General features: G+C 61.4%; 3 protein-coding genes across 9 annotated transcripts; 2 read left to right on the plus strand and 1 right to left on the minus strand.

Moving 5' to 3' along the window:
- Positions 1–22,323: 22,323 nt before the first annotated feature.
- TACC3 (transforming acidic coiled-coil containing protein 3) lies at positions 22,324–31,589 on the minus strand. Of its 5 annotated transcripts, none has more exon segments than NM_001100305.2 (16): positions 22,324–22,550; positions 22,673–22,793; positions 22,937–23,043; positions 23,531–23,691; positions 24,030–24,073; positions 24,147–24,223; positions 24,566–24,670; positions 24,858–25,050; positions 25,141–25,229; positions 25,459–25,511; positions 26,642–26,795; positions 26,927–26,993; positions 27,454–28,344; positions 29,524–29,666; positions 29,834–30,433; positions 31,515–31,542. In NM_001100305.2, coding segments are annotated over 15 exon segments (2,433 nt in total). In that variant the 5' UTR covers positions 29,996–30,433; positions 31,515–31,542; the 3' UTR covers positions 22,324–22,484.
- A 602-nt stretch (positions 31,590–32,191) lies between these two features.
- Positions 32,192–36,581, plus strand: TMEM129 (transmembrane protein 129, E3 ubiquitin ligase). The gene is made up of 4 exons (NM_001076864.1): positions 32,192–32,467; positions 33,805–34,279; positions 34,764–34,923; positions 35,056–36,581. Exons 1-4 carry the CDS (start codon positions 32,263–32,265, stop codon positions 35,302–35,304), a joined length of 1,089 nt encoding a protein of 362 aa, NP_001070332.1. The 5' UTR covers positions 32,192–32,262; the 3' UTR covers positions 35,305–36,581.
- A 1,815-nt stretch (positions 36,582–38,396) lies between these two features.
- SLBP (stem-loop binding protein) lies at positions 38,397–53,925 on the plus strand. Of its 3 annotated transcripts, none has more exons than XM_059887398.1 (8): positions 38,397–38,535; positions 38,654–38,770; positions 43,071–43,175; positions 45,610–45,669; positions 45,971–46,108; positions 46,620–46,769; positions 48,191–48,272; positions 53,012–53,925. In XM_059887398.1, the coding sequence occupies exons 1-8, from the start codon at positions 38,477–38,479 to the stop codon at positions 53,126–53,128; spliced, it is 828 nt and encodes a 275-aa protein (XP_059743381.1). In that variant the 5' UTR covers positions 38,397–38,476; the 3' UTR covers positions 53,129–53,925.
- Positions 53,926–67,514: the final 13,589 nt, after the last annotated feature.

Here is a 67,514-nt window from a genome sequence, read left to right on the forward strand (position 1 = left end):
GATCTGGCCAGGCCTGTCCTTGTCCTGGCCAGGGGGGTGGGGGCCCCTGGAGGGGGTGTCTCCCCTGTCTCCTGCCTTGCCCAGAGGCGAGGGGGTCAGGGCTGGTCCACACCTCCCTCGGCTAGCACAGGCAATGCTCCTGGACTCAGCATCATCCCTCTAGGGGCCAGGAATCGGGGAGCCTCTGTCTCGGGCCTCCCACAGCTCAGGGTGCCCCCTAACGCTGCACGGGCCCCACGCCAGGACCGAAGCTGGTCCCGAGCCATCTGGGGCCCAGGCACGCGGTGGGGGCCCAGGGACACGCAGGAGCAGAGCTTTGGGCCCGAGGAGGTGGTGGCTGGGTCTGCCCTCAGGCAAGATCTCAGAGGCAGCCGGGGCAACCCTGGAGGGCCCCATAGGCCCCAAGAGTCAGCCCTCCTGCGGTGGGTCAGTGAGCGACTCACAGTGGCCCCCCTGCCTGGGTGTGCTCGGACACCATGCCTGCAGCGCCCCCCTACCCATCCGAAAGGCCTGCCCAGCCCCCCCACCCTGGCCCCTGTGGGTGCTGGGCGGCCACAGCAACTGGGGCTGTCAATGTTTTACCAGCAGGCGAGAGGCCGTCCTGACTTGGGGTGGTAGAGTGGGGCCCTCGGCCGCCTGGGTCTGGTTTGGCCACATTTTTCTCTTGGGAGACAGGCCTGTTGCTTCCTCTGCGAACATGTTTACTCTCCCCAGGGCGGGGGTGCTGGCCGCGGCACATGAGCCTGCGTGTGCATGCGTGTGCATGTGTGTGCAGGCGTAGCACATGGGGCCCTGGGCTTGGGTCCCAGGGGGCAGGTGGGGCTTTGAGCCAGCCCGCAGCCCCTGATCAGTAACTGAGACCCTGAGAGAGGAGGCCCAGTCCAGACCGCACTGGGGGTGTCAGGACCCCTCCTCCCCAGGAAGCCCCCCGGCCAGGCAGGGGCCTGGGAGAGGGTGAGAAGGAGACCCTGGGTGAGGGAGGCGGGGGCCAGGGCCCCTCATGGTGTGACCCCACCCCACACCTCAGTGTCCCCCTCTGTGAAGTGGGGTAGCAGCAGCGCCCCCTGTGATGTAAGCTGAGTCAGGTGTCCCAGGGGTCTGGCGCTCAGCTCCTGTGTGTTCCGAGGTTCTTCTGCACCCTGCCGCCTCCTGTCTTCTCCGGGACCCCCTCAAGAGTCACCGACCCGGGGGCCCAGGAGCTGTTTCCAGAGAGAAGGCAGAGCCACCCGAGAGGGGTGATAATTTCCGTCCCGTGTGATCTGGGGGCCAGGAGCTGCCCGCAGGGAGCGCAGACAGCAGAGAGAAGGCCTGGGGGGAGCGAGGCGAGAGGGAGGCGTGGGCTGGCCGGCAGATGTTCCAGGAGCTGCGGGACCCTCGGCCAGGCCGCCCGGCCTTTCGGCCACTCAGAAGCTTTGCTTTGGCCGGAAGGGGTCCGGGGCTCTCCCCGTCGACCCCCGGAAGCCAGGCAGGAGGGAGGGCTCTGCGGGGTGGGCACCCAGGGCCACCTCCTGCCCGGCGGCCCCTCGGCTCCCAAGCGGGCCGAAGCCCTGATGAGGCCGGACCCCGGGGCGGGAGGGGTAGGGAAAGGCAGACGGCGGGGTCCCGCGGGGGAGGGGTCCTCCCCTCCCCTCCCCCGACCCCACGCCTCCCCCACGCCCCTCCCCCGGCCCCCGCCCCTCCCCGGCTCCGGTCCGGCCTGCGCGGGGGCGGGCCGGCGGAAAGGGCGCCCCGGGCGCCGCTCAAAGGGCCGCTAATGTTCGCTAATCCGGGCCTTTCAGGCGGCCGCGGCCCCGGCTGTTGGCCCAACAACAGGCGTCTGAAAGGGAGGCGAGGGGGCCGCTGCCCCGGCCGCCCCGCCCCCGACCCCGGCGGCCCCGGGAGGACAGGCCGCAGGCCGGGCCGCAGGTGCGCCCGCGCCCCCGGGGAGAAGCGCCATCCCGAGGAGGCCGAGGCGGGCCGGCCGGTCCGCCCCTCCGGCGGCGCGGCGGTTCCCAGGCCCCGGGCGGGGCGCGGGGGCCTCCCGTCGCAGACGGGCCGGGCCCCTCCGGAGCGTGACCCCGGCTTTCAGCGCCGCCCCTGGCCCGGCCCCAGCGCCTCGTTAGGGATTTAATTAAGGAGCCGCCGGGGATTTGCATAATCTCCGAGTCGGGCTGGGAAGCCCCGGGCTTGTTGGGGGGCGGGGGGGGGGGGGGGAGGAGGAGGAGCCGGCCGAGGTCCTCTGTGGGCTGGGGTCTCCCAGTCCGCCAGACGGATGCACGGAAGGGGCCTGGACGTGGTGAGGGGACAGGTCAAGGCAAGGGGACGCTGTTGTATTGGAGCCGCCCTGGGATTCCCCATCTCAGCCAGAGGGTCCCGCCTCCTCCCCCGCTGACCCGCGAGCTGTGGACTCAGCTGGGCCTGGGCCCCCAGGCCAGGCAAGCGGAGGGGCCCCGGGCACCAGGCCCACTGCCCCCCCCCCCGCCCCCCGCGCCCTGCCCCCAGGCAAACAGTGAGTGCAAACATTCCAACCCCTGCCCGGCCCTGGGGAGCAACAGGGCGCGCGCCTTCCCACAGGTCCTTGGCGCCTGCCCCCGCCGCTGGTGGCAGCCGGGCTCGGGGGTTCTGGCCGTCGGGGGTGGGGGAGGGGTCAGAGCAGAGTGGTGGCACACGGTGCGCACGCCCTCCCGGGTCACAGTGCCTGTCTTGCAGAGGACAGGGACCGCTCTAGCACCCGCGCCCCCTTTATGGCTGGAGCGTGTGCTGACCACTTTGTGGGTGGGAGTGGCCCCAGACAGGTCCTTGGACCTTGGCCCTGAGCGCAGAGGTTAGACAGGAGCCTGCCTGCCCTGCGGGCCTGCTCTTGGGCCCTTGGGGTCAGCAAAGCCAGCCCTGCAGGGCTGTGTTCCCAGAGCCTCTGTCTCTCTAGGCAGTCCTGATCCGGGAGACTGAGGCTCTGGCAGGAGGTTGAGGAGGGTGGTACGGCCTGACCTGCTGCCCGCTGTCACGGCAGGCAGGACAGGAGTGCCATAGTGTGGCCGCCGGAGGGTGGCCAGGCCTCAACCACGGCACCGGCAGCTCCCCTCCCAGCGCCTGGCACCTGACTGCCCTGTGGGCATTCCCACAGCCTTCAAAGGGCACTGTGGGGCCTGCACGGGCAGGGCCTTTCATCTCGTGGGTGGCCAGCTGGGGGCTGGATGATCCCGGGGGTTAGAGCCACCACCCAGGCCCTTTCCCTGGCACCCTCCTGGCACTTGGCCTGGCTCAGGGTCTGCCCTCTGCTGATGCCCAAAGCTCCACTCCTCTGCACACTGGGGTGCAGAATCCAATCTCGGAGACAAGCATTCTGGGTGAAGTAGAACAGGACAGCTTTATGCCTCTGCCGGGCGAAGGGGGCCACAGCAGGCCAACGCCCCGAAAGCCACGCGTCCCAGCCCGGGGGAGGCACTGAGAAGTTTTACAGGGATTGTGCGGAGAGGACGCGGTCAGCGGGGGGACGCTCTTCTGGTGGGTCGGTGGCGGGGTGCGTAGGCATCAGCATGGTCAACCCTGACGTCTAGCTCATGGGGTCTACATGCCTGTGGGCAGCTCAGCGCGGTTAAACGTGGACTTCACCTGTAGGGGGTTCTGGTGTCTGTGGAACAGCTCACAGATGTCGTTGCGTGGACCTGCTGGTGGGGAGACAGGCTCTCACCCCGCATCTGCTCTTGTGTGTTTGTGTCTCCCTGGTCTCACAGCCCCTCCCTCCCCTAATGAACGGCTCAGATCTGCCCACTGGACCTCAGAAAAGGGGCCTGGAGGCTGAGTGGAGGGTGGTTCCTGTCATGAGAGGCCTGGAGCCCCACAGGCCCTGCTCGGTGTCCCTGCCTTGGCGGTTGGCTCCCAGGGTCTCTGCGTCAAGCCCCTGCAGTGCCCGTGAGGCCGGAGCTCCTGCAGCCCTGGGCCTCGAGCCCTGTTGCTCCTGCGGCTCTCAGGCCAGTGCCTGCTCCTCATCCATGGCCCCACGGCCTTCCCTGAGCCCTCACTGGCCTCCCCCTGCCCTCACAGGGGGTCTTTTTCACATGCTGTGGTCTGTCGTCACTGGGAGGCTGGCCCCACCCCAGCCCATCCCATTCTTGGGACCCCACTCTAAGTTGCAGGGCAGGTGTGATGAGCGGTCGATGCCCCATGGGGTTGCCATCTGCAAAGGGCTGTGTGACCCCCGGGGAGCCCGTTTCTCCAGCTGGGAACCACCCCCCACCCCACTTCCAGATCCCCAGAGAGGACAGGTGATGCCTGAGTGAGCCCGGCACACAGGTGCTCGCTCAGACTGCCCTGTGCGGGCCTAGGCCTGGACCCCAGGGGCTACACTGTGAGGACCCCACCCAGGCCCACTGTGGGGCATGACTGCGAGGGGCCTCCCCTCTGCTGCTGCCCAGAAGGACGGCAGGGGGGCAGGACCTGGAGGGGGACTGTGCTCGGTCTGAGCCTTGGTGACCCATTTCAGCCTAGTCAGTTCCAGGGGGCGTCCTCTGGGCTGGGTGTGAGGCTGGGAGGAGGGAGCAATGTGAACCAAGCCTGGCAGGTGGGCTTGGGGACCCTGGTTGTCCCTGGAGCTTTGCCAGGGCTCCCAGAGACGAGGAGCTGCCTGGGCACAAGTCTGGGTCTCGGCAGGGCACCTTCTTCCAGCTCTTTGTGCCCCTGAGAACCTGCACTCACCTCAGCGCGGGGCTGGGGTCAGGAGGGCGGCAGCTGCCAGGACTGGAGGGGGCGGGGGGCCGGACGGAACCCGGGAGGGGACAGCCCTGGGCCAGTCCGATGGGCATTCTGGAGCGAGGGGGGTGCCAGCTCACAAGGAAGCCCACCGGGCCCTGTGTCCAGCCGAGGTGCCCGGAAAGCCCAGAGGAGCCTTTGCCCCGCACCAGAGAGGAGCCAGGTGCTGTCCTGTGGGCGGCTGTCACCCGGCAGCGTGCAGGCAACGCAGGAGCTCCAGCTGCGGTGCCCGCTGTACCTTTGTGGGGGTCGGAGTGATGAGGGGGGTGCTCTGGAAGAGCTGGGGGGCCCAGGAGCCCGCTCAGGGAGCCCCAGCCGGGTCAAGCAGCTGGGGCGGCAGGGCTAGAGGCCGTGAAGGGCCACCCTGGAGGGGTGACTCGTGGGAGCAGCCCGCCCACCGCCCCAGGGTCGCCTCTCGCCCAGCAAGCCTGGGTCTGCAGGGAATGGAGAGGAGCCCACTCACTTCCAGTTAAACTGTCTAAATATTATCCCAGGCCACTCTGCAGCTCTCTCCACAGAGCTAGAGCAGCCAGGAGCGGGTGGAGGCCTGGTTGGGGTAGGGGACCCCTGAGGGCAGCCCGAGGCTGTGGCCTCGGGTGCCGCTGCTCTGAGGGGTTAGAGGGGTCGGCCCGGGGCAGGAGCCTCCCCGCTCGGCTCTGGGCGCAGACCCCCACGCGCTCTGGGAGCAGCGGGGACCTGGCCGAGTCTCAGGCTCTGGGGGGCTCGGGCGAGGCCTTTGCGTGCCCCCTGGGCTAAGGGCCGGTCCCTCTTGAAGGGGCCTTTCTCCCGGCCCGAGTGCGGCGGAGCCCCCCGCCCGCCCGGTGCCCAGGCTGGCTGCCGGCGCCTCGCGGCCGGCCGGCCACAGCCCTGATGTTGCTTTAATAAAACAAAGTTTTTCTTTCGTGCGCGGCCTCCAGTGGTGAAAGGGCCGATTTACGGAGCGCCGCGCCCCCCTGCCCCTCCCGCGCCGTGGCGCGGCCCGGCCGGGTAATTTATAGCTTCTCCTCCGCGCACTCGCCGCGGCCGCATGACTGGGGCCATTTATCCCGGCCCCCCCGCCGGCGGCCGCGCGCACGCCCTCCCGCCCGCCCCGGCGCCTTCCCTGTGAGGACGCGTGGAAACCCCGCGGAACCCCGGGTGGAAACAGGCCGCCCGCTGGCGCCCCGGCGGCCCGCGGCCACCGCCCAATGGCCAGCCCTGACAGCTCCATCCCGTCAGCCGGACGTCAGGTTCCCCGGGGAGTACCGCCCGCCTGGAGGAGGGGGCCTTGATCACATCCCGGTAACGACGTCCTGCTCGGAGGCTTCTAGGTCCAGGGCGGGCCTGCAGCCAGGACGTGGCTTCACTCATTGAAACCGCCCGTGTGTGCGGGGTGCCCTGCCCACCCGCGGACCCCCAGCCCGAGGACGACGGGGTGAGGGTGCCCGTTCGGGGCCAGGCCTTCTCCAAAAGGCACTGGGGGCCCTGGAGAGAGGCTGAGGCTTAGGACCCCAGGTAGGGGACATGCTATTATGGGCAGGACTCAGGGGGTTCCCGTGGAGGCCCCGGGCTGTGGCCAGTCCTCTTAGAGGGGCCTGCTGCCTGTGGACGTGGGCATGGCTGCCACACGCGTGTCCGTGGGCGTTTGTAGACCCAGGCCCTGCTCCGGGTCGGCACAGGCAGGTCTGCTGGCGCGCGAGGCGTGAGCGCGGAGGAGCACAGACGGGACGTGGGGACGCAGGGACGCACAGGAGCGCGGACACGAACGGCGTGCTCCCTGCGCGTCCGCACGGTGGTGGACATCCTGGTCGGTGCCCAGAGACTGCGAGGGTCATGCCGGCTCCTGGTGCCAGCCCCTGGCCCTGCTCTCAGGCCCACCCCCGGAGTCCTCCTTGAGTCTGGTCACCCTGTAAACATCAGGACACCCCCGGATGGACCTCAGCCTCTTCCCCACACTTCTGGGCCGTCACAGGGGCCCCTCACTGGCCTCCTTGCATCCACCTGGCCCCCGTAGTCCATTCAGTGGCCGAGCCCCTGGCAGATGTGGGCGGCCCCTCTGCCAAACTCCAGGCCCCACTGGGCAGGACCACACGCAGAATGCTCAGGGTGCCACGAGACCACCCCCCATCGCTCACCGAGCGTGGGAGACACCCACCCACACCTGGCCTCCCCCCCCGGGTGCGCCCGTCTTGGAGAGACAGAGGCGAGGTGGTGAAAAGGCTGCTGAATCGTGTGGAGGGAGGCGGCCACTGGCCTTCCGACTGGCTCACACTGTTTCTTGGCCCCACAAGGGCTCTGGTTTCCCTCTGCCTGGGTGTGCCGTGGGGGCCTTGTGTAGGAGGGGGTGGTCCCCCCTCTGTAGGTGACACTCGGCGGGCAGGGTTGCAGGCCAGGCAGTGGGGAAGACCGTCCACAGCACTGGGCGGACAGGGTCAGGGTCTTGCAGGCGGGGGTCTGAGGCTGTCCAGGCCCTCCGTCTCACCCAGCGCTGCGGGCGGGGGACTGGACATGGGCTGCCCAGGCTAGGGGCATCTGAGACCTGGGTCTCTTTGGAGGAGAGAGTTTGCCCTTCCCTCCCAGCCTGTTGGGGTCAGTGGTGGGGCCTGGCAGCGTGGGCAGCCCCGGGCGAGGGCCCGACGGGGTTAAGCGGCTGCCTGTGGCCCCACCGTTACAGTCAGTCATTAAAACCCCATCTCCTGCCTGTGTCCCAGCCCTCCTGGGGCCTCCCGGGCCTTTGTCTCACTTTCTAAGAGTCTGACAGGACCGGCTGGGTGGGGGCCCAGGAAGTGAGGGGCACGGCACACAAAGCCCCCCAGCCCTGGCGCCTCCTCTGCCAGGGTGCCAGCCCAGAGCCGCTCCCAGGACGCCCTCCCTGGGGGCTGGCACGGGCCAGGCCAGGCGGGCAGCCCCCAGGCCCAGCCTGGGACGGATCCACCCTGGCCGCACCCCCAGGCCACCCCTGGGCTGTTCCCAGGCCCATGGCGGCGAGCCCCCAGCCCCCCGCATTTGCCCATGCTCCACTGAAGGTTGCTAGGAGCCAGGCGGGGGTGGGGGCGTGCGGCGGGCGGAGGACCCAGACAGGGGGCGGACGCCCAGGGACAAAGCCAGCCTGTGATTAAGTCATCTGTCTGTTGGCGCCCCACGCATCCCCCTGGCCAACAGAGGGCCACTCCCGCCACGCCCTGCGGTCACTGTGAACCACCCCCCCTCCGGCCCTGTGCCCCCTGGCCAGGCTCAAAGCCCTCCGCTGAGGTCCAGGGGTCTGCCCCTGCCCACCTTCCCCTGCCGTGGAGCCTCCAGTGCCCAGGTACCCCTGGCACCCTCCTGAGGACGACTGCAGCCAGGACACCCGGCCTGGGGCCCCCAGCGGTTCTGCAGGCAGAAGGCCCCAGGTCGGGGCTGACCTGGCCCGCTTACCCCCAGCCCTCTTCCAGCCCCACAGTCAGCTCCGCTGTGAGCTGGGGGTGCTGTCACAGGGCCCGAGGAGCTGGCCGGTGTGGGCGGAGGGCCCCTTCACTTAGCGAAGGCCGTGGGGGTCGGTCCACGAGCCCCTCGCTGACCTTTCTGCTGCTCCCAGTGTCTCCCCGCCCCCCACCCCAGGGGCCTCGCCCTCCTCTCGGCCTCCTGGGGGGGGCTGATCTCTGTCCCACCTCCAGGGAGGGGGCTCTGCCTTCAGGGCCCCGCGCTCTCTCTGCATAGCCCCCCACCACTTCAAAGGAGGAGTCCAGCCTTGGGGAGACCCTGGGAGGGCACCAGGGCAGAGGGGGCACAGGAAACCATAAATCAGCATCTTCACTGCCCCTCACCACTGGGCACCTGTGGGGCGCTGACCCTCACCACTGGGCCCCTGTGAGGCACTGACCCTCACCACTGGGCACCTGTGGGGCGCTGACCCTCACCACTGAGCACCTACGGGGTGCTGACCCTCACCACCGGGCACCTGTGGGGTGTTGACCCTCACCGCTGGGCACTTATAGGACAGTGACCTCTCACCACTGGGCACCTGTGGGGTGCTGACCCTCACCACTGGGCACCTGTGGGACACTGACCTCTCACCACCGGGCACCTATGGGACGCTGACCCTCACCACCAGGCACCTGTGGGGCACTTACCCTCACCACCGGGCACCTGTGGGGTGCTGACCTCTCACAACTGGGCACCTATGGGGTGCTGACCTCTCACCACTGGGCACCTATGGGGTGCTGACCTCTCACCACTGGGCACTTACGGGGCACTGACCTCTCACCACTGGGCACCTGTGGGGCACTGCTCCAGCCACATCAGGACCTGGGATCCCCCTTTGGTCTCCAGTTAGCGGGTGCCCCCAGGGAAGCTTTTGCTTTTCCAGAGCCAACTCGGAGTGGGGGTGCCATGGGCCCTGCAGGCACCGCACCCCTGAAGTGGGCACCGTTCCCTCTGGGCCTGCCCCGGATGGGTGGGATCTCCGCCTGGGCTGAGCCTGGTCAGATGGGGTTTCAGGATGGGGCGGGGACTTCCTGGGATTTGCTGCTAATCAGGGCCTTGGGCGGGGAAGCTCATGTGTGGCTCCAACAGGTTATCTCTCCTTGTTGTCAGATGGGGAAGGGGCGGGGGACGGTGCAGGGGCCAGGAAGGTGGGCACCCAGGGCCTCCGGTGGCCTGAGGGTGAAAAGGCTGGTGGGGTGGGCTCCACAGGTCAGGGACCCCTGGAGGGCCTGCCAGCGGGGAGGGCTCCCGTGTGTGACCCCTTCTCCCCAGGGAGACCCCTGTGCCTGGGGGACGTGTGAGGGTGGGGGCAGGCCTCCTGGCCCTCCTGCCAGTGCTCATGGGGAGACATGGGGCTGGGCTACAGCTGCGCCCAGGACCCCGCTTCCCATCCTGGGACTCCGGTCGCTCTGCGCTCAGTCCCATCTCTGGCAAAGGTGTGTTCTGGGGTCGGCCTCCTCAGTCCTGGCCTCTTTTTCTGGCTCCATCTTGTGCAGGCCGGGGGTCAGGGAGGCCGAGAAGAGCCTGCCCACCCTGCCTGCCCCCGGCCCAGCACGTGTCCACTCTGCAGCCCCCAGGGTGCCCCGCGGTCCGGGACGGGCGGCCCCAGCCCAGGTGCGCCCTGGGCGGCGGGGGGTGGGGACCCCAGGTGTCCGGCCCTCTCCTGGGCCTCCGAGTGCTCCCGAGAGGAGGGGAGGAGGCAGCCGCCCTCAGCTAGCCCCCTCACAATCCATCTGGGAGGGACACCTTCAAATTGACTCTCTCTCACGGCCTGGCTGGAGCCGGGCGGCAGTGGCGGAGGCCAGAGGCCTGCGGTGCAGGGGGAGCAGGCTGCGGGTGGACGTGTCAGCCCTCGAGCCCCCGGGGTGGGCGGAGCGGGTTGGGGGGGCGCTCTCGAGACGCTCAGCCCGCGCCTGCTGCTGCCTCCATCCTGCCGAGGCCTGTCCCAGCCCGGCCTTCCCGGAACCCCAGGCTGCATGACTAGGTGGGGGGGTCTGTGCCCCCTTTATCCTGGCTGGAGCCTTCTGTGAGGTTCCCCCACCCCATGGCCCTGAGGCAGGCCCAGGCCGGATGGGTTCGTTCAGGCCTGCCCCGGGGCCCTGTGACAGAGAGGGATGCGTCTCCATCCCTGACCCGGCCCAGCCGTCCCGAGGCAAGTCTCCCTCCCTCAGCTTCCTCCTCGGGGTCCCAGGCTTTCCCCGTGTGTGTGTGCGTCCCAGGACTGGCTCTCACCACGTTCCCCCCTGGTCTTGGCCCCCAAAATCTCGCCCGACACCTGCCGTCTGCCTGGGGAAGCCCACCGCCCACCTCCCCCCAGGGCTGAAGCGCTGGTCCCCAGCCATGCCTGTGACCCTGTGGTGCAAGGTCAGAGGATGAAAGTGCAAGTCGCTCCACCGTGTCAGCTCCTCCCAGCCCCAGGGACAGCGCAGCGTGCGGTCAGCAGGTGTTTGTCACGTGGACGGAGGGCCCCGGGAAGCCTTCGATGGACGTTGGGTCCCGTGGTGAGGTGGGGTATGGCTGGCAGAGGAGCGGGTGGGGAGCCGGGGGACTCGGTAGGTCCGCGAGGCCACAGTAGGGGCGCAGGGGGGCGGGTGCAGGCGGCTGAGCACGCACTGCAGGCGAGGAGGCAGGAGCGGCTGGTGGGCACTCGGTGCGGCGGGTGGACGGTGGGTGGAGGGCTGAGTCCCTGGAGGACGAGCCCAGAAATGGAAGCGTGTCTCCCAGAATCCTGGAGCCCCACATGGGGCGAGTGCGCTGTTCGGAGCCGCCAGGAAGGCGGCAGGAGTCCCAGGGGAGAGAGCGCTTGGCCTGATCCACCCGCCCGCGGAGAGGGTGGCTGGGCACCTGCCTGGGCCTGGCAGCCTTGGGGGTGGAGCATGGGGGTCCCGGAGAGGGAAACGCTGGGAGGGGAGAGTTTCCGCGTGGCTGGGGCTTCCGGCCCCGGGATCCTGGAGCAGAGTTGGGGCCATCGGTGGGCAAGCAGGGGGTGGGGAGCGCCTTGCCTGCCTCAGTGGGCCCCGAGGAACCCTCCCCGCTGCCGCTGCTCCCAGCGGGCACAGGGCCGAAGGATGATGTCATGTCTGCGGCGGGGGCCCCAGAGCCTGGCACGGGCCCCCGCCTCAACCCTGCCAGCCTCCGCTCCCCCAGCTCACCCCGAGGTCACTGAGCGGGCGGGCACCATCTCCTGGGCAGCCTCACGTGGTCTTCCTGAGTCCCTGGCCTCCTTACTGGGCAGTGGAGCCTGGCCGGGGCCAAGCCCGCCCACCCTCTGGGGTTTGGGGCAGTTTGTGAGGAGATGGGCCAGGCTAGGGGGCAGAAAGTGGGGGTCAGGGCGGCGCCTCCCCCGGCAGCTGGAGCAGGGGAGGCCGAGGCAGAAGCCCAGGATGCCAGGGTCCCCCGGGACGCCACCAGCCCTCCGAGCCCTGGACACTCCGGAGGGGACCCTCTGCCTGGTGCCCACCTTGCCGGCAGGCAGGCCACTGAGGCCGGGCGCTGGCAGGGCCAGGGAAGACCTGCGGCACTGGCTCCAGGCCCCCAGGTTTGATGGCCGGCTTGCCTCCTGGCGCCGGCCAGCCTGGCCGTCACCAACGCCCCGGAGGCACAGGGCTGCCCCTCACACCCTCCTCCCACCATCTCCTCCTCAGAGGTGATGGGGTCCCCAGGCGGACACAGAGGCAAACGTGAGATTGTGGCCCCTCAAGGCCCCTTGCCGTCTGGCCCATCCCCGCCTCACCATGCGGGGGCCTGTGGCCGCCCTGCCCTCTGAGCAGGGCTGAGGTGGGTGATGTGCAAGAGGGCAGAGGGGGGTCCCAGGCAGACAGGACTGCTGCATCCGCGGGCAGAGCCAGGGAGGCTGAGCGGGCACACCTCATCAGGGGTGGACTTTGGAAACCACGTTACTGACCGCCCACTGACCTTCCTCATCCGTGGTCCACCCCACGCGTGTGCTGCTCCTGGGGGCTGGGTCTGTGTGTGTGTGTGTGTAGAGGGGAAAACAGGGCCTCCAGCTGCCCATCAGTGTCCTCGGCCAGGTCCTGACCACCCCAGGCCTTGTCCAGCCCCTGCTGGGTGCGTCCCTGCCTGGCAGGGGCCGGACAGGGTCTGGGAGACGGCTCTCTCCCGGGCAGCGTGGTCCAGGCCCCTCCTGATCCGGGCCCTTGGCGAGTGGGCCCCCGGCCCTGACACACGGGTTCCTGCTCGCCCCCTCTGGGGCCTGGGCCAGCCACCCTCACAGCTTGGAAGGGCCCCCAGGTCAGGTAACTGGCTGTCGCGTCAGGCTTTGCGGCCCAGCAGGTCCAAGCCCCAGCCTCCCCGTCTGCAGAACGGAAGTCATGACCAACGATGGCTGCTCCCAGCTGGGCAGGGAGTGGGCAGCGAGCCCTGGGTTGCAGGGGTCACCGTCACCCAGAGGGGCCTGGCCCCCACCCCCCACCCCAGGCCCAGCACGGAGCGGCCATCAGCGGGGTCCCCATCTGGAAACGATTGCGCCCGTGGCCCTCAAAGATATAATTAAAATATATTGGGTTTTTCTGCTCCTTCCTTGACTGGGGAGGAATCCAGGCTGGTTATGAAACCAGATTGCTCTGACGTGGGGCCGGGGCATCGCACGCACGGATGGCAGCTCTGAGCCCGCTGGGTTGCGGCTGCCCCGGGCTGCTGCCCCCGGCCAGAGGGGCCCTGTCCTCCCTGGGGAGGGTGGCCTGCTGAGTGGTGGACATGAGACCCCAACTTCATCCTCCCCAGGAGCACCCCTTCCCTTCTGCTTTTTCATCCTCCAGGCCTCATTCCCCCACCCCGGGGAGCCTCCCTGGCGGGATGGGGCCCTTCTTCCCCAAGTAGCCCACCTGGGAGGTTCTAGGGGCATCTTGGCCCCCAGGGAGGGTGTGTGGCCCAGGGTGGGTCTGGGGTGCATGGTGCCAGCCCCACCTGCAGCCCAGGTGCCTCCGCAAACCACAGATTCCAGGCGTCCAGGGCCTGAGACCTGCCCAACAAAGCCCCCAGAGACGGCGGCCCCTGCTGGTGGAGCCCATGGGGCAGGTGTGCGCTGGGCGAGCCCTGGGGGCCCTTCCTTCTCCAAGGAGCCTCTCTGACCCTCCCTCTGCTGTTCCCCTCGGTGCTGCAAGGGAGCCACAGGTCCCTGCCCCCACTCCCCATCACAGCCCCTCAAGGAGAGGAAGGGGCAGCAGGCTGGCCCCCCAGACCCGACCCAGGACCCCAGGACAGGCCCCAGGCCGAGTGGGCCCCAGAGTGCACCACAGGCTCTGGCCCAAGGGGGCCCCTGCCTGCCCTCCCTGAGGCTGCTCTTCCATCGGGAGGAGCCCTTGTCCCAGTGGGGCAGGCTGGATGCGAGTGGGACAGACAGTCTGTCCGGGTCTGGCGGGGCCGTGTCACCCCGCTCCTAACCCAGGGCCGTGGGGGTCAGGGGCCCCAGTCCCTGGTATCCACCTTGCGGCCGCCGCCCCTCCCAGCCCGGCGCGGTCACCCGGGGCCTCCCCGCAGGGTCCCCGCAGCCCTGCCCTCGTCTTGTGTGGCCTGGCCCAGGGGTCAGCGTCCTGACCAGCACCTGCTGAGAAGCCTCTGCTTCCCCCCACCCCGAGGCTCCCCAGAAAGTGCAGCTGTGGGGGCAGCACTCGGGGGCAGGCTCCCCTGAGAACCACAGCCCTGGGGCAGCGAGGCCTCTGAGCACTGGGGTCCAGGTTTGAGGGGGTCCACGGCCCGCGTGGCGGAGGGGCCGGCTGAGGAAGCCCTGCCCTGGGCCCTGGCACCCTGTCCCCCGCTCCTGCCCCAGCGCAGCCCCAGCGTGGCCGCAGCCCGGCCCTAGCGCGGCCCCCCGCGTGTCCTGACCCCAGGCCTCCCCCTGGTCTGGCTACCGGCAAGGCCCAAGACGACTTCCTCCAGAAGCTGCCTCCCCAGGCCGTCCCTGGCCGGGGAGGGTGTGTCAGGCTCCGGTGGGGCACCGGGGGCCAGACAAGCCTGGGCCAGGGCGAGGGTACATTCCTGCTCCCCAAGCCTGCGGGGAGGGGGTTCCCAGAAGCGCGGGGAGGCCTGGCCAGCAGCCCGCGGGGAGAGCCCCCGGCACTTCCTGCTTGGCAAGAGGGCGCAAGGCAGCAACAACTGTGTGTGCCCGCCCTCCTGGGCACCCCCCTCCTGGGCACCCCCCGACTCCCCCTCCTGGCTCCCCCTCCTGGCTCCCTCTCCTGGCCTCCCTCTGCCCAGGCCCCGCGGCCTCCCCTCCGGGATTCAGACTGGACAAGACCGGTCCCTCCACTCGCCGGCCCTGGCACCACTGGGTGCCCCATCTCTGCTGCCCGCTATGTCCACCCTGGGCTCCCCCGTCGGGCCGGCCTGGTGGTCGCCGTCTGCATGAGGACACGTGGGCTCGGAGCCCACCCCCCAGGAAGTGGAGGAGGGCGTGTGACCAGCACGGGTTGGGGCGTGACCGTGAGCGAGTCTCCTCGCCGTGGGGTGGGCCCTGTGCAGCCCGCCCTGCAGGGTGGGGGGGGTGAGATCATGCTCCCTGCAGGCGGCTGCGCCAGCACCTGGAGTGGGGAGCACGGTGGGCACGTTGGGACAGGTACCCGGCCTCACCCGCCCGGCCCCGCGGCACTCACCCGGCACCCTGAGACCCTCCTGGCAGGGGCAGGTGGGGCTTCAGGTGCCGCCTTCAGGAGAGAGGCCCCCTCCCGGCACACCCGCTCCTCTAGGAAGCCTGGACCCCCAGGCCGGCCCACGGCGGGGCCCTCACGGAGCAGAGGGGAGAGCAGCCCGAGGATTGGATGCAGGACATAGGAGTACGGGGACACTGAGTTGGCCGGACATGTGTTTCTGGTTCCTTGATGCCTGCCCAGCGTGGAGCTCGTGTGAGAGGCCGCCCTTCCTCGGGGCAGGAGGACCCACTTGGTGATCCCGGCCCATGGCGTGGGGATGGATTATGGTGGGAGGCTGTCTGCCAGGCTCAGAGGAGCCTGTGGGTCGTTGGCCCATGACCTCCCACAGCTGGGAGAGGCTGAGGGACCTGCCTGTGCTTCAAGAAGGGGCAGAGCCTGGCCAGGGTATGGGGCACCAAGGACCCTCTACCCAGCAGGCCTGCATGGACAGTGGGCACCCCAGGCCGGGAAGGCTGGTGGGTGGGGAGCCAGCATGGTGTGCAGGGGTGGGCAAGTCGCTGGGAGGAAGTGGCTGGACCTCGCTGGCTGGAGGGGCCCCGGGAGCCCCCACAGGCAGCTGCAGCCCTGCCTCCCTGCCCACCCCCTGCCGCAGTCACCCCCACCGACGAGCTCTGCGTTTGCCCATTCATTCCTTCATTCTCCGCTCCCCTACCTGACCCCCAGCCAGAAGGCTGACTCCACCAGGGCAGTGACTAGACGGGTCTGTCCCTGCTGAGCCCAGGGCCAGGAAGAGCGTGTGGAGCCGGGAAGGTGCTCGTGAACTGAAGAGCCAACGGCTGAGCGTGTGGCGCCGGCCTCAGGGTCACACGCCTGCTGATGGCCGGGCACCACGGGCTGAGCGGCGGCGGGTGGGGGTCTGGACGGGGGTCTACCCAGAGTTCACGGCCCCAGGCACCGCTGCTGCCCGCTGGAGCTGTCGGGGACCCGGCCCTGGGCCCTGGGAGGGGGCAGGCGTGGACAGACAGGAGCCCCGGGGCCCCACCCCGTCTGGGGATCACCCCCGGGCCAGGCACACGGGGAGGGGCGCCCCGTCTGGGGGGACCTCTCGGGCCCACTCGCTGTGACTGTGGTGCTCTGGGGACCCTCCCCCTCCCCGCCCCTCCCACCCCCCAGCTTCTGCCCACACCGTGGCTCCTGCCAGGATGGGCCCTCGCTGATGCCCTGTCTTGGCAAAGACCCAGTGGGCACACAGCATGTGAGGTCGGTGTCCCGCCCTGCGCTCATGGTGGCCAGTCTGCCAGGCCTGGCCCGGCTCTGGGTCTCAGGCTCCTGTTCCCTTCATGACCCAGCCGCCCTGCCCCCGTCCCAGCGCTGCAGCCGGGGGCCTGCCAGTGGCCCCGCTCGGGAGTGGGCACATGGTGGGTAGACAGGCAGGAAGCAGGGCATGAGGAAGAAGGACAGGAGGGGGCACCCCCTGTGGGGACTGGGCCACCACACGGGGCGCAGCCTCACCCACCCGCTCACGGAAACGGGAGAGGAGGGCCAGGCCACTGGTCAGAAACAAATGGGTCCAAGATGGCAGAAGAGCGGACTCCCGCTAGACCTGAGCCTCAGAATATCAGCAAGCTAAGTGTGACATGGCTGCAGGCGCCACGAAGGTCAGAAAGTGGGCAGTGGCCCAATTCCTGGAAATCCCCACCACTTCCCCAAACTGGCCGGAATACTCCTCCCACTCATTAGCCTGTGAAACGCATTGTGCATCCTCAGTGTGTCTGACTCTCTGCGACCCCACAGACTGTGGCCCGCCAGGCTCCACTGTCCGTGGGATTCGGGTGCCCTCGGTCGTCTTTACCACTGCAGTGCCTGAAATAACCCACCCCTATAAACACTGAGAGCTGAGGTGGTAAAGAATCCACCTGCCTTGCAGGAGACCCCGGTTTGATTCCTGGGTTGGGAAGATCCCCTGGAGAAGGGAAAGGCAGCCCACTCCAGCATTCTGGCCTGGAGAATTCCATGGACTGGATAGTCCATGGGGTCGCAAAGAGTCAGACATGACTGAGCGACTTTCACTTTTACTATAAGCACCGACAAGCCCCGGACCCTAAGGCTGCTCTAGCCCTCTGAGATGACTTGGAGTCTGCAGAGTTTGTTTCTCTCTGAATAAATCCACTTTTTAGCTGTCATCACTTTGTAGCTCACTGAATTCTTTCTGCCGTGAAACATCCTGAGCTTCATTAAGCCCTGAGACCAGGTGTGTGATCTTAGTTAAAAGGGGGGCTTCTCTGGGGTCCGGTGGCTAAGACTCTGAGCTCCTAATGCAGGGGCCCAGATTCAAACCCCAGTTGGCAAGCTCGATCCCACGTGCTATGGCAGACACTAGCCGAGGCACCCTGCTGCACCAGCCCTGATCCATCCTGTTCTCTCCACCCGTTTTACCCGCAAATATTTGTCCTCCGACTTTCTTGCTTAACCACACTCTGAAAAGGAGTGCCATCTAGCTACACCTGGCGTTTACCCTTCTAAGACAACACTCCCTAACTCTCCTTTCCTCTGCGAGCAGCCTTCGTCACAGAAAGAATGTCACAGGGATGGTGACCCCGAGGACCCACAAACCTGTCCTGGAATCACCCGATGCCAGCCCTAATGACCTCAGTGCTGCCTGGAGGAGGAGATGCATGACCACACCAGCAGTACTCCTTGTCTGCAGCCTGTTTGCCATCCTAAACCGTAAGACCTCCTCCAGCTTCCCAGGAACAGGGGCGCGGTCCTGGAAGCGTCAGCTTGCTGTGGTCTCCTCTGCCTGGCAAAGCAACAAAGACACTCCTTTCTGTGAGGTCGGTAAGTCGTGTCCCACTCTCTGCGACCCCGGGGACTGCAGCCCACCAGGCTCCCCTGTCCACAGGAGTCTCCAGGCAAGAACATTGCGGTGGGTTGCCATTTCCTCCTCTCTACTCCTCCAGATCTCTGTCTCCATATTTATATTTAGCATCAGAGAACAGAGGTCACTTTTTCAGCAATACACACGCTAAATAAAGCTAAGCGTTTCCATGCTGCACTAAAAATCCCACGTGCCACAGTGGAAATCAAGATCCCGCGGGTCGCAGCGAAGACGGCGCCCAGCCGAGAGAGAGAACGGGCTGGGGGGCGGGGGGCACGCGGGGCGAGCCCCAGGCTGAGCCTCGAGGCTCCACTCCTCCCCAGCCCTGGACTCGCTCACTCGCTCACTCACTTTCATTCACTCACGCTCTTATTCACTCGCTCACTCACTCACTCACGCGGCAGGTCATCCCAGTCACTGTCCATAGGAACCAGGACTCATCCTCTCTCCCTGCTCTGGATCCAGGTAGGCTGCAGGAGGTCTCTGGGTACCTGCCCACCCATCCATTCGTCCCCCCTATCAACACCCTTGAACTGTCCAGCTGGTGCCCAGCACCAGGTCTGGGACAAGGGCTGTATCTCCACCTAAGCCCGGCCCACTGCTGGGTCTCTATGGACGTGAGGGCCGTGAGTCTAGCATTTGCTGCGCCCGTGTGTCAGGCTGGGGGCAGCACCCACCCCACTGAGAGGGCACTCAGAAGTCACTGGACAAGGATGGGGCTGGGGAGGAAGGCGGGGGGTCCTGCTGCGGACGGGTCCCATGGCCCCGCCCCGGGCTTGCTCAGTGGCGATGGTGCCCGTCAGCTCCCCACCTGCCCTGGGCCTGGGCCTGCCAGCTGGCCCCTGTGTAGTGGGTGGGCCTGCCTTCCACAAACAAGGGGCTGGGCCAGTCACAGGGGTCTGAAGAACAGAGGGGAGTGTGGGAGGGCAGGACCATGCCCCAGACAGCTGGGCAGGGCACCAGGGAGGTGGCCCCTTGACTCCCTGTGGTGAGGGTCCCAGAGACCCCGGGGGGCAGGGGCCGGGGCTGGACCCTGGATGCAGTGCGGACTGCCCACAGGGTCTCAGGCTGGCCCAACAGTGCCCCCTGCAGGTCACCTGAGCTCCCGACTCCCAAGTGGCCACAGCAACCCTGGTGGTGCATGGGGGGCTGGGTACCTGGGGGTCAGGAGAGCTGCGGCCAGAGGGGCACACGGGGGCCCGAGACCCGGGACCGGGTGCCAGGGCGAGGAAGGGCATGCCTGTCCCGACACGGATGGCCCCGCGGGTGTGCCTTCTGCCTGCAGCCCCGGGACACACCCCCACACAGCCCCCGAGGACACCCCCACGCAGCACCGAGGACACACCCCCACACAGCCCCCGAGGACACACCCCCACACAGCACCGAGGACACACCCCCACACAGCCCCCGAGGACACACCCCCACACAGCCCTGGAGACACCCCCCGCAGCCCAGGGGACACACCCACGCAGCCCAGGCAGCCCCCAGACAAGCCCCCACTAAGGCAGGAGGGCCTTGCTCTGGCCTTGCCCAGGCGATGGCTCCGGCTGCTCCCCACCAGCTCCTGTCTCCCCATGACGGGGGTGCCGCTGGGCCCTCCCCTCTGGGCCCCCCCACCCCAGACAGGAATGCGAGCCCTGCACCTGCGGCAGCCCAGGGCAGAGAGGGAACTCTGGGTGGCACACCCGGGTCACACGGGCACAGATGCCCCCAGAGGGTTCTTCCCCAGGGCGGGCGGCGTGGAGGGCTCGTGGCCCTGCCTGGCTGTGCAGCAGTCCCCACTTGCTTGGACTGTGAGGGGCTGAGGGAGTTTGGGGTTTGGCCTCGGCTGGGGGTCGCTATGCATGGAGGCAGCGCTTGACTTCGGGGGGAGCCCATGGCAGGAGAGGGCTGGGGGGACCCCCGGGAGTGGGTGGCAGGGTGGGGACACAGCGGCTCAGCGGGGAGCCCTGTGGTCAGCCTATTCTGGCCAGCCCCCCGAGTTCCCGGCCCCTCGAGGACTCAGCTGCATGGGTGGAGCCCAGTGAGAGGGCTGAGACTGCCCCGGGTGGCCCAGGCAGACCCTCTTGGGGGGCAAGGGCAGGCGGTGCCCACAGACCTGGGCGTCTCCATGAGGCGGGCGCCAGCTCAGAGTGGGTGCGGCCACAGCTGCCCGGAGGACAGGCAGCAGCTGGCGGGGCGGGGGGGGTGGGGCGCGGTGGGGCCTTGGGTGAGACAGCGCCCCGCGTGGTGGGGTTGTGAACTGCTCCGGCCTCCCCTGCAGGGGACACTGAGGTGGGAGGCTGGAGGGTCACGATCGGGTGGCCATCGCTTGACTTTGGGATGCGGGGCTGCATCCCGCCGGCCTGCAAATGCTGCCTTCTCGCCGCGTCCTCGCGGTGGAGGTGGGGAGGCCTCAACGTGAGGACTACAGTGTGTCCCATGAGGGGAACCAGCCCTCAGCTTCCCCCAAAGGGCCCACCGCCTCCTGATTGCATCGCCTTGGCCTTAGGGCTCCTTAGGGCTCCCCCCTGAATCTGGGGGGCACAAATATCCACTCTGTATTGGGGTTCCGGGTCCCACCCCACCACTGGGAGGGGCTCACTGACTGTACGTCTGGAGGCGGCTGCCAGGGCTAGGCCCATGTGGCCTCCGTGGCCTCCTTGCTGGCCGACCTCTCCCGCCCGGCAGAGGCCCCCGGCCGTGGTGACAGCGTGCCAGGCGGAGGGGTGCGGAAGCCGGGGCTGCGGCGGCGTGCCCAGCTCGGGTCATGTTTACCCTCAGGAGCCCGGTGCCAGGCCCCCGCCCGGCCTCTCGGCCCTGAGCTGACTCGGGCCCCAGGATAAACACCCATTCAGCTGCACAAGGCCCCTTTGTCCAGGGCGAGGCTGCCGGCCTAGGACGCTGTCCGGCGGCCCGTGTCCTCAGCGTGGCCAGCCACCCCTCGTGGCCTTGTCTGGGCAGACGCCGGCTCAGAGGCCCCAGCTGGGGACAGGGCCCTGAGCGGCTCGTGGAGTGGCAAGCAGCAGGGGGCAAACCTGTGGGCCCTCTCGGAGTGAGCCATGTCGCCACAGCCTCGGGGCCCCCGCCCTCGCCAGGCACGCTGGGAGGCGTGGGGGGGTCCAGGCGCTGCAGGCGCCCCTTGCTCACCCTGACCCCTGCGGGGGGCCCACAGACCTCCGGACAAGGCGCGGCCAGCGAGGGCAGGGCCTGGTGTCAGGAGGTCCGGCTTGGGCCTTGAGGGCTCAGTTTTGGGGCCGGCCAGGGTGACTCTGGATGGAGCCCCGGGACCCCGCAGCCCTGCAACTGGCTGGGTTCGAATGCCGAGGACACCCCTCCAGGAGTTAAGCGGAAAGCAGCCGGCCTGGGCCAGGGTCCTGCAGGCCCAACCCAGCGGCTTGGCCCTGACGTGGGAGCTGAGACAGCTTCTTGAGCGCAGGAGGGCTGCGTGTGACTCAGGTCAGGAGAGGCCTGCTGGCGGTGTTACTGAGGATGGGGGAGTTGGGGGACCCACAGGGGTGCCCCCAGGCTGGACAGGAAGGACTCAAGTACAGGCCCGGGGGACCCTGAGGCTGGAAGGAGCGGCCCCCCAGTCCCCGTCCCCGTCGCTCTGAGAGTACTGAGAAGAGACGTGCTGTGCAACTGTGGGGGCCACAGGGGTGCCCGGGGAGGTGGGGGGCAGGGGCATCACCATGTTCCCATCCTCCTGCAGCGTGTGGCCAGCAGCGACCCCTGGTGGCGGCCAGCGTGCCACTGCGGCCCCCCAGAGGCCTACCCTCCTGAGGGTGTCGGGGGGCCTGCTGCCTCTCTTTGGGGACCCCTGCCCCCTGTGCTGGTGGGCCCCCCGCTCAGGACGGCACCCTGGGCTCGGGGTGGACGTGCAGGCCCTGGGGGTGCCCTCTGGTGGTTCCCAGGTCATGTCATGAGGAGTAACCGCTCCAGAGCTGAAGCTTCCGTGACTGGTGTCCAGCCAGCGGTCCGCCTACCCCCTCCACAGTCCCGCTGCCCTGCAGGCTGGGCCTGCTTGGTTCAGAAGGCCCCCGAGGGCCGCCTGGCCCTCACCACCCCCAGGCCAGGGACCCCTGGCCCCGCCCCCGCCCCATGGAAGGGGCCCAGGAGGAAGACGCACTCAGCCTCTCCTGGGGAGCAGGACCCTGGCCCTGGGGGTGCAGACGGAGCCCTCACTGAGACTTGACTTCTGAGCCTTTCATCTATCAGGAGCGTCGGACGTCTGTCTGTCTGGCAGGGCTCTGCAGGGAGACCCCCTGCTCGTGTTTCCACCCATGGCGTCTTCCTGGGTCTCAGGAGACTGGGGGCTTCCAGCCAGGAGGGCGGCAGCTGGGAACTGCTGGTAACCCCCATGAGCGCCCCACTGCGGGGCCTGCAGCCCTCCCTGGACACAGAGCCAACCCCTGCTGCGGCTGCCGTGGTCTCCTTTCTTCCACGAAGGCGCTGGTCTGCGAGATCCGTGGTTGATGCAGATCGCGTCCACCCCAGCACCACATGGCTGACCAGGTGGACCGGGGGGACTGGGGCCCACTCAGCCGACGCCCAGGAGGTGCTGGTGGCCGGCCGGGCAGCTGCGAGGAGTGGGGCAAGGACATACTGTAGACATCGAAAGGACAGTGGCTGTGGTCAGGTCAGCCAGAAACTGCCCCTTTAATGAAGACCAGGACAGGTCTATTGCTTAGATTTAAGAGAAACTTTATTTAGTTTTTTCCTAAAGCAACCTAGTTTAAAAACGAATTGAAAAAAGACGTCAATAGAGAAGAAAAACCTAGACAGACAGACAGACACACACACATACACACACACAAAGGGAAGACGGCAAGATCAGGGCTGCCCCGTCAGATTCTCTTCATCTTGGAAATGAGGTCGTCACAGATCCTGGTCAGCTCATCATTCTCTTTAGTCTGAGGAGGAGAGCCGCGCCCCTGGATTTCTCACAGTGCTTGGAGCCTGGAGCCCCCGAGGCTTCCCGAGCTGCGAGGGCTGCCCGCCCCCGCCCCCTCCGGCCTAGGGACCCTGCGCCCACCTTCTGCTCCACCACCTTCTCCAGGGAGTGGACACGCATCTGCTCCTTCCTCAGGACCGCCTGCAGCGCCAGAGCGTCAGTCTGGGCCTTGCTGCGGACCTGGGCGATCTCCTCACTTGCCCTGGAGCAGCAGAGGGCCCGGCTGAGCCACGGGCAGGGCCAGACCCCCCCAGGCTCCTGCCCCCCATCCTGACCCCCCCAGGCTCCTGCCCCCCAAGCCCTGCCCCCAATCCTGACCCCCGCCAGCCCCGCCTGCCCACGCACTGCCGGAGCTTCTCCTCCGCCTGGGCCTTCAGTGCCTGGTACTTCTGGGCCTCCTTCTCCACCCTCTCTATGTAATCCTCGACACACTTCTTCAGTGACTCTTCGTTCTGGGAGGAAGATGGACGCTGAGCCCCGAGCTGAGGCCCAGCTCTTTGGGGGTTCGTGGAGCAGTCCGCCTGTTTCCCTGCAGACAGCCCAGGCCTGTCCGCCCCTCAGGGCCCTGCCACGGGGGTTCTGTCCAGGTACTGTGGGGGAACCTAGGTCAGGCACCAGGCCCACGGAACAGCCTGTCCTGTTCCCTGAGCCCCGGGCTCTGGCAGCCGGGTGCCCTGCCGTCTGGCGGTGGGGAACAGTGCAGCGACCAGCACAGACCCGTAGTCTCCACGCAGGCCCACACGGACGCCTCGCGGGCACCCGTGTCCAGTTGCAGGTGACAAGCCAAGAGCCCAGGGTGCAGGCACAGGCAGGGCTGAGGCTGGCCCCACCTGCGGGCCTGCCTCTCCCTCTTGCCAGGCTCCGTACCAGGGCTGTGCTCAGCTCCTCCTCCTGCAGGGCCCCGCCCCTCCCCCGGCCCCAGGCTGGCCCAGCACCCACCGTGCGGTAGCCTTCGATCACCTCCTTCTGTTTCTCAAACCGCTTGAAAAGGTCGGAGAACGACTTTTCCATGGAGTGCAGGTCGGCCGTCAGCTGTGCCTTCTCCTTCAGGACCTTCTGCATTTCGGCCTTGGTGAGCTCCTTCTGTTTCTGAGACTCCTCTGGAGGAGAGACCAGCACCTCGGATCGGTGGGCGTCAGGGTGTCTGCCTCTCTCGGGACCTCCCAGGGCAGACCCTTGGGGCTCCAAACGCCCAGAAAACAGCTGTCTCCTCAATACCAGCTCCGCCCAGAAACCGAGGCAGCTGGCAGTAAGCCCAGACCTGTCCCACACTCGGGGCTTCCAGCCCGGACACGGCTAGTGCCCAACATCCACAGAGGCCGCCAGGGGACGCACAGCCCCCAGAGCAGGGTGGACACCGCAGCATCAGGAAGGGACCCAACCTGCCCGCTGCCTCGCCACCCCTGCCCCCGATGCTGGGGCGGGGACTGGCACTCACCCATCACCTGGTAGACAGTCCCCTCAAAGCTGTCCATGATCTTCCTGTGGGAGGAGAGCAGGTGCGTGAGCCGAGTCCCACGTGCACGCGCGCGCACAGCAGGGCGGCTGCACTCACCCCATCTCCAGGAGCCTCTCCTGCAGCGCCGCGCACTTGCCCCGCAGCACCTCGTTCTCCTTCTGCGTGGCCTCCACCTGCGTGGTCACACGCCTGCGTTGGCCCAGGGCCGCCCCCCGTGCTGACATCTCCCACCCCACTTGGTGGACGCCTCCCAACATGGGCGGGGCGGCTTAAGGGGGGTGGGAGGTGCTGGGCACCGCAGGGTCCAGCCCAGGCCTCCACCCCCTTAGACATCGCCCCGGCCTCGTCCTCACCCAGTGAGGAGGCTGGGGGGTGCTCCCCGGGGGCGGTGCAGACCCTCCCCCATGGGTTCTGTGACACACGTGGGGGCGGAAACAGGACAGCCGGCTGCCGCACCGCCTGGGCACAGCGAGTGGAGCCTGTGACGCCGACCCCCCAGCCCCGCCCGCGCTCACCGCCGAGTCCAGGTCCTTCTGGCTGTACTGCAGCACGTCCACGATCGGCCCCACAGGCAGCAGTGGAGCCCCGGGCCCAAGGTCACACGGAGCCAGGCCAGGTATCTGCGGGAGAGACCGGCGGGGCCGTGAGCTCCCCCGCGCGGCCCCCCGCCCTCCCGGCTCCTCACACCACAGCCAGAGGCGGCGCCTCGGCCCCCACCCGCCCTGTGAAGCCTGCAGATCCGCAGCACGTGAAAGCTGGGCCCTGAGAACAAGCGAGTCTCTAAAGCAGAGGGGACGAAGCACTTACAGGAATGCCCGGGGCTCCAGGGAAGTCCAGGTCAAGCAGCTGGGCCTCCGGGGGGCTTCCAGAGGAAGGCTTGTCCACACTGCGAGCACGGAGACCAAGAGAGAAGCCACCTGCTGTCTGCATGAGCCCGGGGCTCTCCTCGGAGGCCAGAGGGCCCGCGCTCGGGACAGGTAGGCCCCGCGGCCTGCCGCTGCTGTGGGCACATGGGAGCATGCCCGCTCACTAACTGGGCCCCCAGGTGGGCCCAGCCCCCGCCCTCGCCCCTCCCACCAGCCAGGCGTACCTGCTGGGTGTCAGCCCCTGGGGACTGTCCTGCAGGAGCGGGTCGAAGTTGAGGTACAGCGACTGCTTCCTCAGGGCTGACTCTTTAAACTGCGAGGCGGGGGGCAGGGTCAGCCGTGTCCACAGCGTGCGTGCCCCATCCCTCGGGGGAGCCCAGCCCACAGGAGACGCCTCTGGGGCCTGAGCCAAGTGGTCTGGGGGCCAGGGGCAGGACTGCCCTGGGAAGAGTGGCTGCAGCAACGGGCCTGGGGTGACGCCATCTCCAGGGACACAGAGCCTGCTCCCGGGCAGCGGGGCCGCGACCGTGCTGGGTACTCACCGAGGGCGCCCCGAACTGCTCCAGGTAGTCCAACTCTGCCCCGGCGCCTAGGACTGAGAGGGCGTCAGCAGCCGCCCCCCACCCGCCACGGGCTGCCCGCCCCCCATGGGCCTCAGGTGAGATAAGGCCAGGTCAGCCGTGTGCCCCCCAGCCTGGCACTTGGCTGTGCCCAGCACAGCACCCCTCCCCGGGCTCCGGGACCAAGCGCTTTTTGCTGTAGAGCAGGGTTGCTCAGGGTGCCTGGGGCCAGAGGGTTCGGGGGTGTCACAGAAATGTTCCCTGGGGGCCAGGTCGCCCTGGATGAGAACCACCACGGAGAGAGTTCTTTACTATCTGATAATCTGAACTCTGCTTAAAAAAACCCAAAGGTGACTGATGCCACAAAAATTTTAAATTGACACCAAAAGCCCAAGCAGCAATAGAACCAATTGGGTTTGAAAGTAGACATCTGTGCTTCTGAAGACACCATCAAGGAAGTGAAGCCAGTTTTTGCAAATCATGTACCTGACGAGCAATTCTTATCTGGATTATATCAGAAATTGGTACAGTGTAATAAAGAAAACAGTTCGATGTTAAACCAGGCAAAGAACCTGAGCAGATGAAGGTCAGGAGCGCGTGCGCTGCTCAACATGAGGGAGCAAACCCACCATGCGGCCACTCCCTGGACCTCAGACCCCACGGAGCCGGGCTGGGCCCCCAGGAGCCTCCGCCCAGAGACAGACAGCAGTGCACGCGCTCCAGGCAGCCCGCTCCTGACGGCCAGAGCAGCCGTGGAAGGAGACGAGGCACCATCCACGGCAGGGACGCTGCTCGGCCAGGAGAGAAGCCCTGCCTCACCCTGACCTGAGGCAGAGCACCGCGACACAGTGACCCGTGAGGCCAGGGCCCCTGGGGCAGAGGGAGGCTCCTCCTGGCTCCCAGCCCCACTGGTGCGGTGAGGACCCCACAGAGAGCCCCCCAGAGACCCTCGGCCCATGCCCTGCCTGCCTCAGGCCTGGGCTCTTCACGGGACGGAGACCCTCGAGCCCTCCTGGCCCTGAAAGGCCCCGGCCGCACTAGGGCAGCTCAGCCTGTGCCTCTGGGGGCGGGTGGCTCCTCTCCAGGGGCCTCGGTTCACACAGGCCCTCCAGGCTCGGCGGCCCACTGCCTCCGGTGCCTGCGCTGAGGACGGACAACCACATACCCTCCGCGGGGTCCCGGAACTGCTCCCCGTTCAGGTCCAGGGTGGGCTCCGGCCCCCTCTCGGTGGGGGGTGTAGGGTTGGTGGGTGCAGTCGGTGGCTCGCTACTTGGGCTGCTGAGGGGCGCCGAACCCCCCAAAGAGCCTGTGGTCCACCCCTGAAAGGGAGGTGGGATCACTGCAGGGCTGGCTGAGACGAGGGGTGTGGGGGAGCAGGGGCAACGGCGTGCCCTCCCCACCAGCCTCCCTCTGCCCGTGGCACCCGCAGATGTGGTGGCTGCGCCCATACCTCGCCCGCCGCTCCTGGGGTCCTCGCTGGGGCCCTCGTCCCGGGTGTGTCATCTGAGCACGCCTGCCTGAAGAGACAGGGTCAGCAGGGCCTGAGCCCACCCCCAGCTCCGAGCTGCCAGGGTCCTGCGACCCCTGCCCTAGAAGCCAGGCTCAGGGCCACATCGGGGGCCCCACAAACCATCCGGCCCAACCTCGCCTGCACAAGAATCGCGCTCCTCAGGAGTGGGCAAAGTGCCCTGAGGTCGTTTCAACTCAAGTAAAAGCAAAAATAAGTGAATGCTATGGTTGCTAGGAAATGGCAACAGAGGCCAGCCCGGGAGGCTGGGGCCCCGCTCAGCACCGAGCACACCCCGGGAGCGGGCAGCGGGAGGCAGACGAGGCGCCAGAGTATTCCTGGACCTTCCAGAGGCGCAGACGGCCCTCCTGGACTACACGGGCACCCCCCGTCCCCAGGGCCCCCACCTGGGGGACACGTGGCACCTCTGGTCTCACGTCTGCCCTGGAGGACCACCAGCCCGTGCTCACCGGCTCAGAGACAAGGCCTCTGTGGCCTGGCCGCTCTGCGGGTGCTCCAGGGGCCGGGCCTCGCCACTGTCTGCGGCCGGGTTACAGTCTGGGTCGTCTGGCTTGTCCCAGCTCGGGCCGTCGGACCCACGCAGAGTGAGCTCGCAACCCTTGCCCGCCTCCAGGGTGGCCTTTCCGGGCCTCGCCTCTGGTCTCCTCGAGGGGGGCTTGAGACCCAGGGCCTTCCCTCGCTTCCGCAGTGGGGGAGACCTTTTGCCGGTGGCATCAGAGAAGTCGAACTCCAGCCGGACAGGACCGCTCCTCAGAGAGCTGGCGGCCTGGCCACAGGTCTCCTCCCCCTGAGCACCGGGGTGTGTGGCCCCCGCAGCCTCTCCAGGGCCGGTCAGAGCCGTGTCCTCGCGGCTGGTGGCATCCATGGAGCCCACTGGGGCCGCTCCAGGCAGGTCCACGAGGGGTTTTTCTCCAGGGGGGGCACCACAGGGCGAGGCGGGCCTGGCAGGGGGACCAGGGACCCCCTCTGAGTCCCCTCCCGTACCGCTGAGTGGGTCCTCTGCTGTGTCCTGGGACACCACCCCAGAGGGCTGTTCTGGAGCCATGGGGCCGAGGGGCATGCTCTCCTCTGAGGGCCAAGGGTGGACGTGCTCTTCCCGGGCACACTCAGGGCTGCCGGGTGCTGGTCCTCGGGAGGCCTCCGGGTTTTCAACACTCTCTGGTATCTGGGAAGAGCTTGAGGGACCCAGGCTGACCAGAGGAGCTGAGGGGGGCCCACCAGGAGGCTGGTCTTCAGAGACTGGTCTCATGTCCTCTGAGGGGGGCTCGGTGTTGACTGGTACTGGCTTCTGGAGAATTCCATGGGTCGTTTTGGTGTCTGTTTCCTTGGTGAACTGTTGACTTTTCAGAAAACAAACTTAGTTAACACTAAGGAACCAGTTAGGACTTTAGTTGGATTTTAGTCCATGTGAAAACATTAACTAAATACAAAAACGAGAAGCATTCTGTCGACGCTCTCCTTGGGACCCGCTTTCACGAGAACATTCCCACAAGTCGGTGTCGGTGGGCCCTGGAGACCCAGGTGACAAGAGCAGAAACCTCGCCGACGACGGTCAGAGTTGAGCTTCCCCACACCAGCCCACGTCCCCCTTCCAGCTGGGGACCACCGCCACGTCATCAGGGAAAGTCAGGCTCCCCACTGGAGCGAGAAAGGCCAGGTGGAGGCCACGGCCTTTAGGAGAAGCAGGACCCCAGCTCCCCGCAGCTAGAGCGGCTCAAAGCTGGCGCCTCAGCAGCCTGGCCTCCCTCTCTTTGGGCTTTGACAAAACGACAGTATTTGAGTCACTCTAATCTCATTCAGCTGAATTTCAAACAGAAAAGTAAAAGCCTGAAGCTGAAAAGCAGTGAGGAGACCTGGGTAGAGGGGAGTCAGGTGCGAGGAATTTCCACTCTGGATTCAGTGGATCCCTTGGGGGCACTCGCTGGGTAAATTCAGCCTAATCTGGGGTGAAGAGCCGCCACCAGGTCCCCGTCTCTAGACAGAGGCAGGAAAGCCTGGGCGTTCACTGAGCTGACAGCCACATCCAGCCAAACACCTAATGCCAGGTGAGGCTGCAAAGACAAGACGCTCCTCTGGTCAAAGTCAAGTGTTTCCAATCTGATTCGTCAAACTGGATCACACAACAGACAGCTTCTGTGCCTTTAGCAGCAAGGCCGGCCTGTAAGCCCTCTCCCAGGCTTGCTGCTGAGCATAGGAGACTCCTGAAGCACTAACACAGCAGCAAAGCCACAGAGCACCCCTCTTTGGAGATTCCGCCAGGGCACTTCATGAAGTCAGAGGAACAAAAACCAATGTCAATTTGCTGGCAAGAGCACAACAGAGAAGCAGAATGTAAAGTTTACACTTTTTCTGTTTCATTACTCACTTTTCCAGTAACAAACGGTTTCTGAGGTGCTTTGGGCCACGCAGGACGCACAGCAGAGACCAGAAGCCTAACGGATGTGGCCCTCTGCAAACAGAGCTTTCTGCTGAGTCCCTGAGGCCACAGACGGCAGTGCATCAAACCACCCCACACTTACTTCTCTTTCTGGGTACAGACTTGATGGCAGTTTTCTAATTCAATGGGGTCACCCAGAACAAAACAGGCTTCGAGCTTGCTGCCCACGCTGGGACTTAAGATCCTGTATGTCTGTGGGTCCCGTAGAGGTGTCTGAAAAGTCACCTGTTGGGGAGAGAGGAGGGCACCTGCTCAATAATTCAAGTCTTTGACACCCCTCGGGCAGCACCGTGCCCTGCCCGGGCAGCTCAGTAAGTTGCCAGGAAAGCAGGTGGCAGGGCGACCTCCGTGTGACACACGACAGAGCGAACACAGGGGCCTGACGTGCTTACCTTCACAGTTTTGGCTGTGCTCTTCGGCGGCACATTCTCTTTCTGTGACAGACGGAGAACGGACGCCCTTCCGGTAAGTTCCGGGGGTGAAAACAGGAAGTCGCAATTTTCCCTACTTTTGTCACCAGTGACGTTTTCGTCACTGAAGAGATGCAGACTCATTCTGGAAAAGCAGACAGTTGGGTGTCAGGAGGGGGCAGTGGCCCTCTGCTGTCTGGACGCTCATAGGTGCCAGTGACAGGGCTGATCCCACGGTGCTGCAGGGAGATGCCCCCCTTCCGCACAGCTGGGTCAGACTTCAGGCAGTCCCCATCCTGCTCCGGGGGAGCTGCCACCTCCCTGGAGTAAGAGCCGGAGGAGCCTTCAGCTCACAGGGCAGGAGGGAAGGCTCAGGTGATTAAAACAACTTGAACTTTGTGGGTAAAAGTTCAGAGACAGAGAAGGGCTGATCTGTGACGAAACTGAAGCAGCAGAGGAAGCCTGGGCCCTCCATCAGGTGGAGCAGCTGCCAAGTTTGTGGAGAACAGAAACGCCAATAGGGCCCAGCAGCATGGCCAAGGAGGAGCTGGAGAAGGTAACAAGCAGCAGGTGTCGAGTCACCTGTGGGGAGTTGAGTGTCTCCATCAGGGGCCTCCAGTCAGGCCCAGGGGGTTCCAGGAAAGTCTCATTCCTCCTTCCCGAGGCCCTCATGATGGTCAGTGCCATGGCATTCCCAATTTAGGAGTCACCAGAGAACTGGGCATTTGCCTCGTGGGGGCACTACAGGTATTCGCTGGCGTTGGGGACCCTGGGGACTGTGGTAGAGGATGCCAGGTGGCTGGGGCAGCAGGAGAAAGGGTGGCTTTAAAAAGAGGTGAGGTCAGGGTGACAAGCCACCTCGAAGGGCTTTGGGGGTAGGGGCTGCCTGTGGAGGACAAGAGGGGTGGGGTGGGGAGAGTCAGAGGCTCTGGCACTGGGCCAGGGGTGGCCTGGTCAGCCCCTCATGGCATCAGGCTCACACACTGCGTCGGGAGACGCGAAAGATGAGCCCGAGCCGGTGGCCACTGTGAGGTTTGGCCTGAACAACTGGGTAAACAGGGGAGGGGGCTGGACGGCTGCAGGACCCAGGACGGAGAGCAGACACAGAGGACGCCTTTCCGGCAGACCCCCTCCTTGCCCTGCGGACGGTGGGAGAACAATGACGGCAGCCTTCCGGGGTTCGGCTTCTACTAATAATGAGGGCTTCTGCTTAAAAGGAGGAGTCTTTGAGGGGGGCTGGTCGGGAAGGCGGGGAGGGACTAGGGACCTAAGGTGAGCGGGGTCTGCGGAATCAGGTGCGGCAGGAGTCTGCGATGGGTCCAGGCGGGACTGGACCCAGAGGGGCGGGGATTGGGAGGCCAGCGCTGGGCGCAGGGCAGCGAGCGCGCGTGTACTCAGGCTCGGAATCACCGGGCGTCTCGGGAGGCGGGGGCGGGAGCACATCTGCTCTGCTCCCGGTTGCGGCCGGGCGGGCGGGATGAGGGACGGCGGGAGAACGGCCCAGACCGCGAGGAGGGCGGAGTCGGAGGCGGTATAGGCCCCGGTCTGGGTTGGGGGGCGGGGGTCGCCAGCGCGGCAGGCAGACCCAGGCCGGCAAAGCCCCAAGCCCCGGCTACAGGCAGGACCGGAGCCCCGAGCCGGGACCCCGCCGCCGCCCTCTTACCTGTCGGCCGCCGCGCGGAGCCCAGGGTGGGAAGTGCCGAGCTCGGGAGCCCCTCTGCCCGCCGCCGATTCAAATACCGACGGTTGGCGAGCGCGGCCAATCAGCACGCGGCTGGGGCGGGGCGCGAGGCCGACAGCCAATGGGAGGCAGAACGCCAGTCCACGCCCACTAGGAGGTTTCGTTTCCGGGGCGAGGGCACGCTGGACGCGGCGGACACCGGATTCCTCAGTAAAGGCTGCTCGCCTGACGCCCCTAGAGGAGAGGTCGCACGCGGGTGGACGGTGACTGCGGAGCCCGCCGTCGCCCAGGAATCCCGGGCTTTGCTGCGGACGCGCCTGAGCTGCGTGGAAATGAGGGCCCGAGAGCCTCTCCCCCGAGTTTCAGTTTCCCCAGCTGGGCAATGGGATCGAGTGCAGCGCCGCTCCAAAGCGGGTCGTGTGGAAGAGCCAAACCCTCGCGAGAACTGTAGGGGCGGCTCGCGAGGCGGGGGGGGGGGGGGGGGGGGGGCGTCGAACGAGGGGCCCAAGAACTTCATTTCCCAAAATACTCTGTGGGACTCCATTTCCCAGAGCGCGAGGGCAGGGACTCCGTTTCCCAGAGCGCCCCGCGAGTGCCTCCAGGGCAGGGACTCAGTTTCCCAGAGCGCCCCGCGCCGCCGGGCGCCTACCGGACCTGGACGCTGTGGCCGGTTCGCTACGCTGGGTGGCAGGCCTCGCCGAGCCAGTTTCCCGCCGGCGACGGCGGCGCGATGGACAGTCCCGAGGTCACCTTCACGCTGGCCTACCTGGTGTTCGCCGTGTGCTTCGTGTTCACCCCCACCGAGTTCCACTCGGCCGGGCTCACGGTGCAGAACCTGCTGTCGGGCTGGCTGGGCAGCGAAGACGCCGCCTTCGTGCCGTATCACCTACGCCGCACGGCCGCCACGCTGCTGTGCCACTCGCTGCTGCCCCTCGGTGAGCCCAGGGCCGACCTCCGGGACCCGGAGCGGGAGGGACGGGGGGCGGGCTCCCGTGTTGGAGAGCCGAGGCTGCGGGCGGAGCGCCCGTGTGCTTGGGGAAGTGCTGTCCCTTGCAGGTACCCGGCGGAGAGGCGGGCTCAGAACTCTAGGGAAGGGGGTGAGCTGGCTCTCGGGGTACAGGTCCCTCGAGTCGAGGTATGAGTTAACTGATGCCCGTAGAGGTGGCCTGTCCCAATCTCCTTGGAAGGTGGGTGGGGGAAAGGCAGGCAGAGAGGATGAGGGCAGTCGAGTGTCATTTCCGCCTCCGGGGAATCTTCCTGACCCAGGGATCGAACCCGCATCTCCTGCATTGGCAGGCTGGATCTTTGCCACTGAACACTAGGGAAGGCCCCCACCCCCACCCTTTTTAAAAACTATAATTTTATCCATGGCTGTGCTGGGTCGTCATTGTTGCGCGAGGTCTTTCTCTAGTTGCGCAGAGTGGGAGATACTCTGCTGCAGGCCTTAAAGCACGCAGATTTCAGTAGTTGCAGCACACGGGCTTAGTTGCTCTGCAGCATGTGGAATCTTCCTGGACCAGAAATCAAATCCATGTGCTCTGCGTTGGCAGGCAGATTCTTATCCACTGCAGCACCTGGGAAGTCCTAGAGAAGTCCTTTGGAAACCAAAGAAGTGTTATTTATTGCCACATGAGTTACTTATTATGTATCAGATTGATCAATAGCATTTATTACGTTTTTGCAACTTCAAACCTTTCCTGCAGGTCACTGTCTACTTTATTAATTTTGACATGCAAACTGGCCCCCATCTGGCCACCAGGGGCCTGGAGCTGGCTCCTGTGTCCCTGTGACAGGCTCTTGTCACCTTTGTTGACTGGTCCACGACGTCCCAGTTCTGGGATGGGCCATACTCTGGTCTGCTTCCTCAGAGTAGGTGGGATCCAGAGGCTGAGATCCAGTCCCAAGACGGCCTGTGGGCAGCTCTGCATTGGGTGAAACCAGATCCTTGTGCTTAGTTTTGTTTTTCTAGGATTTTCTCATTTTATTTCTTCCACTCATATGTGGTTTGTGCAAAACTAAAGTAATAAGATGAGAATGTTTTCTGCTCACTGGACAAGTACTCAGTTGAGTCAGCTATGGAGCTGGGCAAGGCCCACCTGCCCTGGGGTACCATGGCCTTGCCCTGGGAGCTGACCATGGCAGAGGGCCAGACCCAAGGCTGGGGATTAAAGGAAGGGGCCTCCCCCAACCCCACCAAGGGACAGGGACAGCACTGGGGAGGCTGGCAGCCTGGCAGTCCCAACCTCTGCTGAAGCTTGCCCGTCCCTTTTAGGCTACTATGTGGGCATGTGCTTCGCAGCCTCGGAAAAGCAGCTCTACTACCCCAGCCAGACCCCGGAGACCTGGCGGGCCTTCCTCCTGCTAGCATTGATGCTGCCCGCCATCGCCTGCACCTTGATCTACTACTGGTCCCGGGACCACTGGGCCTGCCACCCCCTGGCCCGCACCCTGGCCCTCTATGCCCTCCCACGGTCGGGCTGGCAGGCCGTGGCTTCCTCCGTGAACACGGAGTTCCGGCGGATTGACAAGTTTGCCACGGGGGTGCCGGGTGCCCGTGTGATCGTGACGGACACGTGGGTGATGAAGGTGACCACGTACCGCGTGCACGTGGCCCAGCAGCAGGACGTGCGCCTGACTGTGACGGAGGCCCAGCAGCACGAGCTCTCCCCAGACTCGCACCTGCCCGTGCAGCTCCTCACCATCCGCGTGGCCAGCGCCAACCCCGCCGTGCCGGCCTTCCACATCCGGTAGGCGGGCCTGCAGCTGGGGCCGCTGGGGTGGTGCGCCCGTGGTCTGCTCTTTGTGTTGCTCAGGGGGCGGGGTGGGTGGGAGCTGGTCCCTCCGGAGTGCCCCTCCCTCAGGTCCTCTGCGTTTCCCCTTTCTTCCCAGCCTGCCCTGAGCTGTCTTCCCGGCGTCTCGGGAGGAGCACACGGCAGGTGTTTGGGGGCCACTGTATAGGACAGAGGCTCAGTGGCTCCCTCAGCCCTGAGCCTGGGCCGGGGCCGAGGCGCTCCTGTCCAGTTCAGGCTGTGGCGGGCCTGCCCGCCCCCCTGGACCCGTCTTGGGCTTGAACGTGCCGAGGGCCAGGCCCTCTGCCGCAGCTGCAGTTCTCCCACCCTCCGTGCCCCTCTGCACCTCCCAAGGAGAGGCCCGTGGGCAGCAATGGACCAGTGGGCTCTGGCCCTAGGGCCATCTCTAGTGCTCCCTGCCCAGCAGCACCCACCTCTACAGGCTGAACTCCACGGAGTACGGTGAGCTGTGTGAGAAGCTCCGGGCGCCCATCCGCAGCGCAGCCAACGTGGTCATCCACCAGAGCCTGGGCGACCTCTTCCTGGAGACCTTCGCCTCCCTGGTGGAGGTCAACCCGGCCTACTCGGTCCCCAGCAGCCAGGTAGGGGGCTGGGCAGGGGAGGTGGGTTCCCACAGCTGGGCCGCCATGGACCGCCTCTCCTGGGGTAGGGCAGGACCCCCATCCCCAGGGTGGCCCGACCGGGCTTCCTCTGACCACCTGGCCTGCCTGCAGGACCTGGAGGCATGCATCGGCTGCATGCAGACTCAGGCCAGCGTGAAGCTGGTGAAGACCTGCCAGGAGGTGGCCGTGGGCGAGTGCCAGCAATGCTACTGCCGCCCCATGTGGTGCCTCACCTGCATGGGCAAGTGGTTCGCCAGCCGCCAGGACCCGCAGCGCCCCGACACCTGGCTGGCCAGCCGCGTGCCCTGCCCCACCTGCCGCGCGCGCTTCTGCGTCCTGGACGTGTGCGCCGTGCGCTGAGCCCCTGGGCCCTGTGGCCGCCTCCAGGGCGGACGGGCCTCTGGGCCCTCCTCGGTGCTGCTGTGGGCAGCTCTTTGTGTGGCGACTCACTGGTGCCCCGACTCACTGGTGCCCCGAGGCTGTGGAAGGGCCTGGCTGCAGTTTCGGCAGAACCTTCCTGCTGAAGTTCTGTTCCTGGCAGTGGGGTGGTCTTCAGCACCTCTGCCTCCTTCCCTCTCTGTTCTTCCGACTAGGGGTCAGTGCTGGGCATGCAGAACGTGGTGTCGGGTCCATCTTCAGAGCATTCTGGGGCCCCTGAGCTGTGTTCTGGGTGACCCCTTGGTCTGCCCCAGATGACCCTAATCTAGCCATTTGCCTTAAGTGTATGGGGCACAAAAGTCTTAACTGCTCCTCAGTTATACGACAGACCTGAATTTGTCTACGACTGCAGTCTGTCATGCTTCTGTTGCCAGGCTGGCCACTGGCCCTGCAGCATGGACCCCCTCCCCACGAGGCCGCTCTGAGGGGTGTGGAGCCTGGCGGTGGAGGGCACGAGCATTGCCCAGGGCCTCCTGGTGACCGCGGCCAGCCGAGGGCGCCCTCCTGGGTGGAGTGGCCCCCATCTGCCCCCTACCCAGGGACTCCTCGGGCTTTCCATCAGGCGCTGTTTTCGCCTGCCTTTCCCTTAGCCGAAGGCATGTGGGGCTGCCCACCCCTTTGAGGGGCCTGTGACCACGTGCCTTTTGGTGCTCCCACGAGTCCACGGAATGGGCTGTCTCAGACTCCTGGTTGCCCGGGAACATCTTGTGTTCAGACAGCAAGATTGTGGGGACCTAGCACGAGGCCCCCCACAGGCCCACCTGCTTCAGAAGGGAAGTGCCCAGCAGTCAAGACGATGACAGTCGTCTTCCCCAATCTTGGTGGTGAGGTGGGGGGCAGGGAGGAAAGTGCTGGGCTCCTGGGTACAGCTCTGAATGTGGCTGTTGGAGGGGCCCTAAGCCTCGTAAACTTGGTCCTGCTAAGCAGGTTAGATGGAATCAACTCCACCAAGGCTGCACTGAGCCCAGGGATTTGGAAGTGAGCAAGCCCAGATTCGTGGTCTTCTGGGGTCACCCACAGGGGACAGCCATCAGAAGGGCAGCCAGGAGCCATGCCTGGCCTCAGCCTGAAATTTCAAACTCTGGCAAGGGAGAGCCAGGCCTGGGGTTGTCTTTTCTACAAGAGATGGTTACTTAGTTTTATAAAGATAAACCTATTGTAGCAAAGTGGTATGCTATTGAATAAAATGTTAGTATGAAGTTATTAGTATTTTTTTTTCCTGATATTCAAACAGTTGGGGCAAGGCCATCTTAGAAGTGGCCTCTTTAGCGTGCATGTTTTCTTCAGAATAAAGGGAGGCAGACTCTTCAGGAATCTTCCCCTGATATTCTAGCTGGGGTCTCAAAAAGCTCACTTCAGGGAACCTTTGTGGATGGGTCCTGGGGGCTGGGGGTGGGGGGTCAGCATACACATGCTCCAGATGCAGGGGCCCACGTGAGGGACACTGGTGATCCAAGGTGGTGAGCCCTGCCGGGCGAGGCCTCCAGCCCTGTGCTTGCTGCTCGGTCCCACACGGAGCCTGCTGGCACAGCCGCTTGGCTGGGAGAGCTCCTCAGCAGCACAAGCTCCCTGCTCCCTTATGCTGCTGCCGGACCCTGAACATGTTTATAAAGTACACGCAACCCACTGAAAGCCAGTGGACTGGAATTTACTATATCTTGGAGATACTCGATTTTTTTTTTCACTATAGTCCTTCTCTGATAGTTTAGTCATAAGTCATGTCTGACTCTGTGACTTAATGTGTTACCGAGTCCAAGCTCGCTCTGCTCACTGCATGGTAGGCCAGTGAACCGGAGACCAGGAGCTGAGGCAAGGAATACTTTACTCTGAGGGCCCGCTGACGGAAGACGGCAGCTGTCTCAAAACAACCGTGTCACTGGGGTCTGGATGCCAGAGTCTTTCATAGGCCAGAGGTGGCGGATGTAAGGGAACAGTAAAAAGGCCGTTAATCTTGCAAATATCTCCTAGAATTGCAAGCCTCAGGCAGGGTATATGTTTCTTCCTGCCTTCTACAGCTGGACAGGGTTCTGAACAAAGGGCACTTTAGAGTCAGGCAGAGAAGCAGGATTCTCTGAGGAAGGGTTTATGTACGATTGTCAAACAGTCCCAGCACAGAGTCAGAATTGCTTTTCCCTAAAACGTGGACTGCAGCCCGCCAGGCTCCTCTGCCCTGGGATTTCCCAGGCATGAATACTGGAGTGGGTTGCCATTTCCTTCTCCAGATCTTCCCAACCCTGGGATTGAACCCAAGTCTTTTATTTATTTGCACACAAGCATCACCACCTAACGCCTGGAGACTGGCCAAAGGCCCAGCCCGGTGAGGGGGGGAGGGAAGGGAAGGGGGGTGTGTGTGTGTGTGTGAAGAACGTGGAGTAGGCTCACAGGTGTGTGTGTTTGTGAAGAAGCTGACATAAGCCCACGGGTTGTGTGTGTGTAAACAATGTGACATAGTTTCAGGGGTCTGGGCATCTGACGCCGGCAGCGAGTTTTCAGGGCGCGAAGCCTGCAGCCTGAGGCTGCCTCCCCTTCCGGGTTCCGGGTTCCCGCCAGCGCGGACAATGTCCCTGCCTTGCCGACCAATCGGAGAGCGCCCCAAACCTGGGCTAGGCCAATCGGCGGCGCGTCCTTTGCCCCCTCGGCGCGCCCAAGTCGCCGGCCTCCGAATCTCCCGCCAATACTCCTACCCCGCCCGCGAAGGCGCGGCCAATCAGCATCGAGCGGCCCGGCGGCCCGGCCGCCTCCATGGCGGAGGGGACGACCTTTTCTGAGGCCTCGCTCAGTGTCCCCGGCGGAGCCCCTTCGCTGCCCGGATGGCAGTGCGCGGGGCAGCGGTTTAACGGCGGTCGCCCCGGCCTGGGCAGCCTGCGCGGCGCGCGCTGCCGAGGGACTCCCCCGGGTCCCGGCCCGATGGTCTCGCCCGGCGCGGCGCGCGCGGGAGCCTGGGGGGGGGGGGGGCGGGGCGGGGGGCGGGGCGGGGCGGCGCCTATAAACGCGGTTGGGGGGGGGGCGCGCGCGTCAGTCGGCGCCGCGCTGAGAGGAGCTCGCGTCTGCTTCCCGCGCCGCCGGACCCCGGAGCCCCGCTCGCCGCGTCGCCATGGCCTACAGGCCGCGAAGCCCCGCCGCCTACGAGAACCGTCGCGACAGCGACGCCAGGTGAGGTCGGGCCGCGCGCCGGGTCCCCCCGGGCGGGCGCGCGGCGGGCGGGGTCCGGACGGGGGTCCCGGGCGGGAGCCCCAGGCCACCTCGCTCTGACGCGGTCTCTCGTCGCCAGCCCTCCGCCCCCCGCGCGTTGGAGCCTCGGACGCAAGCGCACGGCCGACGGGAGGCGCCGGAAGCCCGAAGACGCCGAGGGCCTCGCAAGGCCGCCCAGCGGTCACAGACCCGAGAGGTGGGCCCTTGCGGCGGCTCCGGGGGCCTGGGCGGAGGTTCCCCGCACATGAGTGGCTGACTGGGGGGCGCCGGTGGGTCACCAGCAGCACCCGGGGCGCCCCTGGGGCAGCACCCCTCAATAGTCCTGGCCCCTGGGCATCACAGCAGGACTGGGAGGTCCCTGAGGATCCGAGGAGGTGTCTCAGTGACGGGTGTCAACAAAACTGGCTCAGTCTCAGTCAGCGAGCCCTGCTAGGTTCCAGGGATGGCACTGAGGGCCACCCCAAACTTCCTAGAACGTTCCAACAAGGCGAGTCAGGCTCACCCGTGAGAGAGTCGGGAAAGTTGGGTGTTGCAGCAGTCACAGAAGGTGGGCGCCAGGAGGCAAACAGGACTTAGGCTCCAGGACCCTCTCTGCACCCTGACGCTCCTGAGGCGTTTCCGGCTGAGGAGCCTTGGCTGCATCTCTGCAGCTGGCAGTTTACCTAAGTGTTTTCTAGGCTGGGCAGCGTGTTGGGGAGGTCAAGACACCCTGCCAACCGTGGTTCCTTTTTTTGTTTTGCTTATACTCTGATACAGGTGGGTCAGCAAGTCAGACAAGGTATTTCAGGGAAACAGGAGTGGCTGAAGAGTGCACGCGGGGGTGTCCGGTGGTGAAGGCCGGCATGCTCTTCAGATCCGTGGCCTCTGTCGGGATGAGATGGGAGGTGGTCCCTTGAGGATCCACACACCGGGGCCCTCAGGTGGGGATGCATTAGCTAGTATGAGGACTGGCTAGAGGAGGACAAGGGCAGGGGATGGGGGCCGCTGCCAAGTCAGGTGAAAGGGGCGCTGAAGACTGAGCAGTGGAGATGGTGTAAGGAGTGTGTAGCGGTAGGCTTCTAAGGCAGGACTCTCAATACCTGCTGATGGGTTAAGGGCTGGTGCAGGGAGGAGTCAAAGACGACTCTAGCTTTGAGACCTGGATGAAGAGGGTGGTGTGGACCAGACCTGGTCTGGGAAGGGAGTCAGTGATTAGGCTTTAAGTTTTTCAGATGACTAAAGAAAAGATAGTGAGAAAGCAGCATCTAACAGTCTGGGTTGGGAGGCACAAATTACAAATTGAGTTATCAGCATACATGGAACTTTTAAAGATTTGAGGTTACTTGGGGAAAGACGTGAGAGGAGAGGCTCTAACAGCCCTGGGGCTAGATGTGAGGAATAGGTTACTATTCAGTTGCTAAGTAGAGTTCAGCTCTTTGTGACCCCATGGACTGCGGCACTCCAGGGTTCCCCGTCCTTCACCATTTTCTGGAGTTTGCTCAAACTCATGTCCTTTGAGTTAGTGATGCCATTCAACCATCTCATCCTCTGTCGCCCCTTTCTCCTCCTGCCTTCAATCTTTCCCAGTGTTGGAGTCTTTACCAATAAGTTGGCTCTTCACATCAGGTGGCTAAAGTATTGGAGCTTCAGCATCAGTCCTTGAAATGAATATTCAGGTTTGATTTCCTTGTTGTCCAAGGGACTCTCAAGACTCTTCTCTAGCATCACAATTTGAAAGCATCAGTCCTTTGGTGCTCAGCCTTCTTTATGGGTCAACTCTAACATCTGTGCATGATTACTGGAAAAACCGTAGCTTTGACCATATGGACCTTTGTTGGCAAAGTGATGTCTCTGAATTTTAATACAGTGTTTAGGTTTGTCATAGCTTTCCTTCCCAGGAGCAAGTGTCTATTAATTTCATGGCTGCAGTAACCATCTTCAGTGAATTTGGAACCCAAGAAAATTGTTTCCCCATCTATTTGCCATAAAGTGTTCGGACCCGTTGCCATGATCTTAGTTTTTTGAACGTTGAGTTTCAAGCCAGCTTTTTCACTCTCCTCTTTCATCCTCATCAAGAGGCTCTTTAGTTCCTTCCTGTTCACTTTTTGCGATTTAAGTGGTGTCATCTGCATATCTGAGGTTATTGATATTTTCCTGGTGGTTGATTCCAGCTTGTGATTCATCCAGCCCTGCATTTCGCATAATGTGCTGTGCATATAAGTTAAATAAGCAGAGTGATGATACACAGCTTTATTGTACTCCTTTCCCAGTTTGGAACCAGTCTGTTGTTCTATATCTGGTTCTAACTGTTGCTTCTTGACCTGCATACAGGTTTCTCAGGAGGCAGGTAAGGTGGTCTGGTATTCCCATCTCTTAAGAATTTTCCACACAAGGTCTTTCAGGTAGTCAATGAAGCAGAAGTAGATGTTTTTCTGGAATTCCATTGCTTTCTCCGTGAGCCAGTCAGTGTTGACAATTTGATCTTTGGTTCTTCTGCCTTTTTTAAATTTAGCTTATACATCTGGAAGATCTTGATTTATATACTTCTTAGGCTTAGCTTGAAGGATTTGAGCGTTACCTTGCCAGCATGTGAAGTGAGCACAATTGTACAGTACTTTGAACATTTTTTGGCATTATCACAAAGCTATCTTTGAGATCAAGCTTTGACCCCTGCAGTGATCTCCCTTTTAACTGAAGACAAAATGTTAAATCCTTAACTGCTTAATTGCTCTGAAATCCCTCTGTACCCTGGGATTCCGCCTGGCTCATTGACACAGGCCTGCTTGCTCCTGTGCCAGCAGTGTTCCTGTCCTGGGGGCGTTGCCCCTGGCGTTTGTGCTGTGTGCTTTTATTCCCACAATCCCCTGTGATGGCAGTGGAGAATGCATGCAGGTTCTTGGAGAGTGGAGCCATCCACATCTCCATGGGTGTAAGAACTGATCCCTTTGGAGGGATGTTAGCTCAGTGTGTAAATAAAGCTTTATCTTCCATTTGAGCACTTTCCCCACAAGTACTCTCATCCCAAGCTAGGGTGAGGTGGTGAATGTAATTTGCCTAATCTAAAACATGAGTTTCAGTTCCACAAAAGGTAGTTTCTGTTGAGCTACCAAAATGTGAGATGGAGGAAAAGGGCATTGTTCAGTTGCCGAGTTGTGTCTGACTTTGCATCCCCACGGACTGCAGCACGCCAGATTTCCCTGTCCTTCATTATCTCCCTGAGTTTGCTCAAGCTCATGTCCATTGAGTCAGTGATGTCAACCAACCATCTCATCCTCTGTTGCCCCCTTCTCTTGCCCTCAATCTTTCCCAGGATCAGAGTCTTTTCCAATGAATGTTCAGGGTTGATTTCCTTTAGGATTGATGGTTTGATTTCCTTGCTGTCCAAGGGACTCTCAGTATTTTCAGCACCTTTAAAAAGTTGAGGCACCTGTTACGGCTTGAAATGCAGACCTGAACCTCTTGACACACTATTGAGAGTGTTGATGTCTAACCCTGGGCACACTCTGTGTCTGTGATACAATCTTGAGTCATTTTAACTTGTTTATTAATTTGATTTCAGACCCTGCCAACCATATTTATACTGTGGAAATTTGTTTTTAGGATTTGAGTTTTTCTGGTTGGGGTAACTAAGGGAAGAAGTGATAATTACGTAAGGGGATTATTCTTTGGTTATTGCTGTTGCATTTTCAAAGCATGCCATTGAGTTTTCAGCTAGAATGTATAAAATTGCTTATTGTTGCAGTTGAAGTTAGTTTTTCTTTTTGATGTACGAGTAGTGACCGACAGAAAGTTGAGGAAGAAAGATAAAAACGTGAGTTTACATCTTATCTATAAGTAACAGACATACCAACAATTCTAGCTGCCAGAATTCTTGGCATCAAGCCCCGTGCTTTCAAATTGCCTGAACCTGACTGAAGATTTCCTTGAGTTCTAGATAGACCTGAGCTCCTAGATTAAATGTATCCAACTCGAGGGGTGCCTTATCAGACCAGCCCTGATGTGGTGAGAGCACTGAAGGATGTTTTTATTCCCCACATTTTAATTATGATGTGATATGTTCTGAACCATTATTGCATGCATCTGGAAATAAATAGTAGCCGCATTTACTAGGTGTGGGTCACTCTGCTTAGCACTGAAAATGTAGTAGCTGCACTCTTTCTTTAAAATCCTTTTAAAAAAATGAAACTTTTTACAGAAAAAGTTGTGTTAGATAAGCGCACTTCTTGGTGCTGATGACAACTGTTGACTTGGTCTGCCTTTCCCTGCATGGACTGTGTCCTCATGATCTAGCTGACAGTGGCACATAGGGAGTGCACGGTTGTTTAACAGACAGAGCCCAGAGAGGCTTGGAGTGAATTGCTGGAACCCGGTGATCTAGGGAGTTAGTGGAGCTGATTACTCTGGAGCCCATTTTGTTGGCACTCTGCAAACAACCTCAGAAAATTTCCTGATGTATGATTTGAAAGGAAACTGAAAGTTGTGTCATGGTTCGAATGTGCCTTTTCGTTGTTTTGCAGCTTTACCACTCCCGAAGGCCCCAAGCCCCGTTCCAGATGCTCCGACTGGGCGAGTGCAGTGGAAGAAGATGAAATGAGGACCAGCGTCAACAAAGAAATCGCAAGGTACGTACTATAGACCACTGTGAAGTGTCATCCGTGGTGCTTTAAAGTGTATATGAAACTTGAGGCGTGTCCTGAAGTGGTGGTGGGCCCCCAGCCAGCCGCATCTCAGCTCCTGGGGACTTGGGAGAAATGTGGGTTTTCAGGCCCCACCCCAGGCCTGCTGGATGGGAAACTGGGTGGGCTTCAGCCACACCTTAAGCCTGTCAGTTGAGCCTGCCCACTGACGTTTGTGGACCAATGTCTTAGGGCTGTCCTGAGGTGGCTGTGGGTGGGCAGTGGCTGGCTGGGCTGCAGACAGCTGTGGCCGTGTGCTCTGACCTGCCACGCTGGCTGTTCCACTCCACTGGGGCGTGCGCTCTTGACTGCCACCTGCCTCAGGTAACAGCTCAGAAGTGCCAGAGTGCAGGGGGTCCCTGACTCGGGGCCTGTGAGCCCTTTGCAGGCTGGCCCTAAGTTGTGTGTGTGCAAGTTCAGTTTCAAGCTACTTCCTCTTCCTCAGCTCCTCACAGTTCAGAAGATGATGGCGTTCTCACCCCTGCTTATCTCAGGATTACGTTCTCCCTGGTGTTTTGGGGCCTTTCTTCCTTTGATAGATGCCATCCAATCCACTGAAGGAGCCTTGAGTTAAAATGCTGTGGCTTGAGATTAACTGAAGGATATTGAGCCAAGAGTCTGTTGGTTCTTAATTCAGAGGAGAAGGTCTGTCCTTACCGTAAGCAGGGAAGTGGGGCCAGGCTGCTTCCTCTCTGTCTGCAGTGGGCAGTGGTGTTCAGAGCTGCCTCCATTGGAAAGGACACAGGCACACTTGGGATTGGTTATGACCACTTAATTTCTTTCGGACCTTAAGACGTATGTGGGCAGATAATCTGCCTGGGTAGGAGAGTGAACTGGGAGTTGACAGGCTCCAGTATTTTGAATGAGTTGTATTTATATAGATGCTGGTTTTTCTCAGCTGTGAAAAGTTAGGCTGTTTAACTTGGTCTGTGCAGTTTTGTGTTTGCTCACAAGGTTTATAAGAATTCTGATCATGTGCTTGTGTATTTTTCTTTTTTTTTTTTTTCCTTTTGACCGCGCTTGCCATGCAGAATCTTGGTTCCCTGACCAAGGATTGAACCTGTGCTTCCTGCATTGGGAGTGTAGAGTCCTAACCACTGGACTGTGGAGCCCCAGTGCTGTGTGTCTTGATACCCACTGTCGCCCCTTGCTGGGGACCGTCTCCAGCACCTGTTTGATTCAAGGAGACCCTGTCTGTCTTGACTATCCTATTGTTGGACTCCTCTTTGTTCTTCTCTGGATCACACCGTTTCTGATGGAAAGCTGCTGCTTTTGAGCAGACTAGGTGATGGAGCTATCATGGTCTGCCTTACTTCCCACCAGGAGGTGAGGGGTGAGCAGTGAGCTCGCTGTATGTCAAGGCAGCTGGCTCACGCTACACACCAACAGCCTGAAAATTGGAAAATGGGCTTTAGTTATACCTGAAAGCGAAAGTGAAGTCGCTCAGTCATGTCTGACTCTTTGCAACCCTATGGGCTGCAGCCCACCAGGCTCCTCTGTCCGTGGGATTTTCCAGGCAAGAATACTGGAGTGGGTTGCCATTTTCTCAAGAGGATCTTCCCAACCCAGGGATTGAACTCCAGTCTCTAGCGTTGCAGGCAGACTCTACCCTCTGAGCCACCAGGGAATCCCTTAGTCATACCTGAAAGGGTTCCAGAAAGAATGAGATCCTACAGAAAATGATCTCATGGCCTAATGTTCCAGTTCTCACGCGATGGCTCTAGACACACATAGCCTCCTGGTATCCAGATTCACTGGGGCCCCCGCACACCTGGGACAGGGTGAGGCACCGCAGCACGTGGCGTCCTTTGGAGCCTAGCGTGAACATCTAGCGAGAGGCAGTTTCCAGGTCAGATTGTTGTGTGTTTTTTGGTTGATGACATACCTTTGCAAAGTTGGGTGTTGGTTGTTGCTGTGCTAGAAAGCAAATTCCCAGTGCATCCACAAGGAAGGAGGGTGGGGGTGGGACGGTGTGCAGTCTTCCCAAGGTGAGCAGTGCCCAACAGGCATGTGTCTCATTAATGAGTGATTGTGGTATTAGAAGTAAAGACTTCATTTCAGCTCACATTGAGTTTTTCCTGAAGGTTTCAGGGTTAAGAGAGATGTAAATTTCCATGGTCTCACTACTTAACTGGCGGCAGTAGTTTGCTTTCAGAACTGGTTGCTTTAAGTATCCTGTATGGTCTTGGCAAGTAGCCTTATCTTCTCACCAGAGAATGGTGATTGAGGGAGGTTGAAAATAAAAGAAGCCACCTTACTGTGACTGTTGCTTAATCCACTTACCAGACCACATCCTCAGAGAGGCTTTGTGGCTCTAGAAGCATTGTGTTGATTTCTGTACCTTTGTAAAAACAGCAACATTTATTTACTTTGCTCTCAGATATAAAAGGAAACTCCTCATCAATGACTTTGGAAGAGAGAGAAAGTCATCATCAGGAAGGTAAATGCTGTGTAATCATTTCTTTTCTAATTAGTAACCCTGTGACTTATTCATGAAAAATAATGTGAACGTGTGAACGTGAAATGCTGACTCTTAGTAGTATTTTCTATTTTTTCTGTTCTTCACTGATTTGAAATACGTATCCTGTACTAAATCTCCATATATTCAGAGATTCTAGACTGTTCTGGAGTTAATACAGTTTGGAAACCCAGCGGGCGAGTGCTCTGTTACTGTGCTTACACATTTTCTTATGGAATGATCTTATTTGTGAGGTTTGCTGTGTGAATTTCATTTTGTTTAGTTCGGATTCGAAGGAGTCTGTGTCTGCGTTACCAGCCGACTTGGAGACGGATGAAAGTGTCCTGATGCGGAGACAGAAGCAGATCAACTATGGGAAGAACACCATCGCCTACGACCGCTACATTAAAGAAGTCCCCAGGTAGTCTTGCGCTGCCGGCGTGGGCTGGCCAGGTCACGTGCGTAGGTGGTGAACCTGATTCTGGGTGTGGTTCACCTGCTAAGAGCTGCATTATTAATGACCTTCAGGCACTTACATAAAGAGAAACACGTTGGTGACTGCGAGACCAAGGACACGAAGACAAGTAACATTTTCGTAATTTAGAGTGTTAGGTAACGTTTGTCAGGAATCACAGCTGTCTTGTAAATGTGAGACTGTTATGTACATGACGGGGAAAGTTCAGGTTGCAGGTTGTAAAGCTTTTTACTAGAGAAGAACGCGAGCCTTACCCAGTCTGCGTCAGCAGCTGCTTCCTGCTTCCCGCACAAGGGTGCACGGGAGCTTCACAGGTCACGGGAGCTGCTGGACTGAGTGCAGGTGTCCTTTGCTGGAGCGTGCATTGCGAGCGAAGAGCAGCCGGCGAGGCAGCGCTCTTCAGCGTGTTCACACGTGGGTCTAGGTGTGCCCCAGGCTCACCCCTCTCTCCCTGTAGGCACCTTCGACAGCCCGGCGTTCATCCCAAAACCCCCAACAAATTCAAGAAGTACAGTCGGCGGTCGTGGGACCAGCAGATCAGACTCTGGAAGGTGGCTCTGCATTTTTGGGATCCCCCCGCTGAAGAAGGATGCGATTTGCAAGAAATGTACGTCTCTGTTGGCGTCCTGTCCTCCCTCTCTGGTGATGGCAGCGGTTTTCTCTGTTGCTGTGTGGCCGTCATCCTGTGTCCTGTCTGTTCTCTCTCTGCTGTGTCTGAAGCGGGCGGTGTGGGCTCCGGGAGAGGCTGGAGGGAGCGGTGTGCTTCCTGGGTTGGACTTACTGTTTGTAGCTACAACAAACTGATCTTAGTAGAGGTACATGACGTTTTGTTTGTTTTTTAAGATAAAACATTTTGAAAAGCTTGAGTAGTTTATGTTGAGCTAGGCAGCTCAGTGAAACTCGAGCTTGATCCCCTGGTTTGGGAAGATCCCCTGGAAAAGGCAACCCACTCCAGTATTGCCTGGGAAATCCCACAGACAGAGGAGCCTGGCAGGCTACAGTCCATGGGGCACAAAGAGTTGAAGGTGACTCAGGGACTAAACACGACAAGTAGGCATGCTGTGTAGTTACTTCACTTTGCTACACGGTAGAGACTAACACTTGCTCATAAAGTAGCTATGCTCCAGTGAAAACGGGCTTCCCAGTTGGCTCAGTGGTAAAGAGTCCGCCTGCCAGTGCAGGAGATGCGGGCTCAGTTCCTGGGTCGGGAAGATCCCTGGAGAAGGAAAAACTCCAGTGTTCTTGCCTGGAGAACCCCATGGACAGAGGAGCCTAGTGTTCAGTCCACAGGGTTGCAAAAGGGTCAGATATGACTTAGTGACTGAACAGCAGTGTAAAAGTGAGAGGCTTTCTCTTTTTTACTTATGGAAGGTTTTTCTTTTTCAATTCTTTGTCTGTGGAGAAGGCCTCGGGTTGAGCTGCTGCCATGTGGTCCAGATGCTGGCTGGGCAGGGAGACGGAGGCTGGTCTGGTTGTCTCCTCAGCTCCCTCATCTGAACCTCTCCCTCCCTCAGAGACCCAGTTAGTCTTCCAGATGTCTGAGTTTCTGCTCTGAGTCAGGGACATTTAATTAGAAACTGTCAGGTTTGAAACGATGTCTAATACGCATCTTTATGAAGTTGGCCTCACCTTCACAGACGCACCCGTTCTCTCTGAGCAGGAAATTGGAAACATGAGTGGTGATGTGTCGTTTGGTTGGTCAGCGTGTGTCCCCCCAAACTGGGCTTTACTGTCGTCACGTCTGTGTAGAGGGTGCTTGTGGGCGTGTATAGACAGTTGGCCTCGCGCAGGAGTGGGCAGCTTGTTGTGTGCTCTGAGCGCGGTGGGCATTGTGCCCGTGGTTGCTGCTGCCAGCGTTCCTCGGGGAGGAGTGGGGGCGTCCCCTCCTCAGGGCGGAGGAGATGCTGGGAGCGTGCGTGCGGCATGGCACTGGCGGTGTCTCACTGAACCAGCCTGGCATGCTCATCTGCACTGCGTGCCTCCTGGTCCCCTCACGTGGTGGCTGACGCGCGTGTGTTCACTGCACAGACATCCTGTGGACCTCGGGGAGATGGAGACTGAGTCTGCAGAAAGCAGCTCTGAGTCCCAGACGAGCTCTCAGGACAACTTCGTAAGTACCTTTCCCCGGGTGACTCTCCCATGAGTGTTCCAGGTTAATTGTCTATGACACATGCCCCTTGATAAACCAAAGTTTAGAATGAAATTTGATCTTGATGCTTAGAAGAAGGGGCCCTTATTTCTTTCTCTGACTTTATTGAAATGTCAGATTTGATGGATCCTCATTTTAGATTTTGGGTTCAGTCTGACTAATCGATACCACCATCTTCATTTAAAAGTAAAAGGTCTTTTCTGGTCTTGTCATTAGCGTTAATTTCAGGCTGTATAGTTCGTGCTGGTGAATTGCTGGTACAGGATCACCGGCTAGTTGTCATAAGTGGAGAGATGCTTTGGCCTAGGGGTTTCCCCACATTTGCCAATTTTTTAAAAGTACATGTTTTGGAAGTGCACTCGGTGGCCCCGCGGATCTGTCTCTTGCTTCAACAGTGCTTGGACGGAACAGACCCAGGGACGCCCCTTGCTCCAGCCTCCAACCACCCTCCAACCTTTTTTCCAGTCGCAACCTTCGGAGTCAGCCACTCAGCTGTCCGCGATCACCGGGACCAGCCACCATTTTTTAACTCCTTCTTATTACCGACCAATCATGAGCTCCCAGATTCGTCAGAATTATTCTACCGAGGTGGAGGCCGCCGTCAACCGCCTGGTTAACATGCAACTGCGGGCCTCCTACACCTACCTCTCTCTGGGCTTCTATTTCGACCGCGACGATGTGGCCCTGGAGGGTGTGGGTCACTTTTTTCGCGAATTGGCCAAGGAGAAGCGCGAGGGCGCGGAGCGTCTCTTGAAACTGCAAAACCAGTGTGGCGGCCGTGCCCTCTTCCTGGACGTGCAGAAGCCATCTCAAGATGAGTGGGGTAAAACCCAGGACGCTATGGAGGCCTCCCTGCTCGTAGAGAAGAACCTGAATCAAGCCCTGTTGGATCTGCATGGCCTGGCTTCTGCCCGCGGAGACTCCCACATCTGTGACTTCCTGGAGAACCACTTCCTAGATGAGGAAGTGAAACTCATCAAGAAGATGGGTGACCACCTGACCAACCTCCCCAGGCTGGCTGGTCCCCAGGCTGGGTTGGGCGAGTATCTCTTCGAAAGGCTCACCCTCAAGCACGACTAGGAGCTTCTGGAGACCAGTGGCCATTGAAGAACCCACCTAACATCAGGGCTGCCTGAAGCCCCTCTCTGCAGCTACTAGGCAGCTTTTTTAACACCCTGGAGCCCTCTCTCAAGCCTTGGACCATATGGAAACAATAAAGCTTTTTGCAGCATATAAAAAATAAATAAATAAATAAAAGTACATGTTTTGGAGTAGGAAAAAAAAAACCTCGAAAGATGAAAAGCAGTGTGCAGAATCCTTCTCTGATTCCTTGGTTACTGATTGAGTGCAAGTTCTTCTCTGCGTGTAAACAGCACTTCACAGCAAAGATGCCTTTGTTATCGCAGGGCCCGCCGCCCCCCTTCCCCCCCGGAGGCTCAGCAGTGAAGAGTCTGCCTGCAGTGCAAGCTCCATCCCTGGGTCGGGGGCAGATCCCTGGAGGAGGAAATGGCAACACTAGTATTCTTGCCTGGGAAATCCCATGGACAGAGGAGCCTGGTGGGCTGCAGTGTTTCGGGTCTCAAAAAGTCAGACATGACTGAAGTGACTGAGCTCTCACTTGTTACAGAGCCTGCTACAGTACTTGCATGTATAAATATCCTGCCCACTGAATGGAAAAACAGGTTAAAAACTAGAAGTAGTAGATGTTTTCTTGAAAAATTCAGGCTTTATATAAGACCAGCTTATACTGTGAAGAGCTGAGGAGCAGGTAAAATCAAAGTGCACGGCTGCCTTCCTGCCTGCCATCTGCCAGCCTGGTAAACAGGCACCTGTCCTTCCAGTTGTGGGGCCACCTGCACCCCCCGTCCTGTGACCGCGCGAGATGTTGGAAGTGACGCAGACACAGACATAGGAGGAGGACAGAGGTCCCGAGAGGAACACAGTTACCACGGACGCTTTTTGAGGACTAGTAACCTGGAAACTCTTCATACTGTTCATGGGGTTCTCAAGGCAAGAATACTGAAGTGGTTTGCCATTCCCTTCTCCAGTGGACCGCGTTCTGTCAGATCTCTCCACCATGACCCGCCCGTCTTGGGTGGCCCCACGGGCATGGCTTAGTTTTATTGAGTTAGACAAGGCTGTGGTCCTAGTGTGATTAGATTGACTAGTTTTCTGTGAGTATGGTTTCAGTGTGTTTGCCCTCTGATGCCCTCTTGCAACACCTACCGTCTTACTTGGGTTTCTCTTACCTTGGGCGTGGGGTATCTCTTCACGGCTGCTCCAGCAAAGCACAGCCATTGCTCCTTACCTTGGACGAGGGGTATCTCCTCACCCCCACCCTTCCTGATCTTCAGTGTGGGATAGCTCCTCTAGGCCCTCCTGCGCCCGCGCAGCCACGGCTCCTTGGATGTGGGGTTGCTCCTCTCCGCCGCCGCCCTTGGCCTCGGGCTTAGGGGCGTGGGGTAGCTCCTCCCGCCTGTCGCCCCTGGCCTCAGGCTTGGGGCGTGGGGTATCTCCTCCTGGCTGCCGCCCCTGACCTCGGACGCGGGGTAACTCCTCTCGTTGCCACCCCGACCTCAGACACGGGGTAGCTCCTCTCGGCCGTTCCTGTGCTGTCGCAGTCTGGTACTCTCGGCCACTGCCCCTGACCTTGGACGTGGGGTAACTCCTCTTGGCCGCCGCCCTTCGGGCATGGGGTCCTCCCGGCTTCTGCCCCTGACCTCGGACATGGGGTGGCTCCTCTCGGCCGCGCTATGGCGTGCCCATCGCGCGCTGTTTATTTAACTTATATGCAGAGTACATCATGAGAAACGCTGGACTGGAAGAAACACAAGCTGGAATCAAGATTGCCGGGAGAAATATCAATAATCTCAGATATGCAGATGACACCACCCTTGTGGCAGAAAGTGAAGAGGAACTCAAAGGCCTCTTGATGAAAGTGAAAGTGGAGAGTGAAAAAGTTGGCTTAAAGCTCAACGTTCAGAAAACGAAGATCATGGCATCCGGTCCCACCACTTCATGGGAAATAGATGGGGAAACAGTGGCAGACTTTATTTTTCTGGGCTCCAGAATCACTACAGATGGTGACTGCAGCCATGAAATTAAAAGACGCATACTCCTTGGAAGGAAGGTTATGACCAACCTAGATAGCATATTCAAAAGCAGAGACATTACTTTGCCAACAAAGGTTCATCTAGTCAAGGCTATGGTTTTTCCTGTGGTCATGTATGGATGTGAGAGTTGGACTGTAAAGAAAGCTGAGCGCCGATGAACTGATGCTTTTGAACTGTGGTGTTGGAGAAGACTCGAGAGTCCCTTGGACTGCAAGGAGATCCAACCGGTCCATTCTGAAGGAGATCAGCCCTGGGATTTCTTTGGAAGGAATGATGCTAAAGCTGAAACTCCAGTACTTTGGCCACCTCATGCGAAGAGTTGACTCATTGGAAAAGACTGATGCTAGGAGGGATTGGGGGCAGGAGGAGAAGGTGACGACAGAGGATGAGATGGCTGGATGGCATCACTGACTCGATGGACGTGAGTCTGAGTGAACTCCGGGAGTTGGTGATGGACAGGGAGGCCTGGTGTGCTGCGGTTCATGGGGTCGCAAAGAGTTGGACACGACTGAGTGACTGATCTGATCTGATCTGAACCTGGAAACTTATCAAATGAAAACAGGATATTTAACCACAGGAGGATCCCAGTTTAGTGGGTATTCAGATGCAGGCAGGACTACGGAGAAACCCATGCCAGAGGATCTCAGCAAGTGGTGTCCTTGATCTGCATTAAGAGTGACCTTTGTCCCAGCTCAGCAAACAGATTCTGACCAGGTTCTGACCATGCGCTTGTGATCAGACAAGTTGGGAGGGGCGGCCGTGCAGATAGAGGCGGGAGTCCCGGGGCTCCCAGGGAGAAGTGGAGGTGGGGGATGTGGGAGGCGAGAGAGCAGGCTGGGTGGGAGCAGGTGAGCTGGCAGGTCCCCCTCGGGAGCGGGAGCCGGGGGGAGCGCTGCTCAGCTGAGCACAGACGCCGCTGTGTCACTGCTGTGCACAGAAGGCCCGCTTGTTAGGACGCCACTGCCGTGCAAACAGGCTGTTCCGGCTGCCCATTTGTCCCAGTGATACTCCTTTCACAGGTCTTTTTCTCTCTTTTGATCTGGAGTTTAATCAGCGATTACATGTTTAATAGCCACATCTCTCTAATTCCCTGTAGTTTAGAGGAGTCTTCCTGCTTTCCCCCACGAGATGACTTCCTAGAGGGGTTCAGGCTCCTCGGTGGGGGGCTGTCATGTTGGCCCCTTAGATTAGGTTCAGGTTGAACACCTTGGCCCCTGTTTCGGGGTGGAGTGAGGCCGTGTCAGTCCAGGGCCAGAGCTGAGGGGGAGTCCCTATCTGGTTTCGGGCGCTTGCTGGTGGTTCTGAGCCATGGCATCGTGGCTCGTCCACATCGGCTCCCGTCACCTTGAGCATCTGCGGCTCAGAGGCCTTAAAGTGTCACTCGGTTTCTCATGGGGGAGGGTTGGGGGTTTAGGTCAGGTAAGTTTGACATTATCTGCGAATGTTAATTAACTAACTTCTGGATTCTCTCCCGGGAGTTTGCTGCATTCCTGGGGAGTCCCCAGAGGTTGAGCGGCCCTGCTCAGCGCCCTCCAGCAGCAAGTCCGGTGCCCCAGGGCCTGCTGAGACTGTGCTTCTGTCTTCCAGGACATGTTCTGCGGCACCCCCACTAAAGTCAGGCACGTGGACCACCAGGCGGAGGACGAGTTCGATTTGGAGGCCTGTTTAACCGAGCCCCTGAGAGACTTCTCAGCCATGAGCTAACCGGCGCCACCTGGAGGCCGACTGCCCAGCATGCATCCTCGTTTGTAACTGGAGGTTCCTGTTAATAGCTTGCTGTCCTCATGGTGAAGTGTTCTCGCCCCGTTTTCTTAAGAAATGTCAATTTTATGTATAGGGAGTGTACTTTGCATGTTTTAAGTTGTAAATGGGACTAAATTCGAGGAAACTAACGTGAAGCAGTCTTGCCACAACTTCAATCGCTCCATCTCCAGCACCCTTGACGTTAACCTGGGAAGTGGAGCCTAACTCTTTCCTGCTAAACATTGCAGGTGTGAAACTGCTGCTCGTCAGATGGCTGGTTTGGGTTTAACTGCGTTCTTGGGACCAGTCTAGCATCGACTTTCTTTACTGATTGTGAGAATGAGTGTTCTCATAATCGGCTCCATTACTATCTCTATGGAAAGCGTTAGGTTTCTGGCTTTTTGTCAGTATATCAAGATGGGATTTTTCCTCATACAGAGCACTGAATAGTCAAAAGATATTGAGCTGATAAGTTAATGGGTTTTATGTAAGTTATACAGTCTTGGTACTTGTAAATAGCACTAAGTGGGCCTTCTATCTATAATACTCCAAAAGTTAAGGCAGCAGAGGAATTAGAAAGAATTTTTTTTTTATAATCAGTTAATTCACTTTGTAAAATGGCTGTAAATGATAATGTGTACAGATTTTCTGTTCATATATTCAGTTGTAAACTTCTTAAGACTGTTATGTTTCTATTGCTTTTGTATGGAATGACATTGCAAAAATAAAAAGAACCTTTAACTGACTGTCGCCAGACAGTCTGGCTGCTGGGTGCTGGCTGTGCTGGGAGGAGCCACTTCAGTGTCGGTCCTGGGTACATGCACGGCGAGGGTGGACACAGAGACAGTGAACGACCTCCTTTTAGTCTGTTTGCAGCTCTGCCCTGGGGTCCTGGTCACCCTGAAGCCGGGTCCAGACCTTGGGTGTGGAGCCAGCCAGGTCTTGTGTGCGCCTGTCTTGGCCCCAGTCTGCTCCTGAAGGGAGTGTGTACCCCGCGGGCACTGGGAGGCCAGGGCTTTTCCATGTCTGGGGACCAGGGCTGTACAGTCCACCCTGCAGCCCAAGGAGCTGCCCGCCACGATGCGTCTCTGCAGCCTGCAGCTCTGCCCGCAGCTGTGCCCACCTCCTTGGAAGTGACACAGCTCCCTTTAAGCAAGGGGTGGGCTCTCACCACTGTGTTCAAAGTGCTTTGCGGGGGCAGAAGCCCTTCCTGGTCTCGTCACTCGTGCGGACCTCGCGCTGTCCAGCAGCCTCACGGACAGGGGGACACAGACTGGCGCTCTAAGCCTGCGCTCAGGTACTTGGGGACAGAGAGTGAATGTGGCATCAGGTCACAGGGCAGGACGGCTGCCAGGCAGGGTGGAGGTTGAGAGACGCCTGAGTGCCCTGGGAGCCAGATGTGCCACGGAAGCTGGGAGCATTGGCCCCAGGGTGCGACCAGCACAGAGGCCCAGATGTGGGAGGGCGGTGACCAGACTGTCCGCGCTCCCGAGGGGCTCGGCTGGGGGTGCAGGGTGGGGGTCCCTCAGGGCCTGGGAGGGGAGGGGGCGCTGGGAACCGAAGCAAAGCGGACCCATGCTCCATAGTGACCACTGGCAGCCCTGTGCACACGGGTGGAAGACGGACCTATGGGCTGGACAGGGTTTCTAGGCAGAGCCGCAGAGGTGCCTCTGCTAGCCCGGCTCCTGGGGGGCGGGGGCGCTGTCTAGCTGGGGGCGGGCCCTTCCTGGTCCCGGCCCGTCTTCCCCAGAGGTGGCAGAGGGAGGTCCTGAGTGAAGCAGAGCAGGCTGTCAGCACCGTGGAACTGGAGAGCCTTCCCATCTGAGACACACAGGACCCTGTTCCAAGGCAGAGAGGGCTTATTCCGAGGAGCCCTCCTGCGTGCCCACTCTGGGGTCCCCCAGATGGGAGTGGTTGCAGCAGTGGCCCCAGGCTCGGCCCATCGCATGTCGGAGCGTGTGTGACGGGGCCTGGGGACAGTGCAGGTAAGTTGTCTGTCGTTCAGGTGTCCTCAGACCCTGAGGACCTTCACCTTGGGGCCTGTATTTAGGGGACTCCGTCCATCAGAGCCTGTTCCCATGATGGGAACCAGGACTTCGGGCCGGTGCTGACAGAGAGGGAGACTTGGGGGCCTTGGGAGGACTAATCTGCGGCTGTAGCGTGGATTGTGCTGGCCGTAAGGGGGGGGGAGGAGGCAGGCTGGCTGGAGCAGAGGGTGAGGGGTATGGTCTGGGCTGGGGGTCTTGGGCAGGAGGCATGATACCTGACTCAGGTTCTAGAAGAGTCACCCCAGCTACGGCTTTGGTGTCACATCTATATTTTTAGAATGCTCTTAAGTGCCAAGGAAATCTGTCTTCAGACTTTAGTTCCTGCCTGTTAGTGCTGTTAACATAATCTGGTCTTTCCATGTGAGTGTAACAAGTAACCAATCGTCTGGGACTGACTGGTCTTTATTCTTGACTCTTGTACTTCGAACCCAGAGGTGTCAGAACTCAATTGCATTTGGCCAGTATGATTAATTCTTCACCATACCAGGCTGATTGTGATCTTGTCGCCAGCGGAGATTCATTTTCCTGTCTCCCGTGTATAGCCGTGGCCGGCTTATCGGGGCTGTCATCCGCAGCCCGTGCTGCTCCTGCGCCAGGACGTCGTCTCTTCCTGCTGGCCCGTTGGGACCCTGCCATCAAGTTGCTGACCCTCTGCCTCTCTGGGAGGAAGATGCTGATGGCGCCTCCTGCATGCGTAGGCAGCCTGCCTGAGCCAAGGGCTGCGCCTCCAGCGTGTGGTGGCTCTTCTGGTAACGGAGGGGCTACAGGAGCGTTTTTGTCCCAGGCAGGCCGACTCGAAAGCCCTCCCGGGTGAAGTCACAGGACGGCAGTAGGTGGACTGGGAGGACCTTGACATGAGCGGTTTTCTGGAACCTGGTTCGGCGAGGGGTGTGTGCCTTTTTAATCACCAGTCTGTATATTTTATGTTTAAGAATATTGAAGGGGGGCTTCCCTGGTGGCTCAGTGGTGAGGAAATCTGCCTGCCAATGCAGGACACACTGGTTCCGTCTCTGGTGTGGGAAGATCCCACATGCCGGGGAGCAGGCAACCCTGAGAGCCACGGCTGCTGAGCCTGAGCTCCGGAGCCCGGGAGCCACGGCTGCTGAGCCTGAGCTCTGGAGCCACAGCTGCTGAGCCTGAGCTCTGGAGCCACAGCTGCTGAGCCCGAGCTCCGGAGCCTGGGAGCCACAGCTGCTGAGCCTGAGCTCTGGAGCCACAGCTGCTGAGCCCGAGCTCTAGAGCCACAGCTGCTGAGCCTGAGCTCCAGAGCCTGGGAGCCATGGCTGCTGAGCCTCAGCTCTGGAGCCCAGGAGCCACAGCTGCTGAGCCTGAGCTCTAGAGCCACAGCTGCTGAGCCTGAGCTCTGGAGCCACAGCTGCTGAGCCCGAGCTCTAGAGCCACAGCTGCTGAGCCTGAGCTCCAGAGCCTGGGAGCCATGGCTGCTGAGCCTCAGCTCTGGAGCCCAGGAGCCACAGCTGCTGAGCCTGAGCTCTAGAGCCACAGCTGCTGAGCCTGAGCTCCGGAGCCTGGGAGCCACGGCTGCTGAGCCTCAGCTCTGGAGCCCAGGAGCCACAGCTGCTGAGCCTGAGCTCTGGAGCCTGGGAGCCACGGCTGCTGAGCCCGCAAGACCCGGCCGGCGCCCGTGCTCAGCAACAGGAGGAGCCCCGCAATGAGAAGCCTGCGCACCGCCTGCTCAGTGCAACTAGAGCAGGGCCTGAGCAGCGAGGAAATAAACGCATCCATGAAACAGTATTTTTTTAAGAAAGGGAAGAATCTTGGGGACTTCCCCGGTGGTCCAGTGGTTAAGACTGAGCTCCCAATGCAGGTGGCCTGGGTTCAACCCTTCACTGGGGAACTAGATCCCATATCCCACAACTGAGACCCAGCACAGCCAAATAAATAATTTTTTTTTAAAGGAAGAGTCTTGAAGGGGACTTCCCTGGTGGTTCCGTAGCTAAGACTCTGTGCCCACAATACAGGGGACCTGGGTTCAATCCCTGGTCAAAGAACTAGATCCCGCATGCTGCAACTGAGACCCAGCACAGCCAAATAAAAAAAAAGAGTCTTGAGGATTTTTTTTGTTTCAGACTTTTGTTGCTTTCTTGTCAATGTTTGCTTTGTAATTACATAAAAATTTGTAATTTTTATGTAAAAAAAATATGGTTTTACTGGAGTCTAAGCCACTTTGTAAAACTCACACTTCAGAGATGCCTGTGGAGTTTTCCTGGAAAACCCTCAGTGCAGGGTGCAGGAAGCACAGGCTCTGGCACCGGCACTGCAGCCGACTTCCCAGAAGGCGCTGACTATGTACGGGGTCCGCAGAGCCCGCCGCCTGGTGCTTGCAGGCACGTCAGCTTGCAGCATGTGGAATGCGGCCCTGCGTCGGTGCCAGCTCCACCTTCTCTAGCCGTGTGATGGGGCCTCCACGTCCCCGTGGACAAGACCAGGTAGTAGCACCTACCAGCAGGCCAGCCCTGAGGATCACAGGAGAGAGAGCATGCGGGACCTTAACGATGTCATGACGGCAGCTGTCGCGGTGGCCGAGGGCCCCATTTAAGATGTCGGCAAAGGCCCACATCTGTTAACTCTCACCGATGGGTAGGGCGGGGTGGTCCTCGAATGAAAGTAACAATGCAGACCTTTAGGAAGTGGGCGCCTGACACACGGGCACAAAGCTGCCTCCCGGAGGCTGAGACATGGTCAGTCTACCTGGGGAGGGGGTGCCCCTGGAGCCCAGGGTTTGCTGCTCCCCTGAGTGAGCACCAAGCCACGTGAGGGGCACACAGGAGGTGCGATTTCCAGGGGTTTCCGGGTGTGACGGCCATCGGCGAGCTTGCTGTGCTCTTTAGTAAAAGGGTGGAGAAACCGCCTTCCCTCCTTCGGGCGGGAGTGGCGAGCGAGGCCCTGCCACCGACATGGGCCGGCATGTGAGGCCAGGACAGCTGCCTGCTGCTGTGGGACAAGTCGCCACAGGCTGGCTGGCTTAGCAGACGGTCTTAATCGTCCCTGGCTTTCGCGGCTTGGTTGGGTCCTTGCCTCTTGGCTGGGATGTCATCCGAAGGCTTGACCCGGGAGGACCCACGCCCACAGCTGTGGTCAGGGGCCTCACAGTCCAGAGGTCGCCCTCGCCCCTCACAGGGTGGACTGGCTTCACCAGAGTGAGTGGACGTGGCGTGGTGGGGGCCCGTCGCTGACGGCCTGTCACTCCGGTTGGGCAGGAGCAGGTTGCGTCCAGCCTGCCCACAAGAAGCGGGGCTGTTGGAACCACAGCCAGACCCCGCTGTGAGAGGCCCTGGCGGGGCAGCGCACGCCTGCTGGCACCTCAGCTGCATGGTACACAGAACCCTGCGTGAAACAGGCCCCAGGGCTTCCTTAGTGGCCGACTGCCTGTGAGACTCCTCTCTCCCAGCGCAGGGGGTCTGGGTTTGACCCCTGGTCAGGGAACTAAGATCCTGCATGCCCGACACAAATAAATAGTGGGAAAAAAATGGATCTCAGACTTGAGCGTAAAGTGCAAAAGTACAGAACTTGTAGAAAACGGGTTTCTAGGTCCAGGCAGTGCTTAGGTTGGGCACCAAGAGCATGCCCCGTTAAAGGGAAATTGTTAAACGGGACCCCATGAGGATGAAAACTTGCTCTGGACAAAACCCTGCTGAGACGCGAAAGGCCCAGACGCACACTCGGAAAAGATGACTGCCAAGCGCGGACCTGATAGGCTTGCCTCTGCGATGGGCAGAGACTCCCCAAACTCACAGTAAGGAGCAGTCCAGCTGGAGGACAGGCCAGGGCGTGAGGAGGGAGGCACCGCGCTGGACAGGCACCGGTGGCAGCGGAAGGCGCCCAGCGCGGCTGGCTGGCTGCCCACGGCAGGAGTCAACCAGCCAACCAGCCGTAGGTGCCTGAGGTCAGCGCCGGGACGCTCGGAGGGCTGGAGGCGGGGAGACGGTACAGCTGCTCTGGAAAGCACTCAGACTCCCCTCAAACCCAGCAGCTACCCCTGGAGCCAGCACGGTACTCCTGGAGAACACCTGTTCTCTAGGACCCCGCGTGCAAACACTCCTGGAGGACGGCAGAGGTCCTGCTGCAGGCAGCGCCGGGCCCCAGGGCACCCACAGCACGGACGGATCCCTGGGCACCACCCAGCGCTGGGGTTCTGCAAGACGTTCCCCTGGGGCGGTGAGCACTCATGGCGGTTTTCGTGGAACACGAGAGAGCTGAAACATCCTGGAAGGGCACGCCATGCTCCCGGGTGTGTTGGCTCAGAGTGACAGACACGGAGACGCCTCTGCTGAAATGACTGGACTTTAAAAGAAAAAAGGGGTCCTTTGGGCATCTTGAAAAAAGCACATTATATCAGAAAGCATATTAGACTATCATACCTTTACATTTTTTAATTGTTTTAGTTTTTTACATATTTTTGTTTTGACTTTGGAGCAAACCCCCAGGGTCGGGATGTGCGGGCCTGCTCCTCCTGCTGGGCTGCTCCAGCATTCAGATCAGCACGGCCGCATCCTTCACTCCTCCTGCATTCTGGGATGCACCCGTAGCGGAGGACGAGTCGGCGTGCAGGCCGGGAGATCCCCGAACCGCAAGTGCCCCTTTGAAGGCTTCAAGGAGAGGAGGTGAGGCTCAGGCAGGCACCCCTCCAGGTGGCAGGCAGCGGGCAGCCCAGCCCTGTGCTCACAGCCTCAGGACGGCCAGCGCCGGGTGGGGGTGGGGCTGTCCTCCTTCCTGGTCCTTGATTCAAGGACTCAAACTAGCCTGAGTGCTGGGACTACTACCATGGAGGCTGGGTGACCACGGCTTCCTTGTGGGTCAGTGCTGGTGGGCAGCCCCATCTAGAACGCGACCCGCTGTCCCTGTCTCGGATGTGGCCTGCTGTTGTCTAGATGCGACCCGCTGTCCCTGTCTAGGACGCGGCCCATTGCTCAGCCTTCTCTTTCTCCCCAGGTGACTGAATTTTTAGCTCAGGCCACATTTCCTCAGTAGCTGTGGCCATGTGACTCCGTCCAGCCCAGTGACCTATGACCCAGTTCAGGTTCTGCCTTGAAGGGAAGGGGTGCCCTCCACTTCCCTATGGCTGGAATGCAGAGGAGATGAGGGGAGCTGGGCAGCTGCCTTGTAGCAGGAGGTAGCCTTCCGCTGAACAGGCGCAGGGTGGGAGGAACCTGGTCCTGACAAACCCACTCTGCTGGCCAGGGCTCCCAGACAGACAGTGATCTCAGAGCCAACAGTGCACTCGGGGCGGGGGTGGTGTGCCTGTGTGTGGGGTGTGTGTGCACCCCTGTGTGTGCACGTGTGCGCTTGCTTGACTGTGCCTAAAGTCCACCCGTTTGAATGTCACTGTCATCTAAAAACGCTCCCCGCAATCCTAAGGGCACAGTGTTTGACCAAATGTCTGGGCACCCAGTGACCCAGTGAGCTGACTTGGACAGTCACCTCTACACCAGCCTCGAGCGGTGACAGGGGGACCTCCCATTCGGGGCAGGTGGGCCGTGTCCTGAGGGGTCCGGGGTGCTGCCCTGGGTTGCTGGGGGGTGACCAGTGCAGCGTGGCTGAATCAGCAGAGGCCCCCTCAGACGCTGGCTCCTCACTCCCCCGGATGCCGTGTTAACGCGCAGGCCAGCCTGAAGCCACCTCCATGAGCCGAGCCCCTCCCAGGTGGGACTCTGCTCCTGCCCAAGGCCCTGGCGGGCCTGTCTCTGCACCCTCACCTGACGGTTCAGCTGGCCGTCTTGAGGCAGGCTCCCCCGGCTGGGCTCCCCGGGGCTCTGCGGTCTCCCTCAGCCGTGACTCTCAGCCCTGCTCCCTGGGCCTCATCGGCCAGAGCAGAGCCCTGCAGGCTGCCCAGTGGGGTCCAGACCAAGTCCAGGCTCCTGCTGTTCCCCGGGTGGTCACCCCCACTGCCAGGCCACTGTGACAGCGCTCACCCACCGGCCTGTGGACCCTCCTGCCCTGGAAAAAGGATCTTTCCCCAAGAGCACTGCCCCACAACTGTGGTCCCCAAGTTCCAAGGCCCACCCCGCCCCCGGAGCACAGGGCACTTTCTGCCTGGAGCCCTGAGCTCAAAGGGCGGCGTGTCTGGGAGGGAGGCCCCAGGTTGCCAGGTGCCCGAGGGCATGAGCGGCACCCAGAACTGACGCTGGGCTTGAGTCCAGTGCATCCAGACCTCCACCCACCTCCTACCTGGCCCCAGAGGCTGTCAAGGCTGGTGCTGGGCCCAAGGAGGACTTGGACCCTGGCTCTGAGTGGCGGGTTTCCAGATCCACCTCCAGCTTGAGTTTCACAACCTCCCCCGGGTGTCTATGCTGTGAAGTGGGACCTTGGTGACTTGAGGTGGTCATTACGGGTCCAGATGGACTAGAAAAAAGACCCAGCTTCCATCCTCTGCACAGGTACCCCCAGGGGTCTGTGTTTTGCTCTGGCCTGGATCACAGAGCTACTGGTCCTGGGGAACCTGGCCAGCACCGTCTGACTCTTGGATTAGAGAATGGTGGTGTGGACAACTACAGCTTTGCCGGCCTGCCGTGGACAGCCTGGGCACCTGCATCACAGTGCCTGTCCCCCACCCCCATCCAGCCCCCTGGTCTGTCTAAAAGAGCTTCCACCCCATCTCTGTCATGCATCGTCTGGCCTCAGGGCCCACAGCGGGGCCTGGTCAGCTGGAGCCCCCTCTTCTATTTCTCCCTGCCCCCAGGCTGAGTCAGCACATAGGTGGAAGGGGGCTCTTTCCCATCAGACCCCTTCTCACCACCCGCAGGAAGCTCAGAGCCTGGGAACTCAGATGGGAGGCCTCTGGACCACACGGTCCCTAAGGCCTCTCTAGGCCCAGTGACCCCTCTCCTGGGGGAGGAGCCTTCTCCTGTCTGCACCCTTTAGTGAGCCATTTCATTTGACTTCCCTTGCGGCTCAGCTGGTAAAGAATCTGCCTGCAATGTGGGAGACCTGGGTTTCATCCCTGGGTTGGGAAGACCCCTGGAGAAGGGAAAGGCTACCCACTCCAGTCTTCTGGCCTGCAGAATTCCATGGACTGTATATAGAGTCCATGGGGTCACAAAAGGTCGGATACGACTGAGTGACTTTCACTTTCATGAAGAGTCCTGGCCTCAGAGCTGCTCCTGAGCTGGGGTGCCAGGGCCCTGTCTGCTGCTGGGTCCAGGGGGCCTGTGGGCCTGGGTCAGTATCCCAGCCACCCCCCAGGTTGGAAGGCTAGAGGTGGAGCAGGGCCCCTTCTAAGGGCAGGACCGCTGACCGCCAGCCTCATCTGGAGACCCCTCCAAGGTCCGACCATAGCTGCCTCTGGGTTCAGATGGACGAGTGCCCAGCCTTCTCTCTGGCCAGGAGCCTGGGGGCCTCCGCCGCTCTACTGCGCACAGGGCGGAGCCGCAGAGAGACCCGAGAGAGCAGGAGGCCTGCCCAAGGCCACGCAGCCAGCCCCAGGCAGGGCAGCAAGAGTGGCGACGGCGGGCCAGCGCTCCGGGCCAGTGGGGACCCTGAACGGCCGGCCGGGCCGCCAGCGGGACAGGGCCCTTCGCGCTGGACAGATCGCCGACCCCGAGCCAAGCGGGCCCCGCGCCGCCTCAAGTCGCCGTCACTGGCGGGCCTCGCGGTCCGGGAGGGGGACCGACACCCACCGCTCGCAGCCGCGTAGGCCGGTGGGGCTCCGACTCTGCAGACCGGGCCAGGGCTGCGCGAGCGCCGTTCGCCGGCTGGTTGCGGAAACGCGCCGGGGCTGCTCAGGCCCCGCCCATCGGCACAAACCCCGCCCACCAAACACACCCCTCGGGTCTGCAAGTCCCGCCCATCCAACAACGCTTCCTCCCCCACGAGCCCCGCCCGCCCGCAGACGGAGGTCCCGCCCCCAACACAAGCCCCGCCCCCCAGGAGCTTGTCGCAGCGCGGCCGCCGGTCGACCGTCCCGGGGGCGCTGAGGCGCCACATTCTTGGAGGGAAGAGCGCAGCCTGAGGGCCGAAGCCTCCCGCCCTTCTCCCGCCCGGCCGCGCTCAGGTGCCGGGCTCGGCGTGGCCCGGGAGCGCCGGCGCAGGGCCGCGCGTGAGCCTGGGCCGGATGGTGTCCGTTCCTTCAGCGCGCCGAGCCCGGCCCCGTGCGTGTCCGCCCGCGTCGGTGCCGGGCGTTTTCCGCGGATGTTCCCTGGGGGCGCCGGGACTGGGGGCTCGCGGCCCGGGGTTGGGACTCCCGCTGCGCGCACCGCCCCCGAATCAGTCCGGACCCCGGGACCCCCCAAGCCCCAGGCCCCCTGCACCCCAAGACCTCGCTCACCCTGGGGCCCCCCGCGCGCCCCACAAGTCTTGTGACACTTGTGCCCCGAGAGCTCTGTGCACCCCGGGATCCCTGCGTGCCCCAGGAGTCCCTGGCCTTGGGGATCCTGAGCCCCAGGACCCCCCACCAAGCCCCAGGTGCCCCTGCACCCCAAGACCTCGCTCACCCTGGGTCCCCTGCGCCCCACAAATATCGGGACCCTTGTACCCCAAGAGGTCTGCGCACCCTGATATCTCTGCGCGCCCCGGGACCCCTGCTGCCCAGGAGTCCGGCGCCCCGAGAGCCTGTGGGCCCCGGGCAGTCCACCCGACCTTCAGCTGTAAAGGGCCCCGCCTGGGGCACCCTGCCACTCGCCAAAGCGACTTTGGGTGCCGCCCTTGTGAGCTGCCTCTGCCCAGCGCCCAGACACGCAGCCTAAGCGGCTCCCAGGGCCCCTCCCGCCCCTGTCCTCTGGCTCTGAGGGAAGCAGGAAGTTGGTCGCCGTCGTCGACTGTGCCTTATGGGAGCCCAAAGGTGGGCCCACTGGCTGGACCTGGGAGGCCAGACTCTCCCGCGGACCTGTGGAAGGCGACTGACTGGAGGTGGATTCCCACGCCACTTTCTCTGCCAAGAACGAGGGTTCTAAGTCTCTTTAGGACTTTTCCTGGGAGTGCAGACGTGTGTTAGGGGGATGGAGTTTTTCCTAATTTCTGCTTCATTTCCCCCTTGCTCTAAGTGCTCTCGCAGGTCTGAAGTGTGTTAGTCTGTTCAGTTGAGCAGTCGTTTGCCTTTGATCGTGGGCTACCTCTTCTTGACTCTTAAGTGCCCACAATTTTACTTTTCTCTTTAACTGTGTTACTCAGTACTTGGTTGAGTTTATGATGATCTCTCAGTGTTGAGAGCTTTGCAAGAGAAGTTAGTTTGACTTCAAGAATGGCTTCGGCTTCACAGTATTTAAGAAATTTAATTGAGCTTTAGATATGGCTTCTTCCTCTGACCGTCTGGAGTGTGTCCTCACTGAAGCAGGTCTGGGCAGAGAAGCGCAGACTTGCCCACTGGTAGTAGAAGGCAGGCAAACAGCTTGATTTTGAAGTTCTAGAATATTCCCCCCCCCCACCAATTGAAATTGAAATACACTTGTTTAGGAACAGTGGCCTTTCTTTAAGCCGGTGTCCCTCCCTTGGTTCAACTGCCCGGTGAACTGAGACCTCTGTTCTGGCGCTGTGGCCCCCTGCCCTGCTCTGCAGTGCCCTTCTCAGGATCTCCGTGGGGTGGGGCGGCCACGTGTGGTGTGAATGGTTTGCCCTTTGGATGGATCCCTACGTTGTCTTGTCTTACTTTGGATTTGGGGACCACGGAGAGGAGGCTGTTACCGGAGCCCCTGGGAATGTGTAACTGGGAGGCAGCCATCATTCACGTTTTTTTTTTTCTTTTTTAAGTGGGTGCATCAGGACCTGGCATTTGCTCATACGCACCTGCGTACACAGGGAGCGGGCTCATAGGAGACCTGTTTGTTGGTGGATAAAGGAACCGGTGCAACTGTCAGCTTTTTTTTTTTTTTAAGGGTGGATTGCAAACATTCAAAATTGGCTTTTTCTTTTTTTATAAAAAGCAAATTAAAAATTTTATATACACCTTTTTTCTGCTGTAATATTTTTCAAAGGCACGTGGACTTGCGCAGTCTTTGGAGTATTTGTTATAAGTGGTCATAATGCCTGTGCCGCAGGCCCAGCTTTTTCCTGCCAGTTCCTTAACTGGATCCCTTGCAGCCTCGTGATGTGGCTGGTTCTTCCCCAGAGTGAAGTCACGGGCCTGGGAGAGCCCAGCTCTGAGTGAGCCAGCGGGTCTGACCCTGGATCTTCTGTCCAGCTGAGCAGAGTCCACCTCATATCCTTTCCCAAAGCCAGCTTCCTGGGTGTGGTCCTTCTTTAGCCTGTGTGCTCTGCACTCTCTAGCAGAGAGCTAATGACCACAGTCTTCTTTTTAAGATGTGAGTTTTTTCTTGTTTTCTTGCAAAGGTCACAGTTCAAACATGGTTTCAGGGCAACGTTAAAGCTCCCGTTGTCTAAGCTCTCCAGTGGTGGGTTTTAATATTGGCAAGATGTTGGTTAGTTAGGGCAGGTGATTTTTGTCTTCTTTGGTTGTCACGAGCACGGCACTGAAAGTGCCCTGTTAAGGAAGGCGCTGAAACGTCAAGGTCAGGCAATCTTGGCGGCTGCAGCAGCTTCTCTGCATGGCTCGTAGGGAGCACGTGGACGCTCCCCTTCCTTCCCAGCCCCCGGGCGACGCAGGAGCAGCAACAGACTGGCTCCTGTGGTGCGAGGGGTTCGCGTGGCTCTGTTCATGTCACTACGTGCCACTGCTTTGGTTTCTACGGCAGCACAACGAATTCACCCCACAACTGGTGGGTTCAAGCAGCAGCATCTGTCACCACGCAGGGTTTCAGGGCCCAGAATTGGGAGCAGCGTGCTGGTTCTCGTTGGGCAGCTTGGCCGCCTGGGGGCAGGGCTGAGCGCCCCCTCAGGGACCTCCCGGCTCCAGGGCTGGGGAGACGTGGACAGCAGGGCTGCCGGCCTCTCTGTGGCTGTGGCCGCCCCCCGCGTGACGCCCCCGGGGGTGTTCCTAAAGGAACCAGGCCTCTGCGGCTCCTGGAAGTCGCCGTGCTCCCCTCCGGTCCGGGGGCCTTCGGCTCCATCTCTTCTGGGGAGGCGAGGAGAGCAGCTCAAGAACGGGGAGCTTCCCTGCTCGTCCAGTGGTGAAGGATCCGCCTTCCAACGCAGGGGACGCGGGTTTGATCCCAGGTCAGGGAATGGGGATCTCACGTGCGGAGGGACGACTAAGCCACAGGTACTGAGCCTGCACTCTGGAGCCCGTGCTCCCCAACGAGGAGAGCCCATGCACTGCAATGAAGACGCATCAAAGCCAGCATACCATAAACAAATAAAACCTTTAGGAAAAAAGAGACTCAGCCGGGTTCCGGGTTTCACTTGAGCACTCCTGGAGAGAAAGCAAAGTAGGAGCTCAGAGACGCTGGAGGAGGCGCCGGCTGCTGGCCGCTGGCTGGCGACTGCTCGGGGGCAGGTCCTGCGGTGCGCTGCTGGGTCTGGGGCACCTTAGTGCTGCCTCTTCCGTGAAAACCCCAACACTTTAGGATCCGATGCGGGCGGGCTCTGGCCTCCTGGCTCCGACTGATACAACGGCCCAAGCAGGTCCTGGGCATTTTCCTCCCCGTTTAGGGCTTCAGGAGCCGGCTGGGGAGCTGGAGCGACCTGTCTGGAGCCCAGCGTCGGGCCTAGCATCTGGGTTGCAGCCCAGGCCGGGGTCCCGCTTAAGGGCTGGAGGGGCTGCATGTCCGGTGCCCGTCCCCCTTGCGCCCATCTATAGCCTGCTGACCCACCCGTTGCTGACCTCCCCGAACACCGGGCGGCCCTGCGCTGGAGACGCTGTGCACGCTCCTCCTGGTGTGAATGGGGAGCCAGGGGACCAGGCACAGGGGACCCCTCTGGCCGGAAGCTGAGCAGAGGAGGCCAAGGGAACCAGACAGGACAGCAGGGAGTGGACGAGAATGGTTAGAGGGAGTGCTGTGCCGGGCAGATGGAGGCTCGCGGTGCTCAGTTAGGTGGGGCCCTGGTGGGTAGACCAGGAGCAGGAATAGACATGTCATCGGAAGGCGTGGAAGACGAGGTCGTTGGACAATTGTGGAAACAGATGGCAGCAGCAAAAAGGGAGGCAGAGACGGACAGGCAGGGAGGCCCAGGCCAGGCCCGGCCAGGCACCCAACCCCGAGCGCTGGCTGTTCAGGAACAGGGGTAGGGGGCAGGAAGGGCTCAGCAGTGACCCCGGGCAGACCTCAGAGGCCCTGACGGCTCAGGTTCCTGGTTGAGAAGACCCTTCTCAAGGCTTGTGCACATCTCCTGACCCTGGGAGATGCGGAAAGCTGGCAGGCATCCAGGGAGGAGAGGAGGGGCGCTGGGCACCCTGCCCAGGAAGCACCGAGGTGTGGGGGGCCCAGGGCCCAGCTGGACAGAGCCCCTTGGAC

The sequence above is a fragment of the Bos taurus genome, chromosome 6, assembly GCF_002263795.3.
Source record: "Bos taurus isolate L1 Dominette 01449 registration number 42190680 breed Hereford chromosome 6, ARS-UCD2.0, whole genome shotgun sequence".
Taxonomy (NCBI): Eukaryota; Metazoa; Chordata; class Mammalia; order Artiodactyla; family Bovidae; genus Bos; species Bos taurus.

Excerpts from the sequence above, each read along its gene's own strand:
- TMEM129 (NM_001076864.1), top strand. The coding sequence starts at position 32,263 with ATGGACAGTCCCGAGGTCACCTTCACGCTGGCCTACCTGGTGTTCGCC. Across the intron at positions 32,468-33,804 it reads CCACTCGCTGCTGCCCCTCG|GCTACTATGTGGGCATGTGC; the intron begins GTGAGCCCAGGG and ends CGTCCCTTTTAG. Across the intron at positions 34,924-35,055 it reads ACTCGGTCCCCAGCAGCCAG|GACCTGGAGGCATGCATCGG; the intron begins GTAGGGGGCTGG and ends GCCTGCCTGCAG.
- TACC3 (XM_005208291.5), bottom strand. The coding sequence starts at position 29,995 with ATGAGTCTGCATCTCTTCAGTGACGAAAACGTCACTGGTGACAAAAGT. Across the intron at positions 28,345-29,523 it reads GTCTGTACCCAGAAAGAGAA|TCAACAGTTCACCAAGGAAA; the intron begins GTAAGTGTGGGG and ends TTTTCTGAAAAG. Across the intron at positions 26,994-27,453 it reads GAGGCCTTGTCTCTGAGCCG|GCAGGCGTGCTCAGATGACA; the intron begins GTGAGCACGGGC and ends CTGTCTCTTCAG.
- SLBP (XM_015471756.3), top strand. The coding sequence starts at position 38,477 with ATGGCCTACAGGCCGCGAAGCCCCGCCGCCTACGAGAACCGTCGCGAC. Across the intron at positions 46,109-46,619 it reads TACATTAAAGAAGTCCCCAG|GCACCTTCGACAGCCCGGCG; the intron begins GTAGTCTTGCGC and ends CTCTCCCTGTAG. Across the intron at positions 46,770-48,190 it reads GGATGCGATTTGCAAGAAAT|ACATCCTGTGGACCTCGGGG; the intron begins GTACGTCTCTGT and ends TTCACTGCACAG.